Source organism: Buteo buteo, chromosome 17 (genome assembly GCF_964188355.1).
Source record: "Buteo buteo chromosome 17, bButBut1.hap1.1, whole genome shotgun sequence".
NCBI classification, from domain to species: Eukaryota; Metazoa; Chordata; class Aves; order Accipitriformes; family Accipitridae; genus Buteo; species Buteo buteo.
The window spans coordinates 16,528,248-16,589,195 of record NC_134187.1 but is presented as its reverse complement, the minus strand read 5'-3'; the positions used below and the strand labels follow the sequence as shown (position 1 = coordinate 16,589,195).

General features: G+C 49.3%; 2 protein-coding genes across 3 annotated transcripts; one reads left to right on the top strand and one right to left on the bottom strand.

The window, feature by feature from the left end:
- Positions 1-3,393: 3,393 nt before the first annotated feature.
- KLF11 (KLF transcription factor 11) lies at positions 3,394-12,359 on the top strand. The gene is made up of 4 exons (XM_075049149.1): positions 3,394-3,705; positions 5,220-5,474; positions 6,831-7,821; positions 9,854-12,359. The coding sequence occupies exons 1-4, from the start codon at positions 3,664-3,666 to the stop codon at positions 10,156-10,158; spliced, it is 1,593 nt and encodes a 530-aa protein (XP_074905250.1). The 5' UTR covers positions 3,394-3,663; the 3' UTR covers positions 10,159-12,359.
- Positions 12,360-12,971: 612 nt separating this feature from the next.
- On the bottom strand, positions 12,972-35,108 carry CYS1 (cystin 1). 2 transcript variants are annotated; one of them, XM_075049151.1, is made up of 3 exons: positions 34,686-35,108; positions 25,890-25,942; positions 12,972-20,509 (listed from the first exon to the last, which is right to left on the bottom strand). In XM_075049151.1, exons 1-3 carry the CDS (start codon positions 34,920-34,922, stop codon positions 20,404-20,406), a joined length of 396 nt encoding a protein of 131 aa, XP_074905252.1. In that variant the 5' UTR covers positions 34,923-35,108; the 3' UTR covers positions 12,972-20,403. The 2 variants fall into 2 exon arrangements, with proteins under 2 accessions (XP_074905252.1, XP_074905251.1); XM_075049150.1 differs by having other exon boundaries at positions 12,972-20,512; positions 34,686-35,086.
- Positions 35,109-60,948: the final 25,840 nt, after the last annotated feature.

Sequence of the window (60,948 nt, the reverse complement as noted above, 5' to 3'; positions counted from 1 at the left end):
TGCCCTCGGCCAGGGGCTGCTGCAGCCTTTTCATCAGCTGGTGACAGGCACCACCTGGCAGAGCCACTTCATTTGCTCCATGGTGGGCAGTTTCTCCTCTGGCTGCTGCTGCTGTTGGCCCAGCAAGTGTGTTTTGGGGCAGTTCAGGGCTGCGGTGGCTCTGACTGCTCCATCCTTCGACGATGGAGGGAGAGAGGATGGAGAGACGCATCCTGCATGTGCATCGCAGTCTTTCATTTCTTCCGATGTATCTTCTCGTGTCTCCTGTACGGGAGCTCGGATTGTCATTATCTATATTTATTTAATCCTGCCCCATTTGCTAGGCTATATGTGTTCGCTACAGTAGCCTGCTGCTGTATTCGGCCAGACCAGATGCCGCTACCAAATTGCACTAACTCTAAAGCTGCAGCCCAGACAACTGCTTTGGTCTATTTTTAACTGCTGGTAAACATTAGGAAAACTGTCTGAGCCTGTAATATTCTTCCTCTAGTCTCTTTTGAATCATTTATTGCATAATTATCTGCAAAAAGGGAATGGGGGAGAGCTGCCTGTGTGCCCTTTTGTTGTTTTCAGTCTACAATATTAAATATTTTCCCTGCTACTCACATGCAATATTTGATTCTTTTCTCATCTTCCCAGTCGAAAGGATAAGATAACCCAAGCAGAGCCTTCTGAACCCTCCACCGAAGCAACTTACATCTGCTCGTTCCTACATCGGAACAAAGACATTGTCTATCTCGGACAAAGAAAGCTTTTCTCTGAAGTGTTTGCCAGCAGTCTGAGTTAAATAGGCCTTAATATAAAACCAAATCGTACTCGGTGAGCCAGATCCGGAGGATGCCGGAGTGGCAGCACCCACTGCAGGGTCAGACTGCTGGAGGACAGCTCAGCGGGGGTGGGGGCCACACAGCCGCAGCCAGGTCGGGCCGGGGCACCAGCATCCTGCGGCCGCCGACCCCCCCAGCTCTTCAGAAAGGAGTCTGGGGGCTGTTTGGGCCCTGTTCCACGTTCCTAGCTGCAGGAGGGAAACCACAGCCAGCACGGATCATCCCAACGAGTGCACTCGTAGGTCGCTCAGGCAGCTGCGCTGCTGGTTGAGACCCGGGAGGAAGGCGGTGGGTGCCGGCAGGCGTGCAGAGGAGGAAGGTAACGTTAACTGCATTAACAGGCACCTTACTGCAGCCTCGGTAAAGGGGGGAGAAGCAAGAGAGGGGAGAGCAGAGAAGCTCTAGGCTGTTAGGGCTGGGGGCTCAGGCCCTGCAGGGTTCAGACCTGTGCTCTGCCGCTGACATCCCATGCGAGGATGAAGAAGGTGCTCCTTCCTCCTCTAATGCTGCCTCAGCTGGCAGCAGCAGAACAAGGCAGTCCAGGTGATTTTGACAACAGCTCCGAGGATTTATATTAAAAACCTTAGTTGTAATTTTTAGCTCAGCAGAGGGAACGCAATCAAACACGTTTTCCCTATGGCGCAAGTTGGGGTATGAACATGTAATGTCACTTCTTTTAACTGGCCTTGCATCCGTGTGCTGTAGCGAGGACCCACGGTCCAGCAATTTCCACCTGGGGACTCAGAACACATAGGCAGAGTCTGTGCTACGTGACACCAGAAAACATCCTGCCGGGAGTCAGGAGAAGTGATCCGCTCTGCTTCCCTGCAACCGCTTCTTCACTGGCGAGGTTGCTGTGCTGCCTTCAGATGCTATTGCTCAATTAAAAATCTGCGCTGTAAATGACTAAGGCTGTGCATGTAAGCATTTTAAGCAGAAGCTGCATGTGTTTCAACAAGCAGCAGAGACAAATGCAATTGCTTCTCAACTGCAGCGGAACTGGAGAAAATGCAAAATAGAACACCACAGTATTTTCCTAGTTTTACAATTCCCTATAGGTTTCCCTCGAAATGGGACAATGCATGTGGCTCTGGTCTTATGAGGAGCAGCTCGTGATTTATAGAAGAGGCACATACCCTGTGCCCCCACTGTGCCACCCCCCATCGTGCTTTTTAGTCGCCGAGAGCATTTTCCCTGAATTTGCTTCATTCCCTGTCACACAACCAATTTACTTTTGTGAACCCAAGCCTTTAATGTTAGAGCTGGATTTGCAGTTTGAACGATCAGTGTTTTTCTCGCTATCACAGGCTACGGCTCCAGCGCGGTAGGTACCATGCAGACACAGACAGAAAGCTGCTCGCAACCCAAGTACGGCACCAGACGCCGGGCAGAGACACGAGCCTGCAGGTTGCAAGCTGTGAGCAGGAACAACAGCGTGCAGAAAAAAACCTCGTGGGGCCTTCAGGGGTGAAGGGATTGTAGCTGCGCCGCTGTCCCTGTGGGACCCCCTGCGCGGGGTGGGGGTGGGTGGGCGGTGGCAGGAGACCCAGCAACGGGAGAGAAAGAGAGATGAGGTTAAATACGGGAGGCACCGGGGAGGGATGCAAAGAGGCACGGGGAATGCCCGGGTGGACGAGCCAGGGGAATCATTTTGATTTGGTGTTTGATGGGCCGGGGAAGCTGAAGTACACAAAACGTGCGGCAATGGAGAGCGGAGACGAGCACAGCGCGGTGAAGCTTCACAAACTACGTGACAGCGGGGAAGGACCAGGGTTCAGAAGAGCCGTAATGGAAAAAACGAGCCCCAGCAGCCAAGCGAAGCGAACGGCGAGCGCGACCATCCCATCCCACGGCCTCCCCACGGGCGAGGAGGATGTCCCGCCCTGAGAAGCGAGGAAGGCACAAGCGGAGGGAATCCAGCAGGGAAAAAGAAGATACTTCTCACTGCCCGCGTTTCACTTCAGCCAGCAGCAAGGCACCTGGCCAGGGCCGGCCTGGGCAAGCGCTGGCGTGGCCAGCGGCCGCCTTTGGGGACCGGAAGGCGAAAAAACAAAGAACTCGCGGTTTTTTTTTTTTGTAAAACCTATGTTGCCCTTTGAAGACTTTTTGGAAGACGGGTGTTTCCCCCAAAATCCCGACCCGGCGCCGAGGGCGGGGGGGGGAGGGGGCTGCCTGCGTGCCGCCCCGCACGCACAGCGGGGGAGGGAAGGAGGAGGGGGAGCCGCGCCCCCGCGCCGCGCCCCGCCACACCCCCCCGCGCACGGGTATTCCCGGCCGCCGCCCCGCCCCCGCCCGACCTTTTCCCCAGTTTCCAGCGCGCGCTCCCCCCTCCCCTGCCTCGACCTCGGCCTCGGCCCCGCCCCCTCCCCGCCTGCCCGCCCGCCCGCCGCCGGCCGGGACGTGCCCACGCGCTGCCCTTCCTGCCGGCAGCCCCGCGGCACGCCGCGATCACGCTGGCCTTCGCAGCTCATTGGTCGGGCTCTGGCCGAGGCGGGCGGCGATTGGCCAGGAGCCGCCACCCCCATTCCTCCCCCCCCTCATTCCCTGCCGCCCCGCCCTGCCGGCGCTGTCTGGCGCTGGGAGCGCTTCCCTCGGCGCGCGGGCTGCTCGGCTGCCGGCGGGTGGGGGAAGGGGAGAGGCAGGAGGAGGCGGCGCCGGCGCCGCCAGCTGCTGCTGCTCCTCTGTCTGTCTGTCTGTGTGTGCGTGCGTGCGTGCGTGCGGCTGCTGCTGGTGTGTGTGTGTGTGTGTGTGTGCGCGCGCGCGCGCGCTGCCGCTGCCCCTGCCCCTGCCCCTGCCCCTGTCCGGTCACACCGCCGCCGCCTGCTGCAACCGCGCCATGCACGGCTCGCCCTGCTCGGAAATGGGAGATGCGTCCGCGGTGAGCATCGGGCGGGCCGAGGGAGGGGGTGTGCGGCGGCGGCAGGCACCCCCCGAGGCGGGGGCAGCCGGGGCCGGTCCGGGCCGGGCACGTGCTGTGCGGCGGGCAGGATCGCGGGGACCGTTACCGCCTCAGCGGGGGCGGCGGTCCCTCGGGACCGTTACTCCCCCCGGGGAGGGGGTGGTCGGTCGGGACCGTTACCCGCCGTGGGGGGTGGTCGGTCGGTGCCGTTGCGCCGGGGTGGGGGGAGGCGGGGCGGTCGTGCCCGGGCAGAGCCCTCGGGGGTGGGTGTTGTCCCGGTCACCTGCGGGGCGGCGCGCGGGGGGGGGGGGCACTCCCGCAGCGGCCGTGTGAGGCCGGCGGTAGCTGCCCCCCCCCTTCCTCCTCCTCCTCCTCTTCCTCCTCCTTCCCTTCCCTCCATCTGCCCCTCAGCGGCGCCGCCCGGCCGGGTCACCCGCCTCCAGGCGAGGAGCGAGTGGGGTGGCGCGGCCCCTGCGGGCGCGCTGAGGCGCTGCCCGGCGGTGGGGGGCCCGCGCTGCCCGCACCGGCCCTGCCCGCCCTGCCCGCGCACGTAGGGCCCCGGCAGTCGGCGGGGTGATGTGAGGACAGGCGCGGTTAGCCATTTCCCTGGCAGCGGGAGAGCCTGCGCTATGGCGCTCGCCTTGAGAAAGGGCTTTTTTAGTTTGGTGGGTTGGTTTTTTGTTTTGTTTTTTTTTCTTGAAGCGGGGTGTATTTTTTTCATGTTCCTTTAGCGAAAACTGCTCTCCTGAAACGTAGGGTTGGAAAAAATAAATCTGCTGGCTGGGTTGCCGTTGCCTGCAGTCACACTTTGGGGAACACTCACAGGCTTTTTGGCTGCTCAATGCAGAGCCTGGCCTGGTGTGGCTCCTGTTTGACAGGCCGTCTAGGTCTGGGCTTGCAGGTGACATCGGTTTTTTGCCCTCGTTCCTGTTCTCACTGTTTTCAGTGGAAATTCTTGGAAGTGTCTCTCCCTTTAGAGTGCTTTAACCCCTTCCTGCCCCCCCTCAATCTTCACATCTTCATGCCTGGTACCTTATGTTTAGGTGAAAGTCCTCTGTAAGTGCAGTACCGGCATTTCGGATCCATTACGTTTAACCTGTTTGCCATGCACATCCCTATAGTGGAGACAAGTCACACGGCTTTGCATCTTTGTGACACTGTTAGGCCCGGATCATTCCACCTTGCTTAGTAGCAAAACTCATTGACTTAGGTGTGTAAGTGATGTCACCCGACAAGTATAGTTCCCTCCAGGGCTTTAGGCCCTGCTAACGGTGTGATGGTGCTTTTTTAGTTAAAACCCTTTTTTTTTTTAAGAGTAACAAGGGTGGGGAGACGAGCTGGTGGGGGGAGGGTAAGAGTTGAGCTGGTTGGTAAAAGTCTTGCTGCGGACATGGGATCTGTTTCAGATGACCTTCATTGTGAGCAGACAGTATGTGGATGGTGTTGGCTTTGTATTGACTTGTCCTAATAGCCAGTAATCCGATTACATTTAGGTTGACATTGTGGACATCTATGAGTCTATCCGTGAAAGGCAGCGTCATGACAGCGAAAAGTCCACCTGCAGCACCTTGGAGCAGAACGACATTGAAGCTGTTGAAGCGCTTGTTTGTATGAGCTCCTGGGGTCAAAGATTGCAGAAAGGTGACATATTAAAGATAAGGCCACTTACGCCCTTCTCGGATTCTGGTGATTTCACAATGCATGCTGAGGCTACGTCTGAATTACCAAAGGACTATTTATCTACACTGGTAAGAAAAACATGAATGCAAAATAAATATGCCTGACAACTGGATGTTACATCACTGCAATGTTTTAAGTGGGCTGGAAAAGATGCCTTGCTCATGTGTCCCCGTGTAGAATAGTTAGAGTATAGCCAGTGCTCTGTGTGTGTACATAGAATAGCGAGGTGGGTGTGTTGATTTTGGGTTTTCCTGCTGTCTCTGGAATGGCAAATGTAGGTGTTTGATCCCTTGTTAAATCTAGATGTGAAGGCCCTTGCTGACAGGTTATTTAATGTGACAGGAGCACTGAGCATGCTCTCAGGATGGCTGTTGTAGGTTTCTTGGAGCACTCTGAATAAGAGTGGCAGAGTGAGCCTCAGTGATTCGGCACCAACTTATCTGCAAGCACTGTATGAAAAATGCTCTTGATGACATTTGGCTTCGTGCTGGTTGTTATAAGAGAAAGTATAGGTTACCATTATGAAATAGACAATTTAATTAGTTTCTATGCTATATGTTTGTACATGTAGTCTGTTATTTCTCCAGAGCATTGGTCTACTCTGGCTGACTAACGTCAGTTGAATCACAATTTTTTTTTTTTTTTTTTTTTTGTTGCAATTTATGTTGTAACAAAAGTAGGTATTAAAAAAGGGCTCGCTGCTGTTCAGGTTTCAGATGGTTAAGGCCCATTTCAACCAGTAGGCTTCTAGTATGCACTTATGTCAGGAAAAAGGGGAATAATGGAGGGAATAGGCTGAGATAGTATGGCAGCTGTTTGACGGACTTCTCTCATACTGGCATACTGGCACTGTCTCTTGAGCAGCATGGGAGATAGGCATGAGTTTTCAGTGGTAAAGGAGGAAGGAGAGGTGGTGGCAGCAAGAAAGCACAGAGAGAAATGGATAAATAAGAAGGGAGAGAGCAGTTCCATTTGTTTTTATCTCAGAAGTAGCCACCAGCTGATGGGGTAATCGTTGATAAAAGATCTAGGGCTTGCTGGAAGCTTGAAATTGAAAGGGTACAGTATTGCTATCTGTTGCTAGTCTGTTTTCTGTGAACAGCAGAGCGCTTGTAGCCTCTTGCAGCTGCACCCATTGCTGAGGAGAAAGGAATGAGAGAGGTTTTCTTTGTAGTGCAGCGAGTAGACATGCAATGGTTTATGCAGGTTTACAGCTGCCTCGTTGCCTTCCTTTTATTAATATGTTTTTGAGCATATTAAGAATGGCCATCATGTGAGGCAATGTATGCTTTAATCAGTTTGTCCTTAGAGGCAGGTTCTGAGATTCTGGGGAGGGGGTGTATTTTTATTTTTCACAGTAAAGACAGTGAAAAATTGTGCTATGAAATTATAGTGCTGTATGACGGTGTTTTCTTTTTTTGCAGTGCATGACCCCTCCGCACAGCCCTGACTTTGTTGAGATATCAGCTGCTATGCTCCTCTCCTCACAAGTCACTTATTCCAAACCAAGGACTGTCATGGCGAATACAGCTGCCTGCTCAGTCACATCGGCAACCGGTGCCTCTCCCATAACCAAGTCATCTGTTATCAACATGGAGCGACAGTGCAGTCAGAAGCCAGTGGTGTCTGAATCCTTTGCCCCTCAGCCTTGCAGAGCCATGGCAACAAGCGTCATACGTCACACAGGTGATAGTTCTGCTTACCATCACATTCCTGGTGTGCAAGAGAAAACAAAGGTAACTTCAGGCTACGGCACTCCCAGAGACTGGTGTGGAGCGGATGACCGAAGACATTCCAGACTGCCACAGGACACGTGTGCAGCGGATGATTTAATTAACAAAACTTCTCCAGTACATCAGCCTTATGCGCATGACTCCAGTGATGTGACCAATAAAGGACAACTACCAGTCCGGCCCGTTTCGCCACAGACCCACATACCAAAGAATTGTGAGAATGACTTGCAAAAAAGAGCTGCCCCTGTGACACCTGCCCCTGTTTCAAGCCCCCAAGTTCTCTGTCAAATGATCCCTTTAAACGGACAAAGCAGTATGATCAATGCCTATGTCAAGCCTTCAACTCCAACAGTCTCAACTCCCATGAAACCTATTTTACCACAGACAGCCCCGCTCTCTCAGCCTGTACTCATGGGACCTTCTGTGCCTCAGGGGACCGTCATGTTGGTTCTTCCACAGACTGCTGTCACACAGGCACCGCAGTGCCCACAAACAGTAATGACTGTTGGAAACACCAAGTTGCTGCCCCTTGCCCCTGCTCCTGTGTTCATTGCTTCTGGTCAAAGCTGCGCCCCCCAGATGGACTTTTCTAGACGGAGGAATTATGTTTGCAACTTTCCTGGGTGCAAGAAAACCTATTTCAAAAGTTCCCACCTCAAAGCCCACCTTCGCACCCATACTGGTGTGTACGACAGGGCGAGTCCTTTGTTGCTCTGGCACTGGCTTGTGTTAGGGTGCTGAAATGCACAGGTTTGGGGGGGAGAGGGTGGGAAAGGGAAGAGGCAGGTGATTGGGCAACTTCTGCTCATCTCAGAGAAGGGAGGAATGTTCATTCTCCGTGGGCAAGCAAAACAAGACATCCTTTGTTCTGAGACCTCAGCTGACCCCATAGTGTTAGGTGAATTTCACATGCTTTAGTTGGAGCAAAGCTTTGCTCTGTGTGTGTGTGTGTGTGTGTGTTTAGATTTGAGTGGAGTCCTGCCATCTGGACTAGATTGAAATGAATTGTGCAGGTCCCTTTTTTTGGGGCATGGAGAGGTCTGGTGTAAGCAAACCATAGTACAGGTAGTTGGTCTTAATTGTTACATGAGTAAAAGAAAAGAGAGAAAGTCAGAAACTCTCCAGAGTTTTATTTAGGCTAAATGGGAATGCATTGAGATTTTGGGCTACTGTGTTAGGAGGTAGAGCTGCTATAGGAATGTAGCAGTTTATTCAGTTACAGAAAGGGAATTTTAAAGGTAGATGAAAATTAATTGTAATTAACGTGAGCTGATTTGCTCCATAAAATCTGGTCACAGTGGAGATGGTATACATGTGTTTTACTTATCCTTTTTCTAGCTCTAAGATCCTGTTAAGTTAAAACTAACTTTGAGTTCTCGAGGAGTATTTTTGATGTCGAGGGGTAGGCATAGTGGGAGATTGGTACAGAATAGCTCGTTCAAAAGTCTGTCTAATTTTGTTTTTCCTTGGCTTTTTTGCCCCACCCTCCCTTGCCCCACAGACGCTGTGATTTATTGGATGTCAGCTTCCATGGCAGGATTTGCATCAGTTTGCCAGCTTGTCTTTACATTTTCCTTTGGGGAAAGAGCTTAACCCTGTAGGAAACTGATAATCCTTGTAAACCAGAGCTCAGAGGTAGAATGATGCTGCTTCTGCTTCTGGCTTGAGAGTAAGTGCTGCAGGCAGCTGAATTAACCTGGCACTACAGGATAAACATGGACTAGCAACAAGTGTCTTGCTTTGAGCATGTGCTGCTGCTGATCCACAGGGAAGCTGTGTGTGTCCCTGTATCATGATTAAGACTAGGACATCTATGGGAGGTGAAGCACACTGACCCCTCGCTAGCTGGTCCACATTACAGGATCAGGAGGCAGAGTAGTTCAGCTTTCTTTTCCTTTTACCTGCACAGGCAGTAGCTAGGCAATATCACATATACCAAACATAGAACTTTACTCTCAGTATCTGAAATAAGAACAGCGCTTCTGTGGGGCTTCCTTTCTGCTGGACACTTTTGTTCTGCTCCAAAGCATCACCATAAATTTGGGTCATGTGGTAGATGTTTATCTTGATCTTTACAGGGGTTGCAGGCAGTAGATCACGTTGTTCAGGATATGTCTGATATTAAGCAGTCGCCCAGGATGAGCAGAAGCTGACGTGGACAGCCTTCCTGACTGCTGTCATTCCCAGGCGTGCAGCATCCCCCTAGCTGTCTGGTGGACCTCCAGCTGCGTGGGCATGGCAGGACAGGCCATTTCTTGGCAGTACTCGCTGGGGCGGTGTGTTTGTGTGTAGGACTGGATCACTGGAGCGGCAGGACTCCAAGCCTCGGTTCCAGGCTTCCTGTTTGCCCGCAGTATTTGCTGACAACATGCAGCAGCCGTAGAACTGCAGTCACACAGGGATGGGAGCAGGGATTGCTTCTAGTTCAGTCAGCGGTTAAGGTAGCTTTATGAAGAATCTTTAAACTGGGGTTTTGGACAATTGAAAAAATAGGCTTGATTAAAGAATATTTAAAGAGAGATGAGGGAATAAGTAGAAACAATGCCTATGATTTTTCTCTGAAACACAACTTGAGGTTAAGCTAATCTTAACTGCACACATGAGCAGTTCTGTGGAATTCACCAGTTTTTGCAAGGCAAGATTTGAGTTAGTTCTTTGATAAAACTATAACACAGCTTCTCAAAAGTAAGTTATGCTTCTTTCATGTCCTGCAGGAGAAAAGCCTTTCAGCTGCAACTGGGATGGCTGTGACAAGAAGTTTGCCCGCTCAGATGAACTGTCACGCCACCGTAGAACTCACACAGGAGAGAAGAAGTTTGCTTGTCCGGTGTGTGAGCGTCGCTTCATGCGCAGCGATCACTTGACAAAGCACACCCGCCGCCATATGACCACAAAGAAGATCCCCAGCTGGCAGACAGAGGTTGGCAAACTCAACAGAATTGCCACAGCAGAGAAACCGAAAAGCAGCAGTGCTCCAAGTATGCTCATCCCTGTGCCATCGTCTGTCTGTCAGGGCTAGTGAGAGAAAGCTCCTTCTCTACAAACTTCCTGAAGATCAGGAAGAGCTCTGATGGTTGCAACAGAACTGACAATGTTTTTTTCCCCATGTTTCTGCATACTTAAGTTTCCTTCAGTTTAGGTCCTCTGTTAATAATCCTGTGTGAGAAACCTTATCGTATCTTTCCTCATCCCTTCCCTATTTGTTTTTTTCAATACTTGGGCAAATGCAATCACCAGCACTTCAGGAAAGCAGAACTTTTTGGAAATGATTTTGGCAATAGGTTAAAAAAAAAAAAGTCACTTGTAATGCTTGCTGTTAATATTTTGATGGACAGTAGAACAGGGTGATTTTTAATTTTTATACTGGTATTTTCTATACCAAATATATTTTTTATTTATTCATTTTGGTCTTGATATGCAGGCAGATTACTTGACCTGCATTAGTAGGGGTGTGCAGGATGAGACCCAGAGTTTTGGAAACTCCTTTTCAGTAAACATAAAGAATTGCATTCAGAGCATTTTGTAAACATGTAATATTTGATAACTCATAGTGGTTGAGATTTTCATATTTGCAGATCTTGATTCTGCAATGGGCTGGTGCTGTCACACCTTCCTTACACAGGTGATGTTGGAGGTTTGAGATTGAAATGTGTCATCATTTTTGAAACAAAGTAAACCAGAATGACTTTCAGAAAACAAGTGTTGAAATCCTCAACATTTTATAAATTCATACCCTTTGCAAGTGGAGGCCATTGTGACTTTTGGTAGAATTTTGACATACTGGGCATTCCTGAGTCCACACTCTACTGGAGCAAAGTTTGGAGGAGCCAGACTGCTCTGATGGAGGTAGAAGAACAAACACTGTTTAGAAATTTTGACACTAAAAATTACACTTTACTTTTGGTCCTACTAAACCAGCATATCAAAATCTTCTGACAAATGCAAAAATGGAAAGATAACCCTTGAATAATTAGCTGGGTCTCTGTTTATATTTTTTTTGAGTACAGAAGAAATAGAAAATTAAGGTTTTTTTATGTATCGTGGATGCTTATGCACCTTATAGGAAATTGTTCAAGGCTTTCATTTACCTGTATCAAAGCACCAGAAGAAGTACTAATTGTGTCTTGACTTAAGAAATAGCCACCATGTCAACTTGATGATGCTCTTCATGTGGCCTTATACTTCTCAGCAGTACTTTGTATAAAATTACCCTTTTCTATTAAATGAGATACTCTCCTTGTTGAATGGATTTTTCTTTTACACCAAGTGTAAATATGGCTAAGAAGTGGAATCACTGGCTGCAGCAGTGCTGTGTTGTAATGGCATGGTATGAGTAATAAACCGAAGTGCCCGTAGCACAGTCGGACTGCTTGGTTTCTGTGGTACGGAATGATGTCCATGCGTATTGTAGCAGAGTCGACAGTAGAGCTGTTGTGCTGTGAAGCACTGGGTGTCGTTTTGCTGGGAGACAGCTCACCTGCTGAATGAAATATTTCTGTAGTGTTTATTCTTTCTGGATTCTTCTCCCTTCAACCACTCCTGCACTGAAGCTTAGCTGAGCACTGAGGAGGACTATTCTTCCTGGCTGCGTGAAATGTGGATAACTAGGAATGCATTCTCTCTTGCACTGCTTTGTTGTTCTAAAATCCTGGTCTTGCTTCCAGGTGTGGGCAAAGCATGGTTCTCATCTACGTAAGTGCAGACTTGCTCATCTCAGCTAGCACTCCCCTGAAATTGGCAGAGACCTGTTTCAGTTGAAAGCAGAATATGTCATTACTTTTACACTTAAGTCTGAAATGATGATTAACGGTAGTAAGTTTTCAAACTGCACTAAATTGGAGTATTGTGCTAAATGTACTGAAGTTTTTGTGCCTGACCTTTAAAATGTCCACACCCTGTTCACTCGACACACGCACACGCTGTAATCCCACTGACAGCAGCGTATGTGCTGGTGAGTGTCTGTGTGTATGCAAACCTCACTTTGTGCTCTCCAACAGGCTCAGTCAAAACCCCTCTTGCTGGTAAAGTGGATGCTTGTAGTGTTGCTGTTCTCTGCCGATACCCAGTTTTCCAAATTCATGTGGTGAAGAAACAGACATTGCTGCTCTTTTTTTTTTTTTTTTTTTTTCCCTCTCCTCAGAAATCCCTTAGAACAAGAAGTTTGACTTTTCGATGCCATTTCAGCATGCTTTTAACTGGGGGAAGAGCATCCTGTCTCAGTCCAGTAGCCAATTTAGGACTTCATTTTTTTACAGACTACCCCTTTATGGTGTTCACTTGAGCAAAACAATTTGGAAACTTGTGCCATAATTTAGTAAATTGTCATGTTAGTTGTTGCATCATGGCGGGGAAATGATGAGCTGGAGAATATGGAATTGCAAAAAGCGTGTATTGTGTACGTGTGTCATGATGCGGAAAAGTGACGGCTCCCTCTTTGTTAAGTTTACCTGGCCTGTGATTCCTCACAGCCTGCTCCTGTGAGGTGTGCACTGCCTCCTGCCACCCGTGTCTGGGACGTGCAGCTCTTTCCCTTGCGGATGTGCATGAATAGCTGAGCCGCACTGTGGCTGCTCTGTTTGCTCTTTCTGTGTAAGGGTTTCTGCTTTCTACTGTGTAAGGGTTATTTATGGATTAAGCATGACTGGGATAGCTGCTCTCTTTGCACTTTACTGCCTGAACTCTTGTTCAGCTGTCTTATTTTGAGCCTATATTTTAAAGAAATGGAATCACATTTTTGTACCTGTTTTTAACTTTTATTAAATAAAAAGTATGTAATGTGACTGGTTTAAAATAATCAAAAAATTGTCAATTTTCAGGTTGCATACACATCCATTTCAGAACTGTGTAAATCCGTCTGGATTAAGTTACACATCTAGGCCAGTGGAAGACTGGGACTTGCTAGTTCACTTAACCTGTAAAGGCAGGACTTTTTGGGTCCTGTTGTAAATTGACCAGTGCTTGTCCATTTACAATTTTACACAATGCTTCTTGTGTATTTGCTAGAATGCATACACCACTGCCAGTGTTTAGGGTTTTTTGCATGCGGTCGGAAAACGTGAGTCTTGGGGTTTATAACTCTTCTTCTATCATGGCCTCCAGAAGCTATCAACAAAAGGTGGTGGTCTGAGTGCTGCTCTGTTAGTGTTGCAAGCTGTGCGTGGCGTGAACACTGGGCATAGAGATGAGAATTTGACTCAAAAGATGGCTGCATTAGCCCTGGTTCTTCCCGTTCCTGCGCTGTGGCAAGGAATTGGCTCTGGCAGGCTGGGTGTCACCTCCAGGTCTCAGCTGGGAAAGAGGTGTGCAGCGATGGTGACAGCAGCGCAGCAGCAACTACTTTAAGTTTTTAAGCATCTCTGCTGTTTCTTTCCCTCTGACCAGTTCCCAAACTGCAGCAATGTTTATTTCTAGCAGGGTCCCATTTTAATGGAAGAGAAGGGGAGGAGAGGGTGTAATTGACACCAGCTTTCTGTCACAGGCTTTCACTAAAAGGTGACAGTCTCTGCAGTCAGAGCCCTCAGAGAGCGAACTGGGAGCAGTGACTGAAGGCTTTGTCCACAGAAGAGCACATTGTTCTTGCAAGTGTGTGGAAGATGGGAAGATCCTGTGGATGGTCCTGCTCCCCTCTCTGCAGAGCAACTGGAAGGGAAGGCTTTACTGTGGGATCAGTGCTCTGGCAGAGCAACACAAACTCTTCAGCCCCTGGGCTCTGCAGGTCTCCATAATGCTTTTGTCTCCCAGGGGAAGATGTCTTACCTGTCTGTTCTAACTACTATTTTTCAAGGAAGATTTTTCTGAGCATCAAGTCATATCCTAAACAATACCTGTAATTTTTTTGCTGATTTTTGTATTGTCTCCCTCACTTTGCTTATGTGAAACATGACAATGGATTTTACAGTTCTGTGCTCATCTTTCTGCTTTTTCTTAGAACCAGCCTGTGGCCTGAGCAGCCGGGAGGTGCAGTTGGTACACATCTGATGGGGCTGCAGAGTCTGCAACAGCTTCATTCTGAGGGAAAACAGTTTGCACGTGAGAAAGCCTTCCCAGCTACCCCTGTGCTAACACAGGCATTGTGCGCGCAAAAGTCCTTCTATCTTGTAACTATTCTAAATCTGTGAAAACTAATAATTTTCTAAAGAAAAATGCATGTGCACTCAAACGTGTCCATTGGTTTAATGCTACATTTTGCGGTTAGACCAGCATTGCTTTCCTACATGTGATTATACAGCCAAACCTTCAGCTTAGCATCAGCTTGCCTCATCTTGCTTGCAAACCGATGAGCACTGATCTGCTTGCGGTTAGGATACTGGAAGCGTGAATCCATCCTGAAGCTGCAGTGCTGGGTGGGCAGAGGTGGCCCATGCTGCTGGGTGGTTGCACGCTCGGTGTGCTCCTCTGGCTGAGGCTACAGCTCTGGCTAACTCCATTTCCAGCTGTGAAAGCTGTGCTCAACATCCTGTGAATGATGAAGGTGGCACTTTGCTCACAAGAGATGACAGATGGAATCCTGCCTCAGGGTTGCATCTGGCTTGAGTTCGTCTGCTGGGATAAATCTAACCAGTTTTGAAGTTTAATCTGTGAGCCTATCTGCCTGTTTGCTTGCCTTTGGTGTCTGGCAAGGCAGCTTGAGGCAGGCAGGCTATGGCCGTGAGAAGGCAAACTTCTTCCATGCATGCAGAAAGAGTAAATCATGACTCAAAACCCAGCAACCTACAGGCTAAGGAAATGGTGAGATGGTTCAGGAGGAAGCCGGAAAGCCTCAGCCATGTCTGCTCGCAGTCCCTGCGGTCTGTGGGATTACCTTCCCTGCAGCAAGTGTGTTAGCACTGAGGCATTTTCTTTCCAGATTGCTTTCATCCTCTGTCAAATGGAGCCTTCCTCGTTTTCTGCTTCAGTCCTTGAGTGCTGGAGGAGGAAATCGGGTGACTTTTACATCCTGATGTGTGCAGAAGGCCATGGGCACGTTGTACACATGCAGAAAACTTGGGGAAGCTGGTGCATACTCTTTTCTGGGAGAGTTTTTCCTAGATGGGAAGAATACCTTAGGTTTAATTTGCCTCCCTCGTAGTGTCTCTTGAGTTCAGAGCAATTTCTTTTCTGTTGGTTATCATTGTCCAGATAAACCCACTTCACCCTGTGCAAATGATTGCCGTGTCCTGTGTCCAGAGTCGGGGCAAAAAACCAAACCCTCTTGTGGATGCAGCCTGTGCCAGGCAGCCAGTGCTCCCCCTGCCCTGCCAAGTGCGGTGGGGAGCTCTGCCACGCTCGTGTGGCACAGCTCCAGGGCTGCACCTCATCCGGGGCAGCCACGCCGTTTCAGCTCTGGGGGGGGAGTGTGTGAATAGTTTGGCTGAAAGCTTGTTGGGGTTTGATCCTCAGAGGAAGGAGGTTGGGGAAGAGCATCTCTGGGGGGTTGAGGGTGCCACCTTCCTTCCTCTTCTAATGTGAAGGCAAGTAGCTGACAGCAGGGTGCTGGACATGATGCATCAGGGAACTATTAGTTGCTCTGCTCTCGGAGGTCTTGGCAATGGGATGCTGGCAGATACACAGGTATGGGGGCCATCCTCGTATACACTGGGCAAAAGGACTGGCATTTGGGATCCCAGAGCCAGAGATGGACTATGAAGACCTCCTATCCCAAGGAGCTATGGTTATGGTGACCAGCTGTTCTTTGCTGTTCTTCATTGTTCTTTCCAGGCTTCTCACCCAAGCATGGATCAAGTCACAGCTTTGTTTTCCCCACTCAAGTCTACCTACAGGTCCCAACTGAATTCCTGAAGCTTGTGGGAGATTTTACATGGTTACATACCAGGTAAAAGACAACTCGCTTCCTAAAACTGCTCCATCACTGATCTGTTTTCTTAGTTGCTCTTTGGGAAAGAGTTCTGCCCATTTTCTGGGTTACTGAAAAGGCAGAGCTCTCCATCCATTGCAGTGCTGCCAGAAAGAAAAGGCATCTACAAAGAAAGGGGAAAAAAGGACTCAAAGTATTTGTTTGCACATGAAAAACCCAGATTTGAGGGAAACCAAGAGCCTAAGTAAATGTGCAAATCGGTTCTGTAGTTTCAGGTTCATTGGTTTTGTTTTTTAAGATCTTGGGTTGAGTAATTTAAAAAATATGGCTTTAATGCTTTCACCATCAGAACATTTTAACTGGAATCTTGTTGCACAGCCAGGTAAGGAACCTCCAGAACTTGTGGAAGTCACTAAGTTCAGAAGTGGCAATATCTGTTCATGCACTAAAGAGTAATTTTTCATGATTAGCTGAAAAAATGACCCTCTTCAGTCTTCTCAGCAACTGTGGTTTGGCCTCACTTAAAAAATAGTAGTAATAGGAGGTATATATAGACAGCCAGCTGGCCAGCGAGGTTCTCTTACTCCTTTTGGACTGGTGCAAAACACGGTGTGTAGCGTTTGTCTTCGTTAGCTGAATGATGCAGTAATTTGGTTAATATGCATGGCATCTTGCTGTTTTATTAGTGGGGATTAATAGTGTCGGCTCAAAACCTGTGCTCAGCTACCCTATCTTATGCTGCGTGTATCAGACAGGAGGGTAGTTTCTAAAATGATGAACCAGAGACTCTCCAGAACTGTATTTAAATACAGCAGAACTGTTTTGGGGAGAGGAAGAAGTACTGGCAAGCCAAACCATCTTTTGTCTTACAAGCGGTTGTGATTTGATGATGTTTATAGAGGAAAACAAGGAAAAGAAAATAAACTTTCTGATAATTCAGCTGTTGGGATGTCAGGATTCACTGCCTGAGATGTGACAAAGTGATCTTTGTAGTGCCATTGCCCTTTTTTGTTAAAGAGCAATTAATTCAAGAAGTTTCCCTTGAAATTAGTAGTGGGCTCAGATATTTCTTCAATATGATTATTTACCTGCAAATGATCTAGTGTCCTATTTTCCCTGAGAAAAGGATGGATCAAAAGAAGGGTTACACTGAGACCAGAGAGTTAAGCTGTGCAATCGTGCCTTCCTAGGTACCAACCCCACTGCCACCCTCCCGGTTGGTGCACCATTTGGCATGGGTTTGACACAGGTGGAGGAACACAGTTCCTGACAATTCCTGGGCAGACTGGGGAGCTGGTTTCATACCACCATCCCCATTCTGCATGGTAGGAGAATAAGATAGCTGGTTGTGAGTGGTTCTGTGCTGGCTGGCTCTACAGTCAGAGCACAGCACTGAGCGTGCATCATTTCACAGCACAGAGAAAGCCTGCGAGACCGTAGCACAGTTTGAGGCACCTCTTTGAATCCCAAAACTTCTTTCTCCCACCTTTTCCCTGGTGCAGTGACTGTCCCAGCTGCATCAGTCCCTTCTGGGCCTTCCCATGTTCCTGTGGCTCCTCCTTTTCTCTCGGTGATGCTGAAAAGGTTACCTGTGAAACCCACTGCACCTTACTTCCAGGTGCAGAAATATGCTTGTCCTTTGGCTATTCGACAAGCTATTTCTGTAATGAAGCTTAGTGGTTTGCTGTGTTCAGTCAAGAGAGACTTGTTGCAGCCTAGCAAAAATATGTTCAGTTTAGAATTTTTTTGGATAATCAATTTCTGCAAGACTGTTAATACTTAGGCTTTCCTTTAGGAGAGCCTGAAACATGTTGTAGAGCTGTCATCCGGGCCAGTCACCAAATGCAGCCTCAGAGGGAGAAACTCTGGGAGGGGAGGCAGGGCGCGGGCAAAGGGACCCCAGGGGCAGGCAGAGCCCTGGTCCCTGCCTGAGCTGCCCGCCCTGCCTGGCACAGGGGCAGCTGCCACGGTGCCCTGTCTGCTGGCGTTGCAGTGAGGTCTGACAGAAGCGTGGCTTTCCTTCTGGTTTGCTGTGCTGCTTGAGGCCACCCAAAAGGATGGCAATACATGATGGGGGAGCTGCAGCCGTGCTCCTTGAAGCATCTCCTTGCACGTGCCCGAGACTCCGGGGACCTCGGCACAAGGAAGGTCCTGGACAAAAGAATGAAATCCAAATTGAAGGGAAATCTAAAACAGTGTGGTGATTAAAGCAAGACGGGGTATGGAGTACCATAGTCACCTATGGTGCTGGAGTCAGCAGGTCTCCCATGTTTTTCCTGCTCTCCACAGGCACATTCTGCTCACCCCAGTAGGTCTTTGAGAGCTGCTGAAAACTAATACAAGCTCTGGGAGATGTGGCTGCTGACACTTGACATGCTGCAGACAAACTGTGTTCCTGCCACAGCTCAGCAGCATTAGGAGGTCTAAAAATGACTGTTCCTGCCAAAAATTAAACCGCTATCATTCAAAATTGGATTTTTTTCAAGAGGGTTGGAGAGCCCTTGCTCCAGAGGGCCCACTCGACTTTCCCCAAGCTACACAAAGGCATCTGCTCTCTGCTCTGGCTACTTCTGGGCCACTGAAGTATTACAGAAACATAGAATGGTTTGGGTTGGAAGGGACCTTAAAGATCATCTAGTTCCAACCCCCCTGCCATGGGCAGGGACACCTTCCGCTAGACCAGGTTGCTCAAAGCCCCATCCAACCTGGCCTTGAACACTTCCAGGGATGGGGCATCCACAGCCTTTCTGGGCAACTTGTTGCAGTTCCTCACCACCCTCATTGTAAAAATTTTATTCCTTACATCTAGTCTGAATCTACCCTCTTTCAGTTTAAAACCACTACCCCTTGTGCTAACTAAGCGCCCAGGCTGCCGTGCTGGGAGCTCTTGCCTCCAAGCTTGCGCAGGTTTGCAGGAGGCTGGCTCCCTTTCTGCTGCCCACCTCTGTGGGCAGCCTGGCACCTCCTGAGCCCTTGGGCAGAGCACAGTGGCCAGCCTCGCTGAAGGCTGCTGCAGAAAAGACAACTGGAGCGTGAGTATGTGTGCCAGGGGTGTAATCTAGTGTCTGCCTCATGGCATACCTCCTGCCACCCTCCAAGGATGCGTTTTGCTTGGTCTCTGCAGGTATGGTAAGACAATTCGCCATGTAAGCTGGAGAACCTTTTTCGCAACAACACGTTATGCCTTTACTGAGGGTTACATAGAATACCAATGGATTTATTTCTGTTTCACAGATACTGGGAATTACAAAGAAGTTAAAATGCAGCATCTTAAGACGTGTCCTGCTATTCCCTCTTGCATTTACCCAGTCTATGTGAAGATTTCATCTGATCTCTTTTATGCTTCAGCTGAAGACAGAAATAAGGTATTTTTCTACTTCTGATAATAAGCAGCTACTCATAATACGTTAAGATGCAGGTAAAATAAAGGCAGAAACCCTAAAATACCAGGCTTCCCTGTCAGGAAGCACTGAAAATAAACTGTTTTCTTTGGAGAGCCAACTTTCTGTTTTACTTTCCAGTCAGCTAATGGTAAAATGTAGTGATTTTTCTTCTAAGTTACCTACAAGAAATAAATGGGAAGGCCAGGACGGATAATTCTGAAAACTGATCACAAACAGCTGCTCTGCAATAGTGTGCAAGTCCCTCTCAAGACGGATGATCGCTGCCCACAGCAAGGCAGCACCAGGGACATGCCTCCTGTTTTTGCTGGAGGATCCATGCCAAGGAGCCCCAGGTACCACACCAATGCTGGGATCCCACCTCAAAGGGATTGTACAAATCCTACGCTCCCTGATGGCTCCCAGGAGCCTCGTGTGCCTAACTGGTGGGATTTCAACTCTGGGATGGCACTGCATACGTACTGGATGGTGGGCTCACTCCCCTTTACATCTTGTATCCCATGCTGGGGAGAGGACCATGTTCGAAGAGACAGTGCCAAATTCAGATCTGGACCAGAGGCTTGCACAGCGCAAGGAGTGAATTTGACCTGTTTTAAGTGGTAGGAACATGAATTTCATGCTGCTACCCCTTAAGTGAGATCTGAGTCAAATGATTTTACTGCATTTTTTCCCCTGCTAAGACAGAACAAGGTCTTCCTTCAAAGCACTATGTCTCAACACTTCTATTCTAGTATGACACTTCAATTCTAGTATGTCTTAATTTGTAAGCACCATTTAGAAATGAGCTTCTAAATATTGATTCGGAGGACGAATGGGTCCCTCTTCCAGTGGCACTGATCAGAAATCAGCAGTTGGTGAGGATCTTCACGCTCTCACTCAGAGATGGTCAGGAGGGGTTTTCTCTTCCGTGCTTCCCAAGCAGCCACACTGCCTCTCACGCTTCACCTCCCTTCACCACCCACCTCTCCCGTGCCATCTCACTGTGCGAGGGGTTATTTTGTCAGCAGCAGTTTTGCTCCAGCTGGGCCTCCAGAAATGTGCTTGACGTTCTCATGACATGGGGTTGGGATCAGCGGCAGTACTCCCGCTCGATGCTTGCCATAAGCTCCTCCTCTGAGTAATCGTATGATATTGTGGACTTTCCCGACGGCTTCTTGCTGTTCCTCTGTGGGCATCTGCTGGGGAAGGGAATGAATTATTGGTGTCATGAGAGAGAATCAAGCTCTGAAGACACAAGGCGACCCTTACTTCATTTTTTTTGTGAATGGAAAGATCAAGCTGCATGTGGCTTGCTGAGACACAGATACTCTGTCACGTCTAGTTCCCATACCCCACAGGCACATCACTTGCTGACATTTGCTGTCACTTGGCATCTATTTTAGTCTGCGAGTTCATTACAGTACAGTCCTTACAACGCTCCAGATCAAATTCCCAGATCCTTTTGGTGAGTGTAGGTTCAAGGCCCAGTTAAAGCACTGCCTAACCTTTACTCTAGTTACTAGTTCTAAGTTTTTATGTATAAAGGGATTTTTTGTTTGTATCTGTAAGGAATTGGAGTTGCAATCAAAATATGAACTCAGCTACCTCAAACTGCTCTTATGTTTTTTATTTATTTTCACATCAGCACAACTCTCCCATAAGTGGGAACTGACATACAACTCAAGGGACAAAGGGAACTGGCGTGGGTTTTATCAGTATTATCAGAGGTGGTTTATGTTGGGTACAAGGGAAATCTGTCCCTAGCTGCCTGATGGAGGACAGTGAAAATTCTTCTGCAAGCTTTGACCACCATAGCTTGCGCTACCAAATAGGTCTACTTGATCTTGCCCCCCAGGACTCAAGAGAGGAGACAGCAGCTGACAAGTAAGTGCTCCTCCTTGACCTTGTACAGAACTGGGAGGTGAGCAACCCAGGCCATCATGCTAGTCTTCTCTGGAAGCTGGGGCACATGGCTCCATGAAATGGAGGTAACAGTGGGGTACAGAGCTAAGTGGAGAGTTAAGTTGGTAAATCCAAACTGTAAAGTTCTCTGTCATGCCATGTCAACTGATATCAGTGGACTTACCTTGTGGCCATCCACTGGTGGAACACAAATAAGCAAGAATGAAATGTTTTTTTATGGTGGTTGGTTGGTTGCCAGAGAGGAGAGATTTTCATATCCAATAGCATGGCTCTAACTCTGTCCCAGACTTGTTATGTAGCATCTGTTGATCTACCACTTCTCTAAGGATAAGATCTCTGTCATCCTTGGTCTTGCAGCTGGGATGAATTTGGTCATTAGCATCCTTTAGTGAAAAAAATGAGGTCTTCTTTATTAGATGAAATCACAGGAGTTGCCCCAAAGCAGGTAAGTAAATGTAGAATCAGAATCAAAGAGCCCTGAAACGCTTTTCTAATGAAACTCTGTCATATAGAGGAGGTGCTTTCATAAACTCCCAGCTGTCTTTGACAGCCAAGAACTGCTCTCCTTGGGTGAGGGAGCATCTGCAACGTTCCTCAAACAGGCAGCATCCAGTGTTCTGCTGCTGTCACCAGGGAGTAAATGGCAGCAATGCAACCTCTCCTCTGTTCTTATCCATCCAGGTCAGAAAGGCTTCTGCCCCATCCAGCTGCTCTGACCTAGCTGCGTTAACGCCGCACTCCCTGTGTGTCAGAAATAGTTTGGTGTTTTTCCTGGAGCCACCTGATGACTGGCTGGCATGGCAGCTGCGTCATGTGGGTGTCCTACACTTCTTTATGCTGCACCATGCCCTTGATGGCAAGTTCTGCTGGCAGCAAGTTGGATTTAGCAAGTGGACTCTTCTGCTTAGTCCTTTTGTTCATTCTTCTTCTGATGGACTGTGAGCAATCCGGTTTCCACCGCAGTAAATGAGAGCTGGGAAGAAAGCTAGAAGTCCAAGAGTTCAAACCATACACCAGTAGCTATAAAGCAAATTCTTTGTAAGAATGGGGAAAAGGACATGTAGAAATCTGGCTTAAATGCATGATTTATTGATTTAAACTCTGCACTGTGACAATCCTTGAACTAATTTTATATGACGTGATGAATTAGAAGCAGAGCTCTTTGGCAGCTTGCTTGCAGGCCCACAGAAGAGTCATTGTTTCTCTTAGCGGTTACATAATTTCCCACTGTTAATTATTCTTGATGCTTTGGCTTGCATGGTGACCTCCAAGCATGGGAGAAAATCTCCAGGTAAAATTCAAACTCATTGAAACATAAATGTGCTTTTATAAAAACAAAAGCAAGCCCCCCCTGCCATGCACAGCCCAGAGCTGAGAGGAAGAGAGAGGGCTGTGTTTATTCCAGGAAAGTAAAACTGAGTTGCTGCTTATGTTCTCTCTCTATTGTTGCGGCAAAGTTCTGTATCATTTAATATGGAAAAACTGAAATAAATTAAAAAATGAACGGTTCAATCTGGATAAAAAGAGAAACTTCTGCACCCTGAGACCAGCAGGCAGAGGAACAGGCTGTGGCTTCACAGGCTCCATCCTTGGAGGCCTTCAAGACCTGATGGGACAAAGCACTGAGAAGCCTGGCCTGATCCATCTTGGAACAGGAGACTGGACTAGAGACCTCCTGAGGCCCTCCCAACCTGAACCTTCATCCCAAAGGCACGTGGCTGCAGCTCCGCTGCCAGCTGTTTCTGCTGGTCCTGGAATTAAGTGAGAGGCTTTAGCGGAGAAATCCCTAGCGCAGGATGTGGGCAGGACGGGAGCTGGTGGACCACAAGCCTGCTCCTGCTCTCCTCCAGCTGCTCCAGAAGGAGAGGGAGCCCCTCGCTGCTCACGTCTACATGCAGCCAGGGCTGCAGGTCAGGGCTGGCAGTCAGGCTGAATCCAGCTGAGGGCTGTTAGGCTTTCCGATTCGGGAAATAACTTCTCAAACCCTAGATGTTCTGGGGGAAGAGAGAAACCTGGAAAGGAGCAATGCTGAGAGGGAAAGAGCTAGCTGAAAAGCGTACGAGAGGGGAATTTGCAGCACGGAAGGACAGCAAACAAAGAAAGGCCAATGCAACTCCGCCAAGATTACTTTGCAGACTTCGGAGTATCTCATTACTAAAAAGTTATTAACAGCTTGGAGGGAGTTTAGAAAGCAGCAGTAAAAGTGATTTAAGGGGCTAGAGTGAAGCAATTTAGGAACAAGAAAAGCAAGAAATGGGCTGCTTTTCAGCTAAAGGCCTGTGTTTAAAGATTATTAAGGGAAGGAGGAATTTATTTATTTTTTTTAATGGAAAGACAATGAACTATGTAATGAGGAGAAGGAAATGCGAAGGGCAAAATTAGACCAAAAGTGAGAAAAAAACCCACCTTTGAGCAAGACATCGGGCACAGTGTGCCAACCTCCCCAGCATCGGGGATGGCTGGCAGCGCCGTGTCCCTGGTGTCAGGCAGCTGCCTGGTGCAGGGGAGAGCTGCCCAGGGGCTCTGGTGACAATGTCCCTGGTGAGTGGCTAGGGTGACAAGCTCTGACGTAGAAACCTGAGTTAAAAGTGACTGAAAATTAGGCTGGGGTGAATCTAGGCCAGTGTTTTCTATCGTTTTGCTGAAGATGGGAAAGTCCAGGGTTAATCATTATGATGCCTTCTGCAAGACCTTGCAGCTGAAAAATCGGTCAAAACAACGCCCCAGTAACTCTGCCAGTGACATGAGCCTTGACAGTAATTATAAGATCATTACAGCGTTCCCGGGCTGTGTCATCTCAGCCATGGACTACCAGATGCTAGAGAGCAGTTCCCAAAAGAATTGTAGGGGGAAAGAGAGGTAACATAGCACAATCAGGAACACATTCAGCTGTGTTCCCATGTGCATCGAAGGTATTTATTAGGGTCTCGTTTAGATGCTTATGTGGTGTCACACAGGCATGTTTGCAGTACAGGAGGTGTACACCTACAGCATCCAAGACTGCTCTCTTGGCAGATAGTATTAAGTCTCCATATCTAGTTTTAATTCTCCTTGCTTGACACTTCTTTCTTCTTTAATTAGCTTTATGGGAATTGCTTCAGTCAGCAACTCTATAAAGACAGGGCTGATTTTTGCTGCTTGTAATGTGAGGGTTTATCTAGAATAATTCTAGCTACAGAAATGTGAAGGATGAGACACCTACACACAAAACTGCTGTTTCTGGGGCTTGATTTGATCTGATTTCTTCAAAATGCAGTTTTGCTGTGTGCTGGACCATTTAAAAAAAGTAAATGTTTGCATGCAATTCTTGCCAGCAGAAATTGCAGCCCTGCTTATCACGGGCAGCTCAGGCATTTCACATGTGAACTGCACTATGGGGCTCTGCAGTGGGTATAAAGTAAATGTTATCTAAATGAAAATAAGCTCCTGCTCTGTCATCCCAGATCAGAAACCAGTTTCTGCTGTCTCAAGTCTTCCCTTTACGTGTCAAAGAGGGAGGGAGAAGGAAAGCCTTGGCAGGGGGTGAGGGGCCAGCGGGAGCCTGGGGCTGGGGAGCTTGGTGGGGGACTGCAGCTGGGCAACCCCAGAGGAGACTGCTCAGTTGCCATCGTAGCCCAAAGCCCATCGAGGATGCTGGAGAGCCTATGAGACGTTAAGGTCCCCATGAGACCGCCTGTACGAGCATCGCTGTTGGGAAAGCCAAGGGCAGCTGTGTTTTCCGAGCGCTCCCGAAACCAGCAGCCTCACCAGGTGAGCTCCCTGCCAGCTGGGAGGGAGAGGAGGAGGGAGAACAGTGGCTGGCACCTGGGCTCTCCTGTCACATCCATCAGCGTTGCTCGGCATTAGGAGGTCACACAGACTGATGGCCACGATCTGCAGATTGGTCTGCTCTCGAGTGCTGCAGGAGCAGAGGGGCTGGATGACAATCAGAGTGTAATGTTGAAGACAGTCGCTCTTTAGTGTAAGGAGATGATATTTTAAGATGGTTTTTCAAGCCTTGTTGTTTCAGCTGTGTTTTTTTAACACATGTGTCAAACTGTTCCCATTGCTCTTGGTGCAGGCAGACTGGGAGGTGCAGACTGCTCAGTAGCTTTTGCTTGTGGAAGATTTCAGATTTCTTCTGTTTGGCACTCAGTGCAGTAGGTCCCCACCATTCCCCTGTCCCTGAGGGACACTTGTGTCTCTAACTGGTGTAGCATGGGAGTGTCTCCTGAGATTTCTCTCATGATTCCTGGGGAGCAAAGAGATGCTATTCTCCTTTTCTACATGCTGCAGAGCCCACAGATGACCTATGGGTGAACCAGGGCCTGAGCTACTCATTGGAGCAATCTCCCCCAGCTTTTCACAAGCTCCTTCAAGGTGCCTCTCTGACAAGTGGACATCCTAAATTCTGCATTGCTCATGACCAGGAATGAATGTCTGTACTGTACTTGAGCTGGAGCCTGAATCTTTTCAGGCGGCACAGCTCCTGGATTTTTTTTTAATTGGCAAACAGGTAAAGGACAGAATATTTAGGGCTATAAACCATTTCACATAATTTCCACCTCTCTTTGGCACAGCGGGAGGCATGCAGGAATAACTTTCCCCTTTATGCTCCCTTTGTTCCAGCTGCTTTCTACCCCTGAAGACATAACGAAAGCACAGGGTACTTACTGATGGTCAGCGTTGTTGTTCTCTGGGCCTGGTGGGCTTCTGGTTGAAAAAGCCTGGGAAAGAAAAAAAGTCACATATTTCAGTTACAATACTTTAAAGTCGAGGGAGGTGTTTCTCCCCGTCTGGTGAGATCCCACCTGGAGTCCTGCATCCAGCTCTGGGGTCCTCAGCACAGGAAGGCCAGGGACCTGTTGGAGTGGGTCCAGAGGAGGGCCACAAAATGATCAGAGGGATGGAACACCTCTGCTATGAAGATAGGCTGAGAGAGTTGGGGTTGTTCAGCCTGGAGAAGAGAAGGCTCCAGGGAGACCTTACTGCAGCCTTCCAGTACCTAAAGGGGGCTTATAAAAAGATGGAGAAAGACTTTTTACCAGCACCTGTAGTGACAGGACAAGGGGCAATGGTTTTAGACTGAAAGAGTGTAGGTTCAGATTAGATGTAAGGAAGAAATTCTTTACTGTGAGGGTGGTGAGGCACTGGAACACGTTGCCCAGAGAGACTGTGGATGCCCTATTCCTGGAAGTGTTCAAGGCCAGGTTGGATGGGGCTTTGAGCAACCTGGTCTAGTGGAAGGTGTCCCTGCCCATGGCAGGAGGGTTGGAACTAGATGGTTTTTAAGGTCTTTTCCAAGCCAAACCATTATTTATTTCTATGAAACCAACTTCTGTCTATAGTGGGCTGGTTTAAGCCCCCAAATAACCTCTGTGGAGACAATACAGGTAAAAGAGAGTCCCCTTTACTAACCACCATTGTGCTTGCTTTGTTTCAGTGTTCAGGGCAGCTGGGTGGCTGCAGGCTACAAAACCAAAATCACTGAACATTAACTCATTAAACCTCCCAGTTTTCCCAAGAATATGCACTGCCCTGCCAGCTGACAGGTAGCAGTATGAACATACCTGCTAAGGAAGGAAGTTACAGCAACATGGACCCAATTCTTTTCACCTGACAAAGCCGTTCCTTGAATTGATCCATCTGGAGTGAAACATCCACCCTCCCTATGCTGGAAGCCCACAGGTTTCCAATGGGGCACCAGGGGCGCAACCAAAGCCAAACCCAACTGCATTTAACATGGGAAGATGATGGGACCCTGTGTCTGTCTGAGCCCCCAGCTGGACCAGTAATAAAATGACCCCCCTGCAGCCACCTGCTACTGAGAAGAATGACTTTCATCTTTTTCTACTTCTTCACTGTACTCTTATAGGGAAAGGGAGGGGGACAGGGACAAGGGCTGTGGCTTTGCACAAAACTAGACCCATTTTGGCTTGCCATTATTTTTTCTGAGCTGCAGTCCTAAAGCTGGTGGGCGTCCTCCATGGAAGTTATGCTGAATCTCATGATGACACTAACAGATGTTAAACAGGTAGCACACAGAACCAAAGCGAGGACTTGGCTTCCAGAAAATAGAAATGAAAAGTTGTTCCATCAGCGTGGAAAAAAGGAAAAGATTTTTCCGTACAAGAAAAAAAGGAAGTGAAGGAACCAGGGAGTGGCGTGGAAAAGCTTGCAGTTCAGAGCCATCGCCTATACATCTGCTGTGTGGTGTTTTTACAGGGCTGGATGGGATCAAGCAATCCCTCAGTAAGATCATGTATCTGCTCTTGAAATAGCTGAAACTTGTGCTGCCTCGAGGTCCAGCAGTGCACGGGACTGGTGCTGGTAAGTGTGGGAGCTATGGAGGGGAGATACCCCTCTATAGGCAGTGCCAGTAGAGGAATGATGGCTTCATGCAGTTTTGCACTGATTTAAATTGGTTGGTATCAGTCAGCTTGTATGTGCTGTCCACTGGATAGAAATGTCCACCTGGGTGTCTAACTGCTGTTATTGCATGGCACATGATTTTCATTTCGGAGGAGATGTTTTCACTGCACTGCTTCCTTAGCTGCTTCACATGCAGACGGACGGGAGTTGAGGTTTGAACACAGCCATCTCAGACACTGGTAGGTCTGAGGTAGGTGGCAGGTAAGTGCTCAGCAGCAAACTGTTCGGCTCTTCCCTGCTTCTTGGGTGGGCTTTGTGCTGCCGTGGTCACCTTTGGCTTCCATGCTTGAGCAGGTGAGACAGGGGCTGCAGCAAAGACACCTCTCATGGTGCTGGGTCAACACCTCGTCCTTAGGCAAGCCCTAAGCAGCTTCCATTTCTGGGGCTGGGAAAGGTGTCTGCTATCCACAGCCTTTCACCTCCTAGCTGCTTGCTGAAAATTACAAACTAAATCTCTGTGAAAGACTTGTAATATCTTTTGATACCTGTCAAAAGGCACTCCACTTCCTTTCAGGAGAGCCCCCGCTCTTTGGCAACACTTTGTTTTCTCTGGAAGAGCTTGAACTGTTCTAGAAACAGCTTCTGGGTCCAAGCGGAGATGAGGCTATGTGAGAAAGCTGACAGTAAGGGAAGAGAGTTCCCGCCTGTTTTTTTAGCATTGTTTCTTGGCAATCTCCCACAAGCGACAAGAGCAAGCGCCAGTGCCAGGAGGATGCTGTGCTGAGCTCTGAGGCTGACTTTTCCCGGGAGTGCATCCCACAATGCAGCCCCTCATCCTCATCATCACCATCACCCACCGGGCTACTGCTGCCACCCCGGTTTCCTTCCACCAGGTGAAAAACATTATTCATCCTCAGCACCAAGGGGAATACAGTTCTCCAGGAGTGCTTTGATGCTGCTCTTCCCACAGTGAGAACCCAGCTCTCAACACTTCTGGGCAAAGGATGGGTTTGGATCATTGTAGGGAGCGGTTTGAATTGTACAGTAGGTTGTCTTTTTTTCTTCCCTTGTGGCTGACTCCTCCATATTACGAGCTGTACGTGTTGTGTGGGTGGAAGACAGAATTAATTAGTCATCAGGACAGAGCAGCTCTGGTTAGCAAAATCTGCTTCTCTGTGCAAAATCAGCTCCCACCTTCTCCAAGGGATCTGTCAGCAGCAGCGCTTATTTCCCAAGAGAATTCAGCATTGGCGCAGGTAGATCTCTGCCGACATTTAATCCGGTGCGTGAGGAAAAAACGGTGGCGAGTAAAAACAAAAGGCACCTCCAGCCTCTGCCTTTCCACCGCTGTCACAGCCTCCGTGCTTCGGGAGCTACTCCTCGTTCATCCGGGCGAATGACGCCTGGCTCCGCTATGCCGGAGTGACACCACGCGCCAGGCAGCTGCAGGATGCGGAGCACGGGCTGTAGCAGGCAGTGAGACATAACAAAACCTGACCCCACCCAGACCCCTCAGGATCGCTCTGATGCGCATGTTGCAAGTTCAGCAGATAATTAGCATTAGCCCTTTATGTAGGTTAAGATGATGTGCATGTCACGACACTTTAATATTATGGGTTCCTATCCTACAGCTAAATAAGTAATTGCTGGCCTGGTTGGCCTATGCCCTGTTAAGAGATAAATGAAGTCAGCTTCTCCTTTCTGCAGCTTGCAGTCATCTTTTTATTACTTATCCAGACTGCAGCATGCCTCCTTGTTTTCCACCCTGTTCCCAGCGTAGGCATCTCATGCTGGGGTCTGTTGTGCTGCAAAGCCCCACATCGCCCCCTCCTCCAAGCATAAAGGCTTGGATATTAAGCTTACCCAGCACGTGCTTGGGTTTAATTTAATGTAATAGGATGTGAGGCAGAGTGGTTCGACAGCTGTTGCATGCACAGTTCAGCCATCCTTTGCGTTAGGGCAGCAGCTCCTGGGAGCAAGGCAGAGCAGAGAGCTGGAAGCAGGAGCTATTTCTCTCTACCGTGTGCATGAACCAGCGGTCCTGGGGTGCAGCTTCCCACTACCCCCAACCCGCTGCAAGCTGTGGCTGGTGCTCCTCATGGTCCTGCCAGCCCTTACCCACCCTGCTCCCTCCCTTCTCCCACCGTCAGCTCTAGTGGCTGTGGGTGAGCTGGGTGAGAACACCATCCCCTGGGACCTGCAGGGCAATCTGGAGCCGTGCACCTTCAGAGGCTCTGAGATGCCCCCAAACTGTGTTGAAACCAGTCAGCTACAGTCTTGACTATTAAAATCACTTCGTCTCCACAACTGGGTGGCCCAATTCAAGCTGCCTCTTAGGGATGGTCCCTGTGCTGGCCCCCAAACTATGCCCAAGCATTATTTGGGAGGCTGCAAGTTGGTCCTGGCAAAACCATGCCAGCTCAGCGGGGCAGACCAGCGTGGTCCAATGCCAGGCAGCTCCTACGGTAGACTTTACCAGTACAGATACAGCCTTGAGATATCGTGGAGTAGAGGTATAGACCCTGAGTGGTCCCGTCATACACAGGGGAACCTCGAGAGTGGCTGAGCCACCTAAAACTTCTACAGGGGAGCAGTGTGGTCCCCTGCCAGTGCTCATCTGCTGGGCTACGGTTTCATAGCATGGCTTTTCTGCAGGATATAAGCTAGTACCTCCTTCCCTGCCTCGGCTCCTCTCAAATCCCTCTTCACAAACACCCTGTGAAGTGGACCAGGGGACCGGTGTGAGCTGAAATGAAAATCCCCCCCACCCTTGGAGAGGAGGGAGGCGATGTCAGCCAGAGAATATCTCAGATGCAGTTTGCAGCAGAGCTGCAGATGGCTGAGCTGGTACAGCAGAAGGGCAGCACCCTCCAGAGATGCCAGCAAATGATGTGGGTGGCTGAGCTGGTTATCACTGGTGAAAACAGCCTCTCACAAACCCACAGCTGGAGTTATCGCTTGGCAGAAAAAACCCCTAGCTTACCTAACCTGTCAGTAGGTACCAAACGGGATGTACAGCCCCAGCTGCATCCCAGGCCAAGCACTCCCAGCCTTGCTCCAGTCTGCAGCAACATCCTCTGGCCAGCAAAGGAATTAGGAACAGGCAGTGGATGGGAAGTGGGCAGGGATGCGGGGAGTTCCCACGCTTCTCTTCTCTTGCCAACTAAAACACCAGCTCCCTGCTATTCTGCGCATGCCCTGTGCTTAGTTTTTAGATCAGGAATGGTTTCAGGGCAAAAGCGATCCATGTTCTGCCAAGTGATATGGGGGGAAAAAAAAACTAGTCAGCAGTTTTCTGAGTCCAGCTGCAACACAGCTGTGCTGGGAGGGTGACGTTGGCTGAGGGGACAGCACAGCTCACTGCTTGCTGGGCTTTGGTGAAGTTTCAGGTGCTTTTTAAAAGACAAGGAAGATAATGTGAGAGAGAGGGAGACCTTTTGCTCAGCAACTACCAGTTCCATACCTGGACATTAACTGCAGAATCTGAAAATAATCTGACTTTGGACTTTTCACCTAGTTGCTTCCCTAGTTTGGAGTTCAAGGAGTCCCAGATATTCAGCTGAAGACCTTTTCTGAAGCACCCTGGCCAGAGCATGGCTCCCTACACAACTGTAGGAGAACATCTTGACTCGAGGGCATTTTTGACCATTAATACAACCAGGAAGAAAATGCTGAAATAAATTTCTAACAGCACTGAATTAGAAAGATCAAATTTCTGTTTGGGAGAAGCACATTTTAACAAGAGGAGAAAAATAAACCTATCTGAGTAAGAAACTAATGGGGCTTGACATTAAATGTCCCCACAGAACCCTACATGTTTGCAGCTGGGACCAGCCAGCCACGAGATGACGCTGCACCACATCAATCTGCAGAAAGAACATTTATCTGGCTGAAAAAAATCAGGCAAAGCTTTGAAGACCTGGGTGGTTTTAAAGTATATGATAGTCCCTCTAGCAGTCGGTTAATATACCTGCTACCTGTGTTATTCCCGTGCTGTGGCTGGGGTGGTCGGCTTACTGTAATCACTTCCCGTCTCCAGTCAGGAAGAGTGACGGCGCCATGGAAAAAGCTGTTAAAAGCAAGACCCTAATGTGTCTGCGTGATTCTTCCCTTTCAGAAAACCAGTGGGGAAATGCCTGAGGCTGTGGCCTCTCCCCTGGTTTCCACCAAGAGCTGCCACCCTGCTCTGTGCTGCGGCAGCACCTGCAAAACCACAAATACTTTTTCTGTCTTGAACAAAGAAACAAGGAAAAAAGCACATACAACCATCTGGAATTGATGCCAAACCTGAAAATGGACATTTGATGCTGTTAAGGAGGTGTTGGGGTCTGCTCCAAGCTGGGTTCAGGTTCCCCATCAGGATTTGGTTCCCAGCCCACTGCTGCGATGTGCTTTCACCCTTCTCACTCCCAAGCACTATTTGAATGCAATAGAGGTGGCTCAAGCCTTTAAATGCAGCCACATCCCTCTCCACCAGCCCTTGTGCCTGGCCCGACTGCCCGTCAGCGCTACCAGCTTGCTGCTGGATGACCAAGTGCATCAGGGTTCAGGTGTGAAGCACAACTTTGATGCACATCACACCCAGGAGAAACCCAACCATGACAGCAGAGACCTGAGTCCTGCTTGCAGGCTACCGCTCTCTTCTCGCCAGCAGCAAGCTCTCTTCTCCTCCCACTGGCCAGAACCTGCTGCTCCTCCACCGGCTATTTCCCATCAGGGCTTTCTACTGTAATATCTCCTCACTGCCTTTCCTCCCCCCCCCCCCCCCCCATCTTTTCCCCATTAGCTCTGTTGAATCAACTCATCCTTTCTTCTCTGAAATTTCTTTGCTCACTCTCCAGTTTGCACAGCTGAACAGGGCAAAGCAAGCAAGTTCCCACCACAAGACAGAAATTACAAATGACTGGTTGAGAAGCTGGCAAGACCGAGAGAAATTGCCCTCAAAATTCCTAGCAAGGAACTAGTGACACAACGAAGCTGGTATCTCTTTCCAGAAACCTCCTCCACCAGCCTCTTGGGAAGGGTGGGACTGCAGTTTGCACAATGACCTAAAAGGCTAAATTGCATCCAGTAAACAACCAAAACTTGGTGCTGCAAACAGTTCCCTCCCTCCTTCTCTCAGGCTAGTGACTTTTTAGGCCTTGAGGAGTCAGAACGGTAAGCCCATGACTGTTGTCTGTGCCATGGCCACCTCGGGTTCAGGTAAAGAAAGTGCTACCAAGAGCTTCAAGTTTGCCCTGAAAGTATCTAAGGTTTCTCTTGTATGTCTATCTTTGAAAAATACTGGTAATTCCTTCCTGTCTTTCAAACAACCTGTCTGGGTGCAATCAGAGATGTGAACTTCCTTCCCAAACAAGAGGCAGCAGCAGCAGCTGGACGAGGAGACACACAAGATGCTCGGCATGACCATCACCTCACAGGTGGCATAGCTGCGTGCTGCACCCACTTGGCCACACTGGGCGACCAAAGCCCCATGTGCTTGCTTCAGGCTGAATTTTGAGAGCCCTCACAGACATCTGTGTGCTGCAAGGCTTGGCAGTGTTCCCACCCTGCTGTTGCACCAGGTGTGACAGCAACCCGGAGCAGCCAAGGTGATGCTGTGGGTTCCTCACCATCCTTTCTGCCAGAGGAGGAGGTCTGCAGCAGGGACCTGGGCATGGTGACACTCCACCACCACTCCAGGGGCCACATCTTAAATTCTTCAGCCTTTCTGGTTTGCTCCTTGTCATTAGTTCACTAGCATCTACTGCCATGGTATACTGTCTCTCTGCTGATTTTTGTAAAGAAAGATGGGGGCATTTCTGTTGCCTTTCTGATATGTAATTACCCAGAATATACATCACTTCAGAATAGAGCTAAAATAGGTCTTTATGCACAGGACAATTCACAACTGATATAATTATTATTTTTAAAGATCCAGCCATGATATTCACGTGTGGAAACAGAGAGGAAATGGACACCAGCAGCCTCTATTCCCATAATTAAAGATAAAGGGGAGAAGTCAGGAGGACTGCTCATAAGCAGACTGCTCTGAGTCCCTCAGAGGAGAAAGTGGTGCTGGACTGCGCTCCAGTTCATACCGCAGGAGGGTTGGGAGTTAAAACAGCAAGGAAAAAATATCACAATACACGACCTCTGTTTTTTTTCCATTTCCAAATCTTACTTTCTTTGAGGTTTTTCTTTAAAACTTGTCTTAAGAAAAGGGTTCTCATACTGAACACTGCCAAGTTTCCTAATGGCAAAATTATTTTGTATTAGAGTCATCCTTACCCCATGGACATGCAGTTCGGCAATGGAAACGATACACTTCTAAAGAGCAAAACTGAGGCATGCAAGGCAGAGAGTTCCTGAGTCCTAAAGATTCGTTTCTATTTTTAAATGTATTACTTTAGTCTGAAGACTTTAGTGCATCTGCAGAGAGTAGCGTTTATCTAACAAACGACACACAACTTCCAAAGCCAAGCTAAGATGAAAGAAGCCAGTGATTTTTGACCTCATCACCAGATGATATAGATGCTGCTGTGATTTTCGGATGGGGGGGTGGGGGGAAGAGAAAAATCTCAACTTCCTCAGAGGCAAATCCATTATTTCTTAAAGAGAAAGAGACTGAAACGCTTCTTCAGGAAGACCCAGACTGCAATTGCAGCGGATTGGCAAACACTAAACCGGCACTTCGTGTTCACGTTTTTGAACGCCTGTTTACAAGCCCGACCCAGGGAAAAGCAGGAGCCGCTCTCGATCGGGTCGAGCTGTTTCCACAAGGCAGGAGAAGGAACTTTCCCGTCGCCGGGGGCAGCGGGAGGACGGGACTCCCGGCCCTTCCCGGGACGACGTCTCCCTCGCACCAGAGGCGGAAAACGCGACGAGCGCAACAAACGCCGTCCAGCCCGGTTTGCCAGCAAAGAGAAAAACCGTTTCGGGCCGTTCGTATTTTGACGAAGCTACGGCTGCAGCAGCCACCGGCTGCTGTGGCAGGGCTCCCCAGTCCGGCGGGGACACCCCCCCCCGCTCCCCGGCCGCCCGCTGGGGGCGACGGGGGGTCCCGGGGAGGGTCCGGCCGGTCTCGGTGTCCCGGCCGGGGCCGGGGCGCGCACTTACCGCCTGCTCGGGCGGGGGGTCGCCGCCGCCCCCGCCGCAGCGCCCGGCGTCCCGGGGCGGGGGGATGCCGCCGGCGGCCGGGGCTCGGCGACCGGGGGCGGGCAGAGCCGCCGCCGCCTCCTCGCACTCCGCCAGCACCGTCTCCAGCAGCTCCTGGTTCTCCGCCGCCGCCGCTCTGCCCGCGGGCACCGCCGCGCTCCCCGCCGCCGCCCGCCGCCGGCTGCTGCCGCTGCCCATGGCCGCCGCCGGTCTCGGAGCCAAGGGGCTGTGCCGGCGGTGGGGGGGGGCGGCGGGGAGAACTGCCGGGCCCCGCCGCCTCTCCCGGCCAGGGCGGACGCGGTTCTTGGCCGCTCCCCCCGGAGCCTGGGTGTCCCAAAACCTTTTATGATTCTTTTTTTTTGGGGGGGGGGCAGGGGAAGAATCCCACCCAGAAGCGCCCCAAAGGCCAAAGGAAGGAACTGGTGATGCAGGGGAGGGCTGCACGGACGTTCCTAACCACCTTTTTGAGCCCAGAGCGTGGGCAGGCTGCCTCGCCCCACTTAATCCTTCCAAAACCTTCCAAACCAGCCCGTTATCTCAGGCCTCCCATTCCTTACACGCATCTCTTGGAGCCGGAGGGGGAACGTTGTCACCTTCAGGCACCATGCAGCAGGAACAGCAAGCCTGGGCTCAGTTCAAGCACACCGCACTCAGGCGGATCTTGCAGACCTTTGGAGAATAACGTAGTCCGGGGGATATAATTTGGGGCAGGTTTTGGGCACTGAGTGGCAGTTCGGGCAGTGTTGCTGGGCCCGGGAAATTTTCTGCCCTTGGACTAACTAGTGAAAGGAGAGGAGTTTCAGGGAAGCCCCCCCGTTCAAAGGATGGGATAGCTGGGCACTGCCTCAGCCTGTCCCCACGGACGGAATCTCTCTCTGCTTCCCAGCAGCTTGTCGAGCCTGTGGAACAGATCCCCTAGCCATCCTCAACTGCTTCTTTCTGTCTCTCCTTTCATCAGTAAAACATTTGCCCAATTGTTGGACGCTCTGGAAGGTATTGCTCAAATTAAAAAGCACCTGTTAAAGGCAAGGCTCCCTGTGGGGGAAAGCAGGGGGATAAAGTGGCTGTTTGGTTTCCAGCCCCTATCTGCAGTGTGCAGGTCCCGCAGGGCTGCTGCTCCCCTCCTTCCAAACTAGAGGCTGAGAAAAGCAGGAGAGGCAGAGGTGTGACTCCTTTTGCTGCTCCTCATCATCAATTGCAATGATTGCATCTACCAGTCATTCATTCTGCCGGTTCTTCCTAAACCACCAAGCTAAAGCCCAGGAGTTTGTAACAGAAGGCCTAGAGGAGGGAAGGCAATGAGCAGTCAGATCATTGCCAGAAGGAAGAGCTTATAAGAATGGGGGGCTTGTAAGAAAGATGAGGACAGGCTTTTTTAGCAGGGCCTGTAGTGATAGGACAAGGGGTAATGGTTTTAACCTAAAGGAGAGTAGATTCAGACTAGATATGAGGAAGTAATTTTTTATGACGAGGGTCGTGAAACACTGGAACAGGTTGCCCAGAGAGGTGGTCGATGTCCCATCCCTGGAAACATTCAAGCTCAGGCTGGACAGGGCTCTGAGCAACCTGTCCCTGCTCACTGCAGGGGGGGTTGGAGTAGATGACCTTTAAAGGTCCCTTCCAACCCAAACTATTCTATGATTCTATGAAGCATGTTCTGCAGGAAGATGATCAGCTGGGAGTCTGAGGATGTGGTGTCACATGCAGGGCCTGGCTCTGGGGCAGGGGAGGTGACAGATAAGATGCATTGGATCTGAGGCAGGTGTTGGGGAAAGGAGAAGCGATGGGGCCTGCTTGTTGAGGAGGAGATGGCAGAGCTGAATTAAATAGCCCCAAACAAAATGCTCAACACATGAAATGGCTGAAGGATGCAAGGCGAGGAACTGCCATCGTTCTGCTCTGACCTGGCAGCACACACTTTATGAAGACCTTCCTCTTGGCAGGGAGGCTGAGGCACTCTCAGTAGCAACGTGGTCGTATTTACTGAGTGGTTAAAGGCAGCCCTGTCTCTCCCCATGCACCGCGTGGCTGCAGGTGCTGGCACATCTCACATGCATTAGTGTGGTGGGCTGTTCTAGCTAAAGGAGAGGGGAGGGACAGGAGAGGACTTTTGACATTGGCCCTGCTAGCTACACCGAGGGAGTTCAGTCCCAAGCTTTAACTCAAGCTGCTTCCTTGAATTAACCCAACCTACATCATTTCATTGCTGTAGTTGTATTGCTTTTTGGATAAGATGTAAGCATCTCTGAAAGCAGAGGAGGCAGCTGGGGCTTTGGGCTGGGGGGGAGCAGAGGTGCTGTCAGCTCCCATGGGCTGTGGCGGGGCTCTTCCTCGGGGCTCACCGAGACATGGGGCTCTGCTGCCTTTTCCTGGCCTGTTTTCTCGGTCTGCGAGAGGCAGCGTTTCTGAGCTCTTCCCAGCGTGGGCTCCTGGGGGGCTGCGGGTTGAGATTCACCGTGTGTGGCGCATCCCTCCCCAAGGGGAAAGGCTCTGCAGGCATCAGGGGCAAGAGCATTCTCAACAAGAAGTGAGCAAATTCCTCCTCCTCCATCCCTGTGGGCTGTCTCTGAAGGACTGGAGCCTCCTGGAAAGTTTCATGGCTGCCCCCATGGAAACAGTTCATTCCAAGGCAGTCCTCAGATTCACTTGGAAGAGTTGCTGGCTCCATAAACTTGCTGTCAAAACAAGCCAAATGCCTTGCGTTTTGAAGCAGCTCGCTGCTGGAGCCAGGAAAGCGTCTGAGCAGTGGTGACCCCAAATACTGCTATGGTTTAGCAGTGACACTGAAGGACTCTGAGGCATTTCAATGATATTTCCATCCTGCGAAGACTTTAGGACTGCTGAGAATTAAAGAGAAGATTTTCCAAAAGCTAAAGGCCCGATAAGCACATGAATTCTCAGGAAAATCAATGAAAATTGGCTATCAAATTCCTCTTTATGATGGACCAGTGGCTTTTAACACCATTTCCCAGAAGGGCCAGTGGATAATGTCTTGGCTCATCTTCAAGAACAAGGGTTGGAAGTGTGCAGTGCAAGCGCCAAGTATGGCATGTGGATCAATTTTGGATGGCACCCAGCCAGGCTGGCAAGGAGCCAGGGGCCTTTTTTATCTGAAGCACAGTGTTGAGAGAGCCAACGGCACCGGCTCCCAGCTCCTCCTGAGTCCTGTGGGAGCCCAGGAGCTCTTCTGGAGGACAATGCTGGAGTTTGATGGTAGGTGGCCTCTTCTGACTCCTGCTGTGCTGGCACCCTCAGCCTCTGCTCTGGGAAAGAAAAGGATGTATGCTGTATGTGAAAGGTTGCCTACTTCTGTTAGACAGCACTCTTCAAACCTGGCAATCATTTCTTCCAATAAAAGAATTAATTATGGAGATATGTATATATGCATGCATAGACAGACACATCTATACTTACCCATATTAACACCCAAGTCTTGCCCAAACCATCATGTTTATTTGAGGAACATGGGTTTATTTTAAGATTGCTATTATCCGTTGAAGCCACTAGCACTGATCTGTCCTGCTGTAGTATTTGACTGGACTTGCAAGAGCAAAGGCCAAAGTGGAGTCGAGACATGCAATTGCCGGGACAAAATGTGACTTTCAGATCTTATTTTCAGATTGCTCATTCCGCAAGTATGAGAATAAACCAGACTGACTCTGTCTCATCCCGTATCTCATCTTATCCCCAGACTACAGGTAGGACTGTCACTCTTGTCTCTCCTGACAGTCTTTCGTCTGTGAAGGAACAGCGCATGTGAAAAATTGCAGGCAGCTCCAGCCAAGCTGGTTGTTCCCTGCCTTGTCCCCAGCCCCTGGTCACTGTGGAGTGGTCTCAGACCTTATCCCACACCTCATCTCAACCTCAGAGTAGACTCCATAGTCCCAGGCTTTCTCTCTGTTGAAGCCAAGGGCTTGTTGTTCCTCTGCGATCCAGAGCCTGAGCTTTTTGCTTCCTCAGGCCTTTGCTCTCTGTCTCCAACCCCTGAAGCAACCCCCTGGCCACAGGACAGTTCTTCATGGCTTTAGCTGGTGCAAGGACCAGCACAGCCCATCCCTCGTGCTTGGCAGCATTAGTGCGAGGAGGGGATGGAGAGGATAGAAGAAAGACAGGTGCCAACACACCCTCTGCACCACAGACAGGTTCCCCTGGCAGGAGCAACACCCTGAGAGGGTCCTAGCACCAGCATTTGGGAGGGGGTGTTGTGCCTGGGCTGTGTTGCTGTTCACCCCGGCGAGGCATGACAGGCAGCTGTGACACTACCAGTAGTTGCTATGAGAGCATCAGAGAGCAAACGTATGAGGAGTTTCCTTGCTGGGTAAAATACCAGGCTCCCTCCAATACAATAATCAAAACAGAACCTGGGGAGCTCTGTTTTTTCAGGTTTTTGTTCCCACCAGAAATTTTCTAGGCTATTTGCAGTTAGTTCACTGAAGGAGCTGATCTTGTAACAATAAATATCACACCACATGTGTTTAGGTTTTGTCTTCTTTCCTAATACTTGCTGTATTTTCAGCAAGTCTTCAACAGAGATAGATACGGTCCCTTGGCATAAGAGCTCTGGAAAGTTATGAGGCTTTTTGTGGTCATCTATGCTAACCACAAAAAGGATTACAATTCAAAGTTAAAATCAATCATGTCAGAATGAATCTCTCCCTCTTGCTCACTGACTAAAAGGGTGGTTTCTCTTCTGCTGTCCAGGCACCCCAAGGTCTCCCCACAGGGCACCTGCTTCCCTGGGATGCAGCACAAAGAGATGCTGCATCTTCCCCGCTGTCCCCTTCCGCGGCACGGACGCTGGCCGACCACTGCCAGGACCTGGACACTCCCGCCTTGCACCATGAGGACCCCCTGACAAGTTTGGAGCGAGCCTGGAGATCTTGGTACAGATTTTTACTGTGGATTTATTAGAAGCAGCCCAGTGAATGTCCATTAGAAGTTGTTTAGATTTCAAACTAGCTTAGGGAGCTTTTGCAGTGGTCTAAGAAGAAAATAATAAGATTTGGTCTCCAAGGAGCAAGTGGGAAAACCTTCATCTTTCCCAATGCAAACTGCTGGACTGGTGTTACCCTTCAGTGAACAGGTTTATTTATTAATCTGCCTTTCTAGCATTAATGTGTGTGTAGCAAAGGCAATGTGTACATTGCTCAAAGCAGAGCCAGCCTCTATCACCTGGCTTTCCAAACCTTTTCCCAGATATCATCTTCACTTGGGTTTTTCTACAGTTCTGACCCAAAACCTCCTGCAAAAATTTATTTCTAATTTTGACAGTTCTTCAGGCCTTTGCTTTGATGCAGAGACCTCACATCCTGTGAGTCTGAGCCATGTCCTGACCTAATGTGCTGTGAAATACAGCGCATGGAAAAAGCTGGGCTTGAGAACAGAGCACAGAGCCAGCGTTGTCTGCTTGGGGACCCAAAGGGGGAGCGGGAGGAGGGAGTTAGCTTTGCTGCCACAAGCTGTCCAGAGAAAAATAACTGCAAGAGAGCGGCCAGTGAGACACAGAGAGGAAAGATCCAAGAGGCTGAGTTGGAAGGTGATGGTTAGGAGTTAATGTTCCTGAGCCTGCTCCATCTCCATTGCTGCTCAAGGTGCTGCCGCATGCTGAGCGTCCCTTTCAGTGGCTGAGATGAGCTGGAAAGGTGGGTGCTTTGCAGCAGGGGAGACCAGTTCTCTTGTTGAAGAGCCGTCCTACAGCAGAACAGGGCCAGGACACAGCTGGGAAACCGCAGCTAGAGGAGGGATGGAGGTTGCCCCTATGTAATTAATGGAGCTGGGCTTTGGCCCAGGGCTGAGAGTTTGACTCATCTAATTTGCAAAAAACCTGCTGAGAACAGATGTTTAAATATAAAAGCATCTTTTTTAGGAGTGTCCTTTTAACACATCTTGGATTTTACTGCACCCTAAGCATTGTCAGTAGACACTTTTTTTCTCCCTGCTCCCCACATTTTAAGGGGAGGGCTCTGCTTTGTTCAAAAAAATGAGAACAAAGACCTGGCCCAGGGAAGAGTTACATTTCATGTGTCTCACCACTCTGTCTTTCTGTGGTCTTTCCTTTGGGACCGCAGAGGGCTCGCGCTGTGGGAGCGCTTCCGCCAGCAGCAGCTGCAGCCGGCTCCTACCCCAGCATCACTGCGTGCTGGAGAGGCAGCTGTGACACAGCTGGAGTGTGACGGTATGTCCTGTATGAGTGACTTGCGTGCTGACAAGACAAGCCCTTTCTGTCAAGTCCCTGTGTGAGGCTCAAACTACGGCCAGATGAGGAAAAAGGCCAAAATCCCACTGTCACCTGCGGTAAGGGAGGGATGCTCTCAGGCATCCTGCAGGTGAGGCACAGCACCATGCAGATGAGTTAGTGTCCACCTGGTAGTGCTGCGTTCCCAGTAGTGACTTACAACTCGAACTGTGACTTCAAGTTGGTGACCACAGTACGGATGTAGTTACCAAGGTGGGGGGATGGTTCAAGCTCTCTGTGTGGTGTTTGCACCTCATTGGTAGCATAAATGCTCCCCACTCCAGCCCCACTCAGCTCCTTCAAGTTTGGCCCAGCTTCCTTGTTTCAAGCCTGGCTTCCTCCGGCCCTTCCCAGTGTGTCTACCGACCTTGCCGTCTCTCCAAACAGGGATGCCCTGTGGACCTCGCACCCCTGCCTCATCCTGGGTGGGCTGCTCTTCTGCACAGCCCTGCCAGGCTTCCTGCTGCAGCTCCCCGTCTGTGCCCATCTCCTCCCCTTGTCCTGGTACTCGAGGTAGGACTTTGTGGGTGACCTTTAGAGACAGCTGCTTCTAACTCTGTTGGGTAAACACAAGGGTGCAGGGAAGCAGAAGAGCTCTGCAGAGATCTTGTGGGTATATGAAGCTAATCGGCAAGACGTGAACCTCCCCTTCCCAGCAGAAACTTTGTTCTTGTTCCAGTTTTGTGAGATTGTTTCTCATCCTCAGTGTGGACAAGGTCTGCGAAGTCTATGAAGACCGGCTGACCTCAGAAAGCCTAACGTCCCCAGCGTCCGGCAGGCTACAGGATTTCAGCTAAGCAAGGCACTATGTCCCAACTTCAGCAGAGTCAAATGTGCTGTAGGGTTGCTGGCTTGGACCTCGGCAGGCAGGGTGTAGGTGAGCAGGCAGGTGACACCCAGCCTGGCTTCCTATGGCAGAAGCTGCTTTGCTGCCTGGGCAGCACCCAATTCTCCTGCGGCTTTTGCCCTGTGCCAGCCTGGGAGAAGGCAACCAGCTGCAGGAGTGCTTCCCCGGCTGCCCGCTCAGCACAGACGGGCTGCAGCCTGGCGATGCTTTGTCCAGAGAGCAAAAGGCAGCGGTGACATCAGGGAGTCCTGTTGGTCCCCTTCACCAAGCTGAGCTATTGCAAATGTCTCTGACCTGGCACGTCTCTCCTCTCATACCTCCAACTCTGCTTTCTGTTCCAGCCTGATAGCCAGCAGCCCTGCAAATGAGGTGATGGGGGATCAAGGGCAAACGTAAACTACTGCGACTTCAGAAACTGTTAGGTTTGTTGGCCTCCAGCCCTGCACCCTTTATCCCTCCAGCCCTGCACCCTTTATCACCACCAAACTGGGACTCCTGTTATTGAATAAATATTCTGTTGTTCAGTTCTACGGAGCCAGGGCCAAGCCCTGTTTGTGCAGGGAAGTCTGACAGAGGGAGACCACCAAATATAGATGAATTGAACTGTTTTAACTTGCATGGAGCAGTAAAACTGACCTGGTATTCAGACATACATCTGAGTTATGAGAGCTGCCAGGGTTATCCCCTGGCAGCAGGGCTGTGCTAACTGTCCCTCTGTGCCCTTAGCCCACTTCAGGCTTGAGCTAAGCCCATGTCTGACAGATGAGCTGGGTTAAAAGCATGCACTTGGGTAATGTCAGGTTTTATGGCTCAGGCCATGGAATAACTTGATGAGTGGCTGTAACGAGATCTTGCCTGGTCCCTTCATGGTATGCATGACCTATCCTGGTGCTAGCAAACCTGTGTCTCCTAACGAGCCCCAGAGAGGAGGCAGGTTTGTAACAAAGATCTCTGAAGCTGGCCTGTGATAGAGCATATCCATCTCCTGGGTGGGATGGAGGGGGGACCTCGAGCTGGGTGGCCTGAGGGAGAGGCAGGGTAGGACTTTCCAGGGCTTTATCTGCAAAGGACAGTGTGAACGGGATCGGATCCCTTGTACTGGCAGTAACAGTTGTGAAGAGACCTTCCTTTCATCTACCTGGCTTTAATGTGCAAAATCATGTGCTTTTACCTCGAGGGGAAGCCTTTGCATTCCTTTAGTTGAAAGAACTTGTACAATTTTTGGTATTTCACATGTGAAGAGACTAATGGCAGGGAAGTTTTTAAAAGCATTTCCTTTATAAAAAAGTCGACCCGTACAGCATGTAGCTAATGTACAATATACCTTTCAGAGTGTAGTTAATGATGTCAAGCTGTGCTATTCCAGAAGGCAGGTCTGAGGTTTGGGAGCACAGGGATTGGCATTGCCTTCTCCTCTGTGCTGCTGGGAAGTTACAAAAGCGGAGGAGAGCCAGGATTGCTCCCTTGATCTCCCCCAAAATATGGGTCACACATCCAAGGGTTTGGCTCTTATAAACTCAGTGACTGCATCTTCTCTGAGAGGCAAATCTGGAAACACAAAGTAGTCTGACTGGGAACGGAGATAGGCAAATCAGTACTGATGGCAAGGAAGATTTTTGCTTTTCCAGCTCATGGAGGAGCAGAGACTCCAGCAAACTATGGTTCAGCTGAATCTCCACATGGGAACATAGAACCATTTTAGATGCCCTAGAGATGTCCCACGTGGAAGGGTCTCTAGTCCAACTCTCTGCTCAGTGCAGGGCCAGCTAGATCAGGCTGCTTGGGGTCTCGTCCAGTTTTGACTATCTCCAAAGATGGAGACTCCACATCTTCTTTGGGAAACTTGCTCCAGTGCTTGACCACCTTCATGGTAAAAACTCATTTCCCTTGTTCCAATGTGAGGCTGTTGCTTCTTGTTCTGTTGCTGAGCTCCTCTGAGAACTCTCATGGATGTTATGACAGAGTAAAGCACCACCAGCAGCCTATGTTTGGGCAATCAAATTCTACCTTGGGAGGAATGGTGTATTTTTGCTAATGTGCATGCAGCCCGTCTGCATGGCAGGGAAGAACAACACATGGCCCAGCTTCTGACCTGTGGAAACAACCGAACTAAATGATAATGCTTGCTTTTTTGCCTTTCCCACAAGTGGGCTACTGAAACTCTCAGGTCCTTTGCTCAGGATTATTCCCAACACTCACTGGCATGACCACCAGTTATTAGTTCTCTCAAAATGTCCATGTGACATGTTGATGGACACGTTGAAGCCATGATCTAGCAGTGTTGCTGAAGAAGGGCGAGGGGCAGGTTGTGACCGCCAGTCCTGAAGCCAGCTGGGTCAGTGTGTACCTGAGGAGCACAGGACCCTGCTCCCAGGCTGCCCACTGAGCTGCATCTAAGACTGGGCAAGTAAATCAGGGTGGCAAATAAGCACTGGCTGGAGTGCGAGTGCGAGGGCAATCAGAGGAGAGCAGATTTCCTGCACAGTGGTAACCGTGGGCCTGGAGCAGGCAAACACCACAAGGCTCATTCCACCTAAATTTTCCTATGACCTGGTACTGGGTTTGCCAGGGTGTTGTATCAACTGTAGGACACAAAGCTGCTGGGTCTTGGTGGCAAAGATCTTCCTGCTGGGAGGAGGAAGAGGAGGCAACTGCTGTGCATCCCTGGCCCCCAGAGTGCCCACTCGTGGCCTGGACCAGCCCCACGCAGGTCCATCAGTCTGGGAAAAGGGTCCAGGAGGCTTTGGGGAAGGGGTCCTTCAGATCACTCTGCCACAGCCCCACTGCTTTTTGGGAGCCTGTGCCTGTCTCAGCACATGGGGGCGAGCCTGAATGTTGTCCCTGTCTGTCCCCTCCACCAGTGCCTGCCGAGTCTGGGCAAAACTTGTGTCCCTGGTGTTGGGCTGTGGAGGCTGCTGTGTGCTCTGGGATGGGTCTTGGGACTTGGGAAAAATCTGGGAAATGTTTCCTCTGAATTCATCCATACAGGTCACCCTCTTTCCTCCCATCTGCCCCTCCCCCACTGCTCAGCTCAGGTCAGCCCCATACCTACACTCCCTGGAGCTCCATCCTTCCCCTGGCCTCCACCAGCGCTGGGAAGATCAGCTTTGCACCCATACCTCTCCACCTGGAGACTAGCGTGAAGAGACTGGAGCTGTAGAGAGGTGGCCAGGATGTGTCAAGTGGCCTCTGGTCATGGACAAGCCCCATCTAGCTTTATTTACCAGCACAGATGGACTCTCTGAGTCTTCTCTGGAGCCGATGGAAAGCTGGAGGTAGATGTGTGTAAATGATAATCTTAGTGGATTTGTCACCTATGTGTGGCTGAAGATTGAAAACCTGAGCAGAAGAATCGGGGAGATGGGGGTACTGTATGGGGGCAGACCCCAGGGAGCAAAAATGCTCTGCATAGAAAAGTAATTTCAGACAAAACTGTGGGTTCTGTCACATGATGTACTCATTACCTTTACTCTCACATGTGATTTTTTTCTGCCATTGCTCTGCTTTTCTATAGGCCCAAACTGTTTATTACCATGATGCCAGGCACGACCCCCTTAAATGACCCTTTATGCCCTTGATTTTAAAAATCTGTGTACAACACCACCTGGACATCATCTCTGCAAAAATCCTTCCTTTTCTTGCTCTAGGGCTTTTGTCCCTGTTTAGCCAGCTCCCGGATGGTATGAAATGTCAGCAACAATTCAGTAGTGCTGGCAGTCAAGTCTGTGTTTCCAAAACACGAGGAGAGGTTCCCAACAGAAGGAGGTCAAGTGCCTCAGGTATTTCTAGGAATTAGTACTCAAATGACATCTGGCAGTGATCAAAAGGAAACACGGTTTTGCCCAGGAGATATCAAAAGTTATATCTGCTGAAGGCCTTTAGTGGTCTTCATTAGCAGACCATATGGCAGATTGTTGTCACATCTGCTCTTTTGATCAGTTGCCCTGAGCCCAAGAGACAACAATGCCTGGGGTCAGTGAAGCATTGCAATGAAAGAGAATTGCAGTTATAACTCAGGTCTCACAATGAACAACACGGCTTTGGATGTCTCTGTTGACCAGTCCTGAAAAATGTATTGGTTTTAGCCCAGAAGGCACCAAATCATTTGTCTTTCCTCCACTCCTGTGTTCAGATAGCCATCTGAACCAGGCTTGTTTTCAATGAAGGTAGAGCATCTTTATTTTCTTTTGTCTTTTTTTTTAATAGTGGGGTAAATAGTGCTCACCGCATCAGAGACAGTTAAAGTAAGTTGATTTAATGTCACTGAGTCATGAGTGAATCAAACTTTTGCCTACTACCTGTTTCTTCTGAGACATGTCAGGGCATCTATAAGAGCAGAGCATACTTAAGTGGGAATAATAGGTTGCTTAATAACACTGATTTTTTTGCTGAGCTTTGTGAAGTGCCCCTTACACAGACTAGGTGTTAAAGTCCTGGAGACACTGCTGTAGTATGTGACACTATTTATTACAAAATGAAACTGTAAACACGTGGTTTCCCTGCGAAAGCGTTGCGTAACTGTCAGTTAATTAAGCTTCCCTGCCCATGTTGGGGTGGATGTGGTCACCTCTGCTCTGCAAAGGGCAAAACAGAGAGCGCAGAGGTGGTTCATTGGCTGCTATAAATGCTTCCCACATCCCCAGAAGACCTTAATGCTAAATCTCCTGATAATGTGGGTAGGTTTTGGTTTTGAAGTAAGCATAGAATTATTTAATTAAAGTTTTGTGTTTTTTTCCTTTAAAACCGCAGTTACAAAGGCCATAGAAGAGGCTGCCCTCACTTCCCTTAGCTAGCAATGTGCCGTACAACTTAACAACTAGATAGCAAGTTCTCGCTTTACGGAGGTCTGGAGCAGCAGAGTTGTTAGTGAATGTCCACAGCATTTCTGCAGTATCCTCACTTAGGTGTAGTTACAGGCAGAGTAATTGTGTCTCTTCTAAATGCGCATGGTTAATGGATTTAACTGCAAAGCTTTCAAAGCCTGTGTATAACAGAGCAGTGTCAATGTGGTTTTTGTGCTATCACGATATGGCTTCCCATAGAGCAAGGCAAGGATTTATTAACCACAGGCCCTTGCAAACCAAGTGGTCTCAGTCTGCTGGAAGAGTAAAAATGTGAGAAGAGGAGTGGGAAGCCAGGGCAGGGCTGCGCTATTTCTAGCAACACAGTGCTCCGAGCAAGAGATGGAAAGGTGAAGATTTAATTGCAAAGTGCTAACACGGAGGCAGGCTGCAATTGTTTTCCAAGTCCGAGTGGTTTATATGCTGTGGAGCAGGGTGCGGGGCTGAAAATGAGTATAGCTATTAGCATGCTAACTGTTGCTGTTTCATCTTCAGGATCTCATTTAACACCTTAGTGTAATAAGGGTGGAAATAATAAGTTGTGTAAAACCTTGTGTGTGGACTCACTTCGTGCTGACAGTGGCACATTTTCCATAAGGCAGTCTAATGCCATGCTGCTTTTAGCTGAGTCAGTGCACGGCACTGGCAAAAGCCTTTGCTCAACAGCTGGCAGCTATTCAGAAGCTGTTTGGTTGGATGCAGCACATCTTCATGCTCCATTTTGATCTGAGGGGTCCTCAGAGGAGGATGTTTAGCTTAGAGGTGTGAGCCTCAGCCTGTTGTGGCAGTAGGTTTAGTTGACTTTTGAAGACCTATTGAAAGAGTATGAAGACTCTTGGGGTCTACGGAAAACATGCAGTGGAAACTGCCGGTGGTGGGTCTCTGGCCTTGGGGTGAGAAGATTGGGTTTTATTCTTCATTCTGTTGTTGATCTCCTCTGTAAGTGAATTTATCTTTCTTTCTTTCAGCTACATGCTCCGTGTACAGCACCAGGCAGAGTGGGTCCTGCTGCACCCACTGAAGACGCGGTTTGAGCTGCGCAGCTCTTGGTCACGCAGGGATCCGAGAAATGTCCACACCCTGATGTTGGTGCCTGGGGGACGCACATGTGCTAGACCACACTGCCCAAAGCACAAGCAGACTATGCCAAGCACGGGACCTTGCTGCATGCTCGTGTCCATCCCTGCATGCCCAAGTGGTCCACCTGCCTGAGAATAACTTTCTCATTCCTGGGTTACTATGGGGTGTGACTGGTGTGGAGTGCCCTACCCCAGCATGGCAGCTGGACGCTTGGGCTAAGTCGTATGCTTATAGCCTCAGCCACTGTCTCTGCCTGCTTTTTGCAGGGTTTCTAGCTCTTCATTGCAAGAGCAAACCAAATGAGGCCATAATCTGAATAATCTACCACCTCCTGAGATGGAGAAGTCCTAGACCAAGACCGCAGGTCCACACTGGGGAACACCACCGCATTCCTGCAGTGCTTTGGATGCCTCTGCAGCAGGGTTGCTTACAAATCCTGTAATCCATTAACACTGACTGCTTTAATATTGCACTAAAGTTACCTTGATTTTATTAGCTATAAGAATGATGCAATGACTGCTGTTACATTTGTATCCTTAAATTGTCATTTTAAGACATCAGGGGAACAAAGCCCTTTTTAAAGTTGGATTCAATAACTTTTTATAAAGGAGAAATAAATGTATGTCATCTGGAGAGCTATGAGAACTTCTCAGTGCTTTGATTTGTTACTTAACTACATTACTTTCTTTAGCTTTTTTGTAGTATTCAGATTTCTATATGAATGTCAGACACGGCTATTTCATAGGCTTTATTTTAAACACTTTTAATCATACTGAAACAAAATCAGAGGAATCTACATTGTGCTACAAACACAAGCTGGTATCAACAGGCATCTTACTGAGGATTTCTACTGCTCTTCATCTAGCTTTATTCAAAAAATGGGATAACAAAAGTCTGGTCTTTTAAAATAGTTGTATGATGGCTTCCTCCTGTTAGTTTTGAATATTGGGTACAGGCATCTGTAAGAAAGTTGTTGCTCTTGGAGTCTCAATTTACTTAATTTTCCTCTTATCATAAAAGAGCCTTTTAACCCTTAAAGACCTGAGTCTGCTAATAAATGCACGTAGGCTTGGGATTTGCACGTGGTCCGAGCTAAGGGGGAGTACAAAGAAGGACTCTTCACAACACAGAGGGTAAGTGTAGCAGCAGAGGTCTGCTTTGGGAAGGAGGAGGATATGATTTCTTCTTCTTTTTTTTTTTCCCCCAAAGTTTGTTTTTACACTGCTTCCAGAAGAACTTCCCATAAAGAAGTTATTTAAGTTTGAAATGAGGCTTCTGTTAGCTCACCAGACAAAGCTTTCCCCCAGCTCTTGTTTAACACAGATTAGACTCAAAAGCAGACTTTTGAAGGCATTTTAAGTAGAATAATAATCATCTTGAAAGGACTGTGAGTGGAAGACCCTCCGCCCTCCCCCTGGTGAATAAAACACAGCCATTTAATGCTTAATAGAGACCAGTGAGCTTTTCTGGATTAGAAACTTGTTTTTTTCTAGCTCACTGCCTAGAGGCTAATTTGGCTTTAGGTCCAAAAAAACCCAACAGAAACCCCCAACTTCACCATGTTTTTTCTCTCTCTAAACCCAAACTGTCAAGAGTCTTTTTTTTTTTTTTTACAATGCTAAATGTAAATGAACCACAAGCAGTTGTACAATGTTATAACAGATTGAACCAGCTTGAGCAAACAGTGAGAAGAAGCTATCTAAAAATATGCTCATAGAATGTCACTGCTGGAAGCCTGTGAAAAGGACATAACAGAACAGGGAAACGTTTGTCCAATTTGGTGACAGAAGTCACTGATTTCAGTTACCTCAGTATATGGTGATTTTTATGACCATCTCTCAAGCAGTGAACATCTGGAGTGTGTTACCTTTTGGTGTCCGAAGTAGAACCCAGGGCTGCAGCCATCAGTGCTTTCACCTCTGACACTACACAGTTCGAAACACAGACCTACATGGAAATTGGCTACTGCTTCAGCCAACGTCAGGCACTGAGGGAGGGTGAAAACCTGATGGTAACAGTGGTGTGTGTCTGGGAAACCCCATATTTACCACCAGGACATGTCACCAGTGGTACCCATGGTGGCTGTCGCCCAGCACTGTCCCTGACACAGAGCCTGGATCAGACTCAGGAACTCAAAAGAAGAGATGGAGAGGGATGCCCAGCTCAGCAGCACCTCCTTTTCTATCACTCTGCCCTCCCGCCAGGTCCTGGTTCCCTGGGAGTTAACGCCACTGCTGACTGCTTTTGCTCGGTGGTTTGGCTGTGGCCACCCAGATTTGAAGGCTGTCCCCCTCTGTGCTTCTTGTATCCCCTCCCGTGCTTCTTGTAACCCCTCGAGGATGCTGTGGCTGCAGCCTGGGAAGCAGCAGGAGATGGAGGATCAGCCTTGCAGCTTGCAAGGCCCCTCGCCGGCCCTGCCAACTGGAGGGCTGCGCCAGAGCTCCCCGAGGGGCTGTCCGCTGCTTCTGCACGGGGTACAAAATCCCCTGCTCATGGGACTTGCCATTGCCTGAGACTTCAGAAGTAGCTCAGAGGTTTGCAGCCTGCTGGCTGCTCCCAGCATGGGTTTTAATGTGTGCACACACACGCTGCATGCAAGCAGAGCATTGCCAGACGCAGCGGGGACGTGCCTCCCCCTGCCTCAGCAGCAACACCCAGGGCTGGTTTAGCCCCTGCCCTAAATTTAGCTGGCTTAGAGTAATTAATAGCTGGGGGGGTGATGTACCCGCATCTCACGACAGCTGCGAAAGGCTTTCCAGGGGTTGCCAGCAGGCTGTAGCTGAGTCCTGCGGTCTTTGTTTAAATAAAGCCATCTCCGTGAAACCAGAGGTGGGAGACCAGCGTTTGACTGAGCGCTGGCACCGGTCCTGCCTGGCTTTTGCAGGGGCATGATGTCCCACATGTCTCTGCAAGCACATAGGTGAGCCTGCAGGAGGTCTAATGAGGAATAAGGGACTCAGATACCTGCTAGGAAAAGTTGGTTCTCCAGACTCCTGCTGGGCTGGGTGTAATACCCCCACGTAGCAGGGATACTTGATGGGGGAGGTTTCTTTGCTCTCCTGCCTTTGGATGCTGTGCTTTACCAAGGGGTTTTTTCCCCCGTTGGTTTGAGGTTCTGCTGTTGTGGGAAGCTTTTCAAAGAGCCCTGAAAACGCCTTGCAGCATTTTCTAAAGACGACCACATTCACCACATCACCTCTGGAAGTTAGCGATGCTTTGTTCCCAGCTCTCACCTCGACTCGCCCAGCTGTAGCTTGCAGAGGAACTGGAAGTCACCCACTGAAATCTGGGCTCACCCCATGAAATTAGGATCAAAAGCCCCGGCTGACTCTGGAGGCTGAGTAACAACAGCTGATGGAGGGAGGTGTCAATGGCTGCGCTGTGCTCCTCCAGGCCTCGACCACAGTCAAGGCAGGCAGCCACATGCTTTTTCTGGTGTGACAGCACGGTGGTGGTTACTCTTTACATCGTCAGGTACTTGTGTAAATGCCCAGCTGCTAAATAGGTCTGGGTTTGATATATTTCTGTTCTGCCTCATCAGAGCAGATGATGGCTGTTCACCTCTCTGCAGTAAATGGGAGCAGGGCCAGCTTAGCACCACTGAGAGAGGTAATAAACTTCTGAGCCATGGTTGCTCCTCCTGTGCTTGCCAGGCAAGCTCAATCCAGCTTTCTTCCCGATTTAACAAAACTTTGCATGATTTGTGGCTGCAGTCAGTTGGACTGACTTGAAAAATGAAGCCGTTGTGGGCCCTCCAACATTATGGACTGCATTCTTCACAATCCCTGACTTCCCCTGGAGGTAACATGCTGGAGAAGATGCTGGCTTGATGCATTTTTGAGTGATGCAAATTGAAGATGTCTTTTTTTTAATGTTGAGCCAACTGACAAATAGAGGCTGAGAAGAGACTCAGCAGTGGACTCCTGCCAGCTGATGTGAGCCACTTCCGAAAGCCCACTGGTGCATGCTGCAGTGCAGACGTATATCGTCAGAGAGCTGCTGCCACCAGCACAACCCCAAGCTCTGCTTCCAGGAGCAGAGTGCAGATGTCTGAGTTGCCAAATAGTTGGACAAGAAAAGCTGATTCCCCTCTAGGGCTGCAAGAAAGGACACACTGGACTGACTTCGTGTTTTTATTAGTGCTTCCATATGAAAGCAGCGTGAGCACACTAGGAAAAGGCATGTTCTCCTCCCAGAAGCGGTGGGAGCAGGAAATGCTGGGCCAGAAGTTAATGTATATTTTCCCTGATCACTAGCACTACTGTGGGAGACAACAAGGGCCTGCTCTTTGCTCTCATCTGGTGAGGACCACTCCTCTTGGCATTTAAACGCCTGTGTGAATATGCATTTGTTTGGTGGTTAACTAATTCCTTGTGATGGCCCTAATTCCTTCTGCTTTCTTCCCATGGCACATCTTTCTCTGGGCTTTAAAGTTATTGCTATAGATTATTTACAGGGTGTCGAGAGGTGTTTTGTAGAATCAGTGTGATGGGACACATGGGCCACAACCAGTGCCTTGTTCACCACGTGTGCCAAGTGAGTGGCTTTGAATATACAAGATATAACCAGGCTCAAGGTGGGTGGCGAGTGCTCGTGCTGAGGTACAGCATCATGGCAGGCCCAGGGCAGGAGTGGGATGGAGGGACCCTCCCCCTCAGCAGTCCCATTCCCGTGTCCGACCTCCAGGAGCTGTGAAGGGTGTGCATCCCCACCCTTGCTTCGGCATCGGTGATGCGGGACCCTTCTCCCTGGTGGTTCAACCCCACAAGGGAACTAGCTGAGCTCTGGCTCCCAGGATATTTTAGCTGTATTACCAGTTTCTTGCTTTCTTGCACCGTCTTATTATCTCCTACATAGTAATAAGTGCGATAACAGGGGATTGTCTGGGAACAAAGCTACTGATCACCAGACCTGCTCCCTCATGTCACCCTGTCCTGTAGCCTCTTCCAGAACCCACTGGCAGATGCCCTCCTAGGTGCCCTGACAAGCACCCGACTGCAGTATTGCAGGCCATGATTTGCTTGAGGAAAATAAGGGTTAGGACTGCAGGAAAGTACTCAACACATGGTCAGAAGAGCAAAACCCTAGTTTTCACCCTAGTGAAGACACAGGAGACAGGCTGGTCTTGCAGAAGGTGGACAAGGCAGAGCTATCAGCAGAGACTTCTGTTTGATATCTTACTGTGATCTGAAATATTTCCTTCTCCCCCAGTAGCTGCAAATGATGTCACCTGTGAAGGAGCCAGCTGAGAAATTCCAAACCACCATGTTTTAATAAATATTAGTATTCTGATGTTCCTGAGGAAAGGGAAGGGCTGCGACAGGAGCAGCCATGTAGTGCCTATTTGCAGCTAGTGCAGCTGAAGTCAACTCAACTTGGCTAGCAACGCTGCAGCTTGCACCTCTTTGGCCCATCAGCGGGGGAAAGGGGATGAGGTGATATGGAGAACAGAAACCTGAGTGTAGGGGTGTGTGAATTTAACCCAGTGCTTACCTCCATCTGGGATGTTTCCTTTGCAAAGTGTTTTGATAATTGCCAGCATGAGATGGGGAGACTGCGTTCTGCTCAGGGCCAGGGCAGCTGCTGGCAGGAGCTTGGGCCATTTTAATGTTATTTCTAAAAAAAGGCACCAGGGTCCATGAATTTCAGGAAGACCAAAGAAAGAAAGAGAGGAGCTTTTATAACCTTGGGCAACATGCTTTGCTTTTTTTTTTTTTTTGTCCCTAGGGGATGAGGGATTTTTAATTTTTTGCTTTTCCTTGCTCTCTGTGCTATGTAACTGGACACAGCCTTTGCAAAACCCTGCCATAGGCTGTGTAAATCTTCACTGGAGGTGTCTGTGTGTGTGCATGGACCAGCGATGGTCCGAGGCAGCTGCAAGCAGCCTGCAAAGCCACTGACACTGAGCTCTGGAGAGCTTTCTGGGCCGAGTGCTGCCTAAAAGGGGCTTGGAATGTTAAGCATAAATACCATCTCTGGTTCTTGAGATTCTGTGTCCTCAGCAGTGGGGCTCCAGCAGAGATATTCAAGCCTGATGCTGATGCTGGCACTACTGATGTTTGTGGGGACTCCGAGGGGTCTGCAGCATCCTCTCCTAGGAGACAGGGGACCTGGCAGGGAGTGTTTATCTGTCTCCTCCCAGGGCCATACATGACCCACCCACCCCTCCTGCATGGGCAGCCCTGTCCCAGACACTGGCGTGCTGTGGAGGGACAAAGGGTGACAGCCTCCCCTGACACCTTCCCCGTGGCAGAGGCGGTCGGAGGCCTGCGACCTCTCTTTCCCGTCCTGCCTGGATGGAGCCCGCTCTGGGGACAGGCACTGGTAAAATGCTCTTCCCACACATGCATTCCTGCAGAAGTGCTGGAAACCTCCTGGGGAACACTTGTCTCTGTCGTAAAATTACTGAATGGTTTGGGTTGGAGGAGACTTTAAAGATGATCTAGTTCCAACCCCCCTGCCATGGGCAGGGACACCTTCCACTAGACCAGGTTGCTCAAAGCCCCATCCAACCTGGCCTTGGACACTTCCAGGGATGGGGCATCCACAACCTCTTCCAGTGTCTCACCAACCTCATTGTAAAAAATTCCTTCCTTACATCTGGTCTAAATCTACCCTCTTTTAGTTTAAAACCATTACCCCTTGTTCTATCACTACAAGCCCTACTAAAAAGTTTGTCCCCATCTTTCTTATAAGCCCCATTTAATTATTGAAAGGTCACAATAAGGTCTCCCCAGAGCCTTCTCTTCTCCAGGCTGAGCAACCCCAAGTCTCTCATCCTGATTTCATAGGAGAGGTGTTCCAGCCCTCTGTCTTATTGCTGCTCTTTCATTTCTGTTTTTTTATACCGTGTCCAGGTGCCTGACTTTAAAAATGGATGATTTGAACCAGGAGAAACATCTCTGCATTGTTTTGCCTGCTAAAAGAGCAGTTACTGCACGTGGTATCTGGGACCTGGAAGACAAAAATGCCTTCATCTGTGCATCCCCTGGAACGTTAATCTGGACTCCTTCGAGCCCTGAGCTGAGACCTGGGGCTGTGACTGCTGCCTGTCCTTGCTGCACTCCGGCAAAGTGTCTGATGCCTGTGCTCTGGTGTCTTCTACTCCCACTCCCCACCTCATGTGTCTGGTCTGCTAACACACGTGAAGTCTTGTTCCCCCTCCAGGCAGTGCCCAGAGATTGCCAAGAAGGATTACGGCTTTATTAGACTGGATTACGGTGTCCAAACAGCGCAGATCCTCTGCACCCTCTCTCCTCTCCTCCGTGCTGCTGAGGTCTGTGCCTGTGCTCATTAGCTTTGCAGCTGAACATTTCTGAGCTCTGCAGAGAAGAGATGATAGACAGGCTAGTAGTTGTGGAGCAGTCTCATCCCTTTTTTTGACTTTGACCTTAGGAAACCACTTCAAGCCCATGCCGTCACGTACCTGTGTCCTCACTGCATGGAGCTGGAGACATCAGGTCTTATGATAAGGGATGTGTACCTGGGATGTCAGGTCTATGGCCGGGGAAGGGATGTGTCATGCATGGGTTACATCCTGCTTTTCAAAGCTGCTTTTGAGCTGGGATCTGGGATGGGATTGGAAGCTGAGGCACAGGGCCCCGGATTTGGGACAATTGTGGAAAATGAGACTGGGAGCAGTTGAGGGAGCCTGGTGCGCAGCCGGGCCAGCTCAGACGTGAGCCCCAGGGCCAATGTGGGGAGGGGGCAGGATCCCAGGGGAAAAAGGGTGCAAATTATCTTGTCATGAGGAATTCACGTGGTAGCACTGGAGAAATGGGAACAGATGGGAACTTAAAACTAACACTGAAAAATACCAGAAAAAATAGAGAAGAGATGGGGACAGCCACAGGGAAGGCAACTATTGCAGAAAACTGTGGAGATGCAATTCTGTAATGCAGTGTAGGCAAAGCATGGACATATAAAGCCTTGCTGTATCCATCTGTGATTGATCTAGGATGCTTACATAGCGCAAGCTTACCTGAATCCTGCTAGGAAGGAAACAGCGGTAGTAATTCAGCTCCAGAAACATATCTGTTAACAAAACAAAATAAACCCTCTTCTTCCCCAAGGACTGGTGTGGGAAAGGAGGAGAGCGTGGGTCTGTTTAAGGGTTTTAGAAGGAAAGGAGTACGGGAAATGCTGTATCCTTTAAAGGAATTATTTGTGTCTAAGCTTCACTGAAAATGCTAGAGGTCACTGAACCCCTGAACGGGAGATGTGGCAATATGTGGTGGAGCAGGTACAGTGAGTCTCTGCTGGCTAAGAGTTGTCTCCTGTTTTATATTTTTTTCTGCTGAAATTACATGAGACCAGCTTGTTCTGCTGAAGCAAAATGTCAGTGATTGATTTATTGAGATTTTCATTGTTAAAACTTTATCTTGAAGATTTCCATGCCCCCACCCCTCCTTTCTTCAGTTGGGTGTGCCAACAGGCACAGCTGGGGTAACTAAGCTCCTGGTGTGCCCTTAAGCTTGCTGTGCAGTGAAAGAGCATCTTGATGGATGCCAGACAAAAGGACTAATAAAATAATCTATCCTAATCCTTTTACTCCCAGCAAAACTTGCCAGTAACTGCTGAGCAAATCATAATGTGACTGAATAAAACTGTCCCGTGAAGTCTTGAAATCACGACCGGAAATTGAGGAATCTACCATGTCCCCAGGGAAGCTAGTTCAGTGCATGATTACCGTTGATGAGAAATATTTCCTTTCTGAAACCCATGTTCTGGTTACTGTTCAAAGCTGTAAGATCTTATGCCTTTTTTTCCCCCATTGGTTGATTACAGCAGCACTTGGTCAGGGTGTTTATCTAGTCGCTCCTCAGCTTTCTCTCAGTAGCACTGAATAGGACATCTTTCCCCAGCATCTTGCTCCACGGCAGGCTTAAAAAGCCTCCAGTCTGCCCTGGGGCTGTCTTCTGAAATGCTTCCACCTTGTCAACACCCTTTCAACCCTTTGCTGCTGGGACTGGGCACAGCAAGTGTGTTCAGTTTGAGATAATGGCAACGCATTTAGATATCCAGAGGCGGGTCTGTCTCTCTCATATCGGACGGCTTGACTCAGTTGCCTAAATATGGACATTGGTGCCATTTTAGAGGCTTGGGGGGCAAGATATGTGGCCATCAGGGGTGACATGGGAGGTATGAAAGACCTTTAGGGATTAGTGAGGGCAGGCAGGATGCTTTAGGATGTCTTGGGTACCCTCAGTGCCTACACACCCCACCCACGGGTAGACACCTGCCTTTGGGTGGCTGAACCTTGAACTGTCCCCCCCCGGGGCTGCCCCATGGATGCTCTCCGCGTGATGCAGGAGGGAAGTGGTGTGCCTCCAGCTGCAGTCCCTCTGCCTATGGAGCGGAGGACCTGGTTTGCCCCCTGACCATGGGTTAGCCTGAGAGGTGCTGATGGAGCTGCTACGTATTGTCGCCCAGGAGCCCCTCTCTGCAGGGGCAGTCCAGTATTTCATAAGTGTGATCTGCAGTTTTCTTCCCTAGTGCATGATCTTGCATTTAGGCTCATTAACACGAAAGATAGAGTGAGACAGGCTGCTTTTACACTCATTATTCACCACCCACCACATCTGCCACATGAAAACATTGCAGATAATCTCAGGACACTGAGCTGGTAATGATATGCCCCTAAAATGACTTTCTAAAGTCTACCAGTTAACCAGTTTTAATCCTCTCAATGTCACGAAGCAGTAAATCAAATGCACCTTTATAAAGCAAGGGATTTTGTTTGATCAGTGTGACTGTACTGCCGAAAGGATAATGGATGCCAATCTTTTTTTGTCTCCCATCTCCCCATACAGGCCTCTATGTCATTAAATATCAGACCTACATCAATTTATCCACCTGTGGTTACCCCTTTGAATGCAAGTGCAATATAAAACCACTTTTCTGTGTTTTCGTGGTCCCTTGAGTGCTGCAGGCACTTGCCTCTATCTTTCTAATTTCCATTTCATCTCTTTTTTTTCCCTGGTTACAATTCCTAGGGTCAATTCCTGCCTTTATAGGCCTATCTCACCTTTCACTTACTTGAATGTAGTGGGGATCTTTCCTACTGCTGCCTGTTTGTGCACAGGGACTGACCAGGTAAACAGTTGCTAGACCCCACAACAATATTTGCCCTGGCAGAGCAACAGGACACGGCATGGAAGGAGCCTGCTTTTCCCGGTCCCTTTTTTTGGTATAATTGCAATTGAACCCTGACAAATACTGAACCTTCTCATGCTCTGCAGGGAAGCGTCTGGCAGATGCCACCAGAAAAATGTGCAATGGTAAGTTTCCCTGTTTTCTCTGCCCTGCTGGAAGAATGCAGATGTCATTGGCATCTGGAGCAGAACAGGGCCAAAATGTTGTACTGTCCCAAAGACAAAGAGGCAGGATCATTTCTCGGTCCTTTCATGCCAATCTTGACTAGGTGATTTCTTGGGATAGGGATGCCAGCACACACCAGAAAGTCTGGTTGTAGGAGGTGTCCACTTTGTTGAAGATAATCTGCATCTTCCAGGGAAAAAAATCTCTGCTGAGGAAGAAAAGGTCATTAGGAGCAGATAGAGTAGGGATGGGGGTTACCTAGGACCCAGGACTTCCCTGCAGATGAGTAAGGTTTGGGTGATAACCAAGCTGCCCGCCACTGACATGGTTAGGAAAAATGATTTGCAGTCATGTCTTTGTCTCCTCAGTTATTGACTTTTGTGGTTTGAGGTTGGTTTTCTTTGAAATCATTCAGAAGTACAGGGGGGCTCCTGGCTGCTTTGCTCAGGTGGCAAGCTTGTTTTCTGCAGCAAGAGGGAAAGAGTAGCTCAAACCGCTTGGTGTGCGTGGTGGCAATGAGTGAGAAACGCTGCAGTGCAAGAGCCCTGCTCAACATAAACAACATGAGCCTGCCCAGAAATGAGAGACCTGGGGCGGCCTTCCTCGCCTAGGCAGTTTCGGGTGAGTAAGGGCTGAGGAATGTAACCCTGAGGAAAGTTCACTCTGGTGACTGACAGGCTGCTAGAGCAGGAATGACCTGTAATTTTCCAGGTGTGGCAAGAGGTCAGCCACAGTCTCCATGATCAGAGCACAGGAGCTGAGACCAAAACCTGCTCGAGGCAAGCCAATGGTGGGCCAAAAGTCTTCTGCTGGTGCCATTTCTGCTGCCGCCTTCTGCTGCAGGAAACAAGAAGGTGGTGCTACCAGAACAGAAGAGTGACAGCCTCCTTGAGCACACATCTGAATGCAGCGCTGGGTCTCGCTACTCCAGCTCCACGATGTGCTCATAGATCCTGATGAAGGCATTGAAATCAGCGGTGCTCTTGCCTATTACTGACTCCTTGCTGATGACCAGCAAGTGCAGCTGATTGGAACACTTCATTTTTCCAGCTCTTGCGAGACTTTTAATGCTGGTTCTTCTACTGGCACTTGTGGGACTGTGTCTGCAGCACTGTGCCCTGCTTCATGAACAGCAAAGAAACAACACGTCCAGTTACACCGTTATAACCCCATATGTGGTCATATATTACCTGCAGACTTTGTCCTGAAAGTTGTAAATGGTGGGTAAGGACATGGAAATACTGTTTTAAAAAATTAAAGACATTGGGGATGCTAAGCATGTGAGGGCTTTGCTTTTCAACAGCTGTTCATTTTCTCCAGAGAGGCTGGTCATCAAGCAAGCAGGCGGCTAATGACGGTGCTCTCAAACCTGCAAATTAATGGGCTGCATCAGCAAACGTAATATCCAGCTAGAATGAAGCTAATAAAGACTTGTTTTGTTCTGCTCTAGATTTCTCAGTGAAACTGTCTGCTAAAGTGCCTTGGCTCAGCAGGCAGAGCCCTGCAGCTCAGTTTTTGCAGAGTCCTCCCTTGAGTTATAAACACTGCAGTGAGTGGAGGGCAACCACCTCTAAACAGGGAGGCAAGCTATTTAGGCAAATTTTTTGTTCAAACTGTTGAAGTTTTGGTCTAAGTGCTTATGGCTCAGATTGTTTCTGGGGAGATGAGGAGCATCCTTCTCCTCAGCACAGCTGGGTGGGGGTGCGAGGAAATGCTGAGGGCTACCTCCAAACCTGTTGGAGAAAGTGGTGGCCATTGAGACCACTGCTTGTCATCTAGGCAATATTGGCTGATGGCCTTCTCCTGCTCACCTACCCTGTCTTAGGTTATATTTAGAGTACTCAGATTTCTTTTTGCAGCACGTGGAACTCAAGCTTTGGGATTTGCAGGCCTAAGCAGGGACCCTTCAGCTCTATGCTCTATACAAACATCAACCCTGCCATACTGAGCAATGGGTGAGGATTTCAGGATTTGGCACGGATGAATGTGGCTGGATGAGGCCGTGCAAAAAATCACCTGCCTCAAATCAGGGGAAAATTGTTGGCAAATGCTGTGTCCTCAGCTAGTGATGAGTCAGGCCATGTCTCCCATGGAGTTACTCGCACCAACTTTCATCAGTTAGACCAGTCGCTGCAGTGGTGGGAGGCAGTCAGCAACCTGGAGTCACTGTCTCCCTGTCCTGTAGGCAATCGGCATTAAAATGGAAGAAAACCAATCCTCTGAGCAAGGAAGACCCTGCCCAGAGCATTACCCAATGCTACCTGGTAGGTCAGCTGAGAGCCAAGGCAGCACTCATCATGATGAAGCAGACGTGTGATGGGGACATGAGGTTTGGGAGCCGTAAGCCGTGCCTGGTGGGAAGGGGCTTTGCTGTGCCGGCACTGAGGATACGGCAACAGGAGTGGCTGGGGGAGAGGCTGCTGCTGAGCTCCACCTGCAGCTGGTGAGACATGCCTGGGCCTGGGCGGAGGTGGGTGCTGGGGTCACTGCTCTGGCTGGGACCCAGGGCGGGCAGTCTGGAGGGGGACCTGTGTGAACAGCATGGTTACACAGCACCCCACACCCGCCTCGCCCAGCTGCCCCAGGCTGCTCTTACTTCCACCTTTCTGAGTGTCTAAATTCCTGTAAACAAAGGCGGTGTGAAACTGATTTGAGTTTTGGGGTGGTTTTTTTTTAAACACACAGAACTCCACTCCAGAAGAGCAGAGCATCCTTTCACACACCTGAAGAGAGGGCAGTTGACATCCCCCAGTGTGATGCTGAGCACTGGCACCTCAAAGCAGGGCAGCAGCCTGCTGCCTTGAACCCGGCTGTGGCAAAGGAGCTGGCTTGATATCGCTGGTCCCAAAATGCAGTTGCAACATGGAGGAGGATGTATGTGAAGGGGAGAGGGCTCCTCAT

Excerpts from the sequence above, each read along its gene's own strand:
- KLF11 (XM_075049149.1), top strand. The coding sequence starts at position 3,664 with ATGCACGGCTCGCCCTGCTCGGAAATGGGAGATGCGTCCGCG. Across the intron at positions 3,706-5,219 it reads AAATGGGAGATGCGTCCGCG|GTTGACATTGTGGACATCTA; the intron begins GTGAGCATCGGG and ends GATTACATTTAG. Across the intron at positions 5,475-6,830 it reads AGGACTATTTATCTACACTG|TGCATGACCCCTCCGCACAG; the intron begins GTAAGAAAAACA and ends CTTTTTTTGCAG.
- CYS1 (XM_075049150.1), bottom strand. The coding sequence starts at position 34,922 with ATGGGCAGCGGCAGCAGCCGGCGGCGGGCGGCGGCGGGGAGCGCGGCG. Across the intron at positions 25,943-34,685 it reads ACCCCCCGCCCGAGCAGGCG|GCTTTTTCAACCAGAAGCCC; the intron begins GTAAGTGCGCGC and ends TTTCTTTCCCAG. Across the intron at positions 20,513-25,889 it reads AACAACAACGCTGACCATCA|CAGATGCCCACAGAGGAACA; the intron begins GTAAGTACCCTG and ends TCCCTTCCCCAG.